Below are 72,089 nucleotides of genomic sequence, written 5' to 3' on the forward strand. Positions count from 1 at the left end.
AACCACAAATATTTGAAGATTAGTCTCAAAACGTCTACAATCTATGCATGAAAATGTGCTGGCCAAATGGCTTCAAGTATTAAGCAATACTTGAAGTACAATGAAAACCACTAGCTCCAATAGTGGAGTGTTAGGGCCACTACTTTTTCTCTAAAAGAACTATCTCTATCTCTCTAATGCCTTGTGGGAGAAGCCAAGGTGAAAATCCTTTTGCAAGAGTAATGAGGCTTCATTTATAACTAGATGCATGACCTTTCATATCCTCATGACTCTTCTTTTCAACTTCTTATGACCCTTGGAATTCTATACAACTATTGGATGTCTAAATTACTTTTGAACTTCTTCATGAATTTTAGAATTACATGTGTCTTTTGGACTTGTTCATATGGCTCTTTTGTTTGATATATGACTCTTGGACTTCCACATTTTGTATTTACAATAACTACATAGTTATATCATAATTTCCACATCATCATGAGGTGACAACATGAAAATTCATTAACATTGATGACTTGGACTTATAGTGACTAATCACATGGACTTTCTTGAGAGGTGACAATGCTGCCATTTGTATCTTCAATCTTGCATGCAAATTTCATGTTTTTGTTGCCGTACCTTGCAAAGGGTGTCAAATCATATGGATTCTTTATGAGCTACTTTTGTCATCAACATTCCAATGTTCTTCATCTCATGTCATTATGTTTTCTTTGATATTGAATACTTCCTCAAGATGTTCCCTTTCACATATATCTTCATGCATCCTTGCCATGCTAATGATATTCTAGAACACTTGTAACTATGATCACTCATGGCTAGCAAACATAAGCCCAAAACCTCCTATTCTAACATTTTTCATGCAAATTTTATGATCATAGTTCATCAGTGTGCTCGAGAAGAGAGGATAAAGCTTTTTAGGTACAAGGCACATTGTCAAGGGAGAAGGGCTAAGTTCTTGAGGCTTAAGGATGTGTTGTTTGCTCAACTAAGAATAACAAGCATGAGGAAGGGTGCAAGGTGTAATCTGAAGGATGGGGTGCCTCAATGATGCTTGTTGATGCTTCATGTACTCAACTGGGAAAGCCTAAGTCACAAGGAGGGTGTAGGGTGCAGTGTGAAGGGTAAAGGAGGTTCACTTTCACTGTTTATGTGTCATGTGCTTGGGTGAGGGCTTGGTGAGGGTGCAAAGCGCATCTCAAAGAGGGAAGGAAGGCTTAACTATTGATTAATGATGCACCATGGGCATGGATGAGAGAGAGGCTTGCTTTACGGTACATTTCAGAAAGGGAAGGAGGGGTTGTTACTAGGGAGTGAACTATGCACTTTTGGGATGGTGCAGGGCATATTCTGAACAAGGAAGTGGTCCTCACTAAGCCTTAAAATCCACTATGCACTCTCCCAGCCTTGGAGGTCCGTCTTGTGAAAAACAAAAATATGTTTAGGCCTAAAGGATAAGAAAAGAGGAAAACATAGTGAGTTAGGCGTAAAATCACATGCAACACATACCAACTCATTATTAAAACTTAAATAGGATCGAATACTGAGAAATACAAATCAAAATCCCAGTTTACAAATTGTACAAGTACGATAGACAAAGTGTGCGCGACTATGTCCAAAAGTGCCATTTTATTACTAACTAGTTTGTTATAACCATGAAGTACACCATAAATGTTCTAAACATAGTGCGACGACAAATAGGGATGAAAAAGAACACTTGAAACATGTAAAATGACATCAAGTGCCACTTGACAACTGAAGTGACACTTGATACAACAATTACGTAGGCTGCAAAATTTGAATGTAGTGAAATTTTGGAAGGTGTGGTGGCAGAAACAACACATTGTTTCATGGTAATTTCATCCAATGTTCCATTATGTATTTAGTTCCCTTACATTTTAAAGAGTATAAATAAGCAATGGTGTTTTCCATAAATTATTTTCAAACCAAATTTGTAAATACATCAAAGGCTTTAAACGAAGTACTATTCCACTTAGTCATCATAAAAATACCAACCAATGAATGCTTGCATTTTTTTTGAAATTTTTGAGTCAAGTTATATTATTAAATAATTAATATAAAAAAATAAAATTTACATATATATTTCTGACCTTAGTTATAATTTTAATAATAACAATAAAAAATAACCAAAAAGAAAAAATAAAATATTGTAAAAAAATAAAATATCATAGGGAAAAATAATCAAAGCACATAATCAAATATCATCGATACCATTGCCTTCACATGAGAAAGTTAATAATCAAATAATACTCCATAAAAATAAAATTTAAAATATATATATATATATGAACTTAGTCATAGTTTTAATAATAACAATAAAAAATAACTGAAAGAAAAAATAAAATAACATAGGGGAAAAATAATCAAAGCACACTCGCATGAGAAAGCTAATAATCAAATAATACTCCATGAATTCTGAAAGTGGTAGTGCATGGACATGCATTTACTATATTGCTTAGCTGCAATGCCTATCAAATTGTTCATCCCTACGTTATACTCTCTCTCCCTATATGTTTCCGTGGGACTACCGGACTTTAAACCATTATGTTTTCACAAGTCTACAATTTAACTAACATATACTGGTATAGTATACACCACATACTTATTAGTTTACTAAGTCGTTTAATTTACACATGGAGGTATAACTTATAGTAACATGTTTATTTCCATTCTTAAAAATGTTATATATGGTTTCATCAATGCCACTGAGTAAATTTACTAGCATGAGTGCTTTTTCAAGCATTTGATTGATTCGGAGTACCATTTTAATTATTGGGCCTATAACCCACAGATTCCAGGTTACAAACATTGAGACTTATGGACCAATCCACTTCTGTAATTTTTAGGTTGATGTTGGATTTTAGTTATAATTTTTTTTTTGAAGTACTTGGAAGCATGAAAATCTCTAATAATCACTCATGAAGAAGGGGCTTTCTCATTTTTTTGGCCACATTTAAGATCTCGATGGAAGCCAGGGCAGTTGCAATGATGGCTACTCTAAAGCTAATGCAAAACCTCTTTTCTCCGGTTTCTCCTCCAATTATTCATCAGCACAGTGGAATTTCTGCCCCATATTTAGGAATTTGCGGCTCTCCTTTCTCCATTTCTAAGCCAATTTCAATAAAAATGTCCAAAAATTCATCCAACATTTTGAAGCCGAAGATCTTTTGATCCGTAGAGGGTGATGGCTTTGCGACCGCCGTGGAAATCAATGAAGAGATTCCTATTGAAAAGGGATATCTTGCATTTCCAACTGTGCTTGACATCAACCAAATTTGAGATATTTTACCCCATAGATTCCCATTTCTACTTGTTGATCGAGTGGTGGAGTACAAACCTGGTGTGTCAGTTGTTGCCATCAAGAATGTGACGATAAATGATAACCTTTTCCTTAGCCATTTCCCTGAGAGGCCAATCGTGCCAGGAGTTCTTATGGTTGAGCCAATGGCACAAGTTGGAGGCCTTATGATGCTGCAACCTGAAGTGGCTGGTTCCCGTGAGAACTTATTTTTTGCAGGAGTAGACAAGGTGAGGTTTAGAAAACCTGTTGTAGTAGGAGACACGTTGGTTATGCGCATACACATAACCAGCAAATACATAATGGTATTGGGTTCATAATAATGGATAACTAACAAATTAGTTTCATAAAAAAATCATACATCTACTAAGCCTTCCAATAGTCTCATAGTACATCAATGCTTTGCCAAAGAAGGTTGGAGGGCCTATTTTAATTGATAAGTTTAGAATCGATGCCTCCTTTGCTTTTGAGAGGATTTTGAAATTAGGGGTTTTGCTTTGAGGGTTTTTGAGTGAACCTATTGATCACTTTCTGAGCGTTGAGATTGTTTGATAAAGAGCTGCTACAGGTCCTTATCTCAGTACAACACTAAGGACTATCTCAGTAAGCACTAAGGACCTGTAATGTAAGTAATATTACACTTCTATATGTTTCTTGCTCATTTTTAAACATCTACTCAAAATATAATTCTAATATTTACAATATTTTTTAATCTGAGACCTGCTAACAATTCCGCTCTTTAGTTTAAACTTCTTAACATTGACTAGTTCTGCTTTGGGGGCTAGATTCTAATTTGGTTATGGCCGCATTTACTTACTCGTTTTTCCGGGCTAGTTGGATTGATTTTCCCTGTAGAGAGACAATTTGATTGATTTTTCAGGTCCTTATTTCACTACTGCACATATATCCTTGTGTCATTAAGAGATTAACATCATATCGATTACAACCCTGTCATTACCATGAATTCTTTAATATTAAATTTCTGCATAAACCTGCCTATGCTAGCCAATAATAATATCTTTGGTGTAAAATAAATTGATGGTCTCTGTCAATCTCAAGGGACAGTATTCCACAGAATATTTATGCAATAAACCTATACCTATGCTTTTGAAGCAATCAACGTTGTTGAGCCATTTCGAAGAGGTTTTGAAGGTTGTTTCTTGTTTGCAGAGATCTGTCTAGTGGAAGTTCCTTTGTCTTCTACCAGACTCACTGACTTGTTTAAAGACATAAAAAGAGAGGATTTACTCTTGGTTGTCTCTCCACTACTCACCTCCTTCCTCATTCCGAGACCATTCTCCAATTTTCTTAAAGCCTTTAGAAGCCCCTTGGCAGGTTTGTTAGGCTCAGAAGAAACCAAAGGCTTTGATGCCCTAGATGTAGCATTTGATAATGATTTTGTTGAAATTGGAATATCTGGTTTTCAATTTCTAGCTTTAATATAATTTTAAAAACGTGAACCAGGGATTCTTTGCCAGAGTCAAGAACATTGCTTTATCTCTGCATTAATCCTGAACCTTATTAAAATACAAACGCAAACTCCAAGAAGACAGATGAGAGAATATATACACATTACAAATATTATAACATGGGTTTGAGCTTTTGATTTGAAGTTTTTATTGTCATCAAGCTCAGGATATTTGTTTTCACATAACTCTCGTAGTTGGAAAACAATGGCTTATGTTCTTTTTATGTGCTTCACTATATTCTCTTGTCATGAGATTCTAGGAATGATAAACTATAGCAATTTTATATATGTGGATTGCACAGAATCATATAAGACTATCATTTGCAATGTAGCGAGAGATTGCAATTTCTGCCAACAAATCCGGAGAGATTGCATTATTAACGCTTTAAAGACCACTTATAAGCCTTGAGATCGGTATTTCTGGAAGCTTTCATGGGATAATGATTTTGTTGAAATTGTTGATTTGTTGCGATTTTCTTGAGCTATCTTCTCTTTTGAAGAAGAAATATCCTGAAATTGGTTCGAACGAGCATGAAATAATTCCAATGATAACAGTGATAACAAAATAATGGCATCAGTGTAAAGGACTAGAATATCACCTATGCCATAGCAATAGAATCAGAATCAGAAATCTCACCTTACGACTAGGTTTTCTCTTTTGATCTTGCTTTTGAGAATCTGATAGGGCATGGTTAGATGTCACTTCCTCCTCTGCTTCTTCCATGCTTGTTTCCACACCCTGTGGTTCTTTAGGGCTATACCCATGTTCTAGTTCTTGTTTGAATGGCACTGGTTTTTCAAGTTCTCCCAGATCCAAATCTTCTAAATCTGCATTGTTTTCAAGTGTACAGTGTTGTTTTCCATTCTCTTCAATCATCTTGTTGCTAGAAGAAATGACCTCTGTAGCCATCTCATCTTGCTGAACATTATCCAACATCGAAGGTAAATGTTGGCTTGCCTTTGTTTCTCCTATATACATGCTGACAGTCCCTTCCTCTGTATCTGAATTGTGAGGTGTATTGTCATATTCTGTTGACTGCGTATAAGGATTCTCTTCAGTTTCCAAACCATTCTGTTCAGCAGCATCTTGCAGAACCCTTGAGTCTTCATAACTGTGACCTTCACTAAAAAGCACATCATTATCTGTCTCTGAATGGACTTCATTTTCACTCTGAATGGACTTCATTTTCAGTCTCTGCATGGGCTTCCAGCTGAGCCTGCTATTCTAAAGCCTTTCGAGCTACTATTTTTCTGAGTCCAGTGATCTTTTCCATGTTCTGTTATTTTATCATTGCCATCTTCATAGCTTGTATCCTTCAAAATTGTGGAATATTTCAAATACCTGATCAAGTCAATATCATTCAAAAGTAAAACAAGCACTCTTGGTTCACTCACCATTTAAACAAAAAATTCTATAGCACAAAAGACAGGTTTTCTGCAAACACGCAGCATGAAAGTAGCAATGATTTCACTCACTTCAAAGGACTATATCTAAGAGGTGGTGGAAATCATTTCTATACAAAAAAGCACAACTCCCTTTTAATGAATTCTCAGGTTCCTCTTTCATGAAAAGCAAATCACAAGGAAACTTACAAAACTTTAAGTTGTTAACGTGGATAACTTAAAACCTTTATGTATCATACAAAGTTTTTTAAGGGGGAAGGGGTATAGTCCACAAGACGGAAACTATTTGTTTGTTGCCCTCGTTAGTTTAAAAAAAGGATAATTCTCTCACAGGACTGCCTTGCTTTGGTTTTGAACCCAGTATTTCTTGCCAATTATACTCTGAAAACCACACAAAGACCGCCATGTTGCTTCTTTTTTTCTCTTTGTTTCACCTCTGATTTGGAAACATGGTATAGTTTAAACTTTCCTAAGATTCTGGGCAGATCACAGTTGTGGAGAAAATGCAATAATAATGTTGAAAAATCCACAATGAGATTATTTCCTCTGTATCTGGACATACTTATTTGAATCAGTTGAATGACCAATAGTCAACTTCTGTGTAGATTTTAACTAGTTGCTAGTTGTAAAATTAACACCTGTTTCATACTAATGAAGACTAAATTTGATGTATAATTTGCATTGGATTTGCTTCTCTTACACTCTCATTCGTTTTTTCCCTATTAATGGATTCTTTCTCCTGCTATATTTCTGGCACATGACCAATTTAGTAAGGGCTTAAGAGTGTTTAGAAGAGGCTATAAATATTTATTTCTGGCGATTTGTTGCTTCAGTGTTTTAATTTTGTCACCTCTTTTTGTAAACTCAGCCAGAAAAATCAAATTAATATTCTTTTTTATTATTATTATTATCAATATTAGTTATTTATTAGGCGTTAAGATAGGAAGTAATGTTCCTTTAATATTAATGTTAAATCATGTTTTAAGTGTTAAAAATAAATAAAATTGAGCTATTAAATATAAGGATTTTCATGAAGCCATTATGTGGAACCGAACCTTACATCATATAAAAATTGGAACCGCAATGTCATGGACATGTTTTTTTGTTGTTTGTTTGTTTGTTCATATTAGCCTATATCAACTCAATTAAGATAAAATGAAAATGAAACATAGAAAACATTTATGTACAAGGCATGTATATCAAATATTAGATAAATATTATGGACAACTTAGATCATAACATCCACAACTTCAGGCAATAAGGTTATACATGGCAACAAGTCACATTGCGGTATAAATGGTTCATTGTTCTTATCAAAAGATTTGGCTTGAAAATAGTGAGTCATAAGTGAGCTACAATGATCAATTACATAGTGACATAACTCGAATTGATCTATTGCTTAGGGATCTCTATGGACTATCTAGAGTGCGGAAGAAAATGCTAGGAATAGTGCTAATAAGTCTTAGACACCGTGCAGATTTTGAACAAATCAAAATGGTGAGGACGCGAAGGAACCAAGGGCATGGAGAGTCTTCACAAGGACCTCCTTCAAATAACCCATTACCTTCACCAGAATTGACTCTCATCCTGCGTTCCCTGGAAGCAATTAATGAAATCTTAAGAGGGCACCAAATAAATGAAATGGAAGGGTAACACCCTTCATCAGAGTTAGGGAACCCCGAGGGATCTAGAGATTATGATAGAAGACCTCCAGTTGAGGACATTACTAGGGAGCTCCAAAAGATTAAGCTCCCAAAATTTGCAGGAGGTCGTGCCAGTGAGCGTGCAGAAGCCTGGTTAGAGGGGATGGGAAGGTGTTTTGCACTAAGGGATTACAATTCCAATTCCAAAGCCAAAATAGCAATATTCCAACTCAGAGATAGTGCTATGAATTGGTGGGATAACTTGGAGCGTCAACTACACCTCATTCTAGACACAGTTACTTGGGAATTATTTGAGGAGAGGTTCAGGAAGAAGTACTTGCTAGCGTATTATGAAGAACAACAGGTAGGAGCCTTCCATGCCCTAATATAGGGAGGTCGTACTATAGGAGAATATGAAATTCGATTTATGGAAGTGGTCAAGTATGTCTCCTACATGGATACTGACCAGCACCAAGTGGATCATTTTATGTATCGATTGAGACCTAAGATTAGGGCAATGGTACAGATGTGGAAACCATCCTCAGTTATAGAAGTTGTAGAATAGGCTCGTTATGTCGAAGAACACCTAGAATTAAGGGGCGAAGGCAGAGCCATATTTCCACGTCAAACAAGGTTTATGGGGAAGGCCCCTCGTACCTTCCCAAGGGGAGGAAGTTGGAGGCCACCACCATATGGAAACAGGGTTATACCTAGAACACCGATAGTAGGGATTTCAATGGTTTCTAGTGCAGCTTCACCCACATCTTCAAGGGCACGTACAAATCAAAGTCATACGCGAGGAGCAGCAAGTGGGGGCAGGGGTTCCAGGGGAAGAAACTCTTTCCAAAGAACTCCACAACATTCGGTTCAAGGTCCACCATGCATCACTTGTTGGGGATGTGGAGGACCTCATTACCAGCGGGACTACCCTGAGTTTTGAACTGATAACAACAGAAGAGAGGGAAAAGAACCAATGGGGAGAGCAAGTAGCCACCACTAAATCTATGCAGCAGTTGACAATCAGCAAGTTGAACACCAGTCTGCCATGGTAGAAACCTCAGGTATGATAAACAAAGTAAAAGTTAAAATTTTGTTTGACTCTGGTGCTATAGATAGTTTCATTTCACCAGTTGCATTAGAAAAATGTGGGTTGTAAGCCTATGAGCACAATGACTTTAAACAAGTTGAGATGGCTTCTAGAATAAAACAAGCAGTAGGGCCTAGTGTTGACCAATGTCAGGTAAACCTCATGGTATGCATGACTAAGTTGAAGGCATACATCACAGCATTGGGAATGTATGATGTAATTATTGGAATGGACTAGCTAGAAGCTCATCAAGCTTTGGTAGACTGTTTCAAGAAGAAGGTGATATATTTAGATGATGAAGGTAGGCCAATTGAAATTTTTGGAATCAAGAGGGGAGTGTCCCTACGATTCATATCCATGATGAAGGTAAATGTTGTCTCAGACAAGGTTGCAAACTATATTTGGTCAAGATTGTAAGTGACCAGAAAGGACCTTCCTTGGATCAACATCCAGTCTTGGCAGAATTCAAGGATGTTTTTCCAGAAGAATTTCCTGGATTACCTCCTGTAAGAGAGATTGATTTCACCATTGATCTGAAACCAGGTGCAGAACCAATATCTAAGACACCCTATAGGATGACAACTCTACAGCTTTTTGAATTGCAGATGCAGTTAAACGAGCTCTTAGACTTGGGATTGATCAGACCTAGTATTTTACCTTGGGGTGCACCAATAATTTTGTCAAGAAGAAGGATGGTTCCTTGCGGCTATGCAAATATTATAGAGACTTAAACAGAGCCACGATAAAGAATAGGTACCCAATACCTCGAATAGATGACTTATTTGATCAAATGAAGGGGGCAGCGGTCTTCTCAAAAATTAATCTATGATCTATATACCACCAATTGAGGATAAAGGAGGAGGACATCTCAAATATTGCATTTCGAACTTGGTTTGGGCACTATGAGTTCATAGTTGTTCCATCTGGTTTAACCAATGCACCAGCAGTATTCATGAGCCTCATGAATGGTGTGTTTAGGAAGTATTTGGACCAATTCGTGCAAGTCTTCCTTGATGAAATTCTTATATATTCCAAGAATGAAAAGAAGCATGAAAAGCACCTAAGAGTAGTATTGACTTGTTTAAGGGAAAATCAATTATATAGGAAATTATCAAAATGTTCCTTCTTTCATAGGAATGTCCATTACCTTGGGCACATCATTTCAAGAGAATGGATTTCAGTTGACCTGGAAAAGGTGAAGGCCATAATGGGTTGGCTAGTACCAAAAAATGCCCATGAGGTACATAGTTTTATGGGGCTAGCTGGGTATTATCGCAGGTTTGTGGAAGGGTTTTCAAGGATTGCAAAACCCATCACCACATTACAGCGAAAGGGGGTTAGGTATGAATGGACAAATGAATGTGACACTGCATTCACGGAGCTAAAGAGGTTACTAACTAATGCACCGATCCTTCAAATACCAGACATGAGAAAAGACTTCACTGTCTGCACCAATGCTTCGGCACAAGGATTGAGTGCAGTATTGATGCAAGAAGGTGGAGTAATAGCTTACGCTTCTAGAAAATTGAAGAAGCATGAAAAGTTATATGCTACCCACGACTTAGAATTGGCAACAGTGATGTTATCCTTGAAGTTATGGAGACACTACCTCATTGGGAGAAGATTTGAGTTAAGAACAGATCATCAAAGCCTAAAGCATCTCTTCACTCAAAGGGATTTGAACACCAGACAAAGGAAATGGAGCGAATTCATGAGTGAGTATGATTTTGAAATCTCATAGATTAAGGGAAAGGAGAACGTAGTGGCGGATGCACTAAGCAAGAGGCCACGAACCTTCTCCCTAGTAGCCTTAAAGGTAAATTTAAGGGAGCGGATATTGGAGAAACTCTTTGAAGATAGTTGGTATATAAAAGTCATCTCAGCTATCCAGAATGGGAAACAGACAGAACCAAAGTCTGAAGGATATGCCCTTGAACCAGATGGGATATTGAGATTCCAAGGGATAATATACGTACATGCGTACCTAAGGAAGGGGGTATAAGAGAAACCATCCTCGGAGAGTCTCATAGAGCACTCTATTGTGCAAATCCTGGAGTAAAGAAGATGTACATAGACACAAGGAAACTCTTCTTTTGGGCAGGCATGAAGCATGCCATAGTCCAATTTGTTGCCAAATGTCTTGAATGTCATCGAGTGAAGGCTGATCATCGCCATCCAGTAGGACTCCTACAACCTCATGACATCCCTACATCTAAATGGAAAGTAATTTCCATGGATTTTGTGGTGGGTTTGCCACTCACTTCCTAGAGGCACAATGCTATATTGGCTATAGTTGATAAATTGACCAAAAGTGCCCATTTCATCCCAGTAAGGGACACTTACAATGTTACGGATGTGGTGCAAGTGTTTATCAATGAGGTTATCTGACTGCACGGATTGCTCACAAAGATCATTTCTGATAGAGACTCCCAATTTACATCTAGGTTTTGGACAAGTTTGCAGTCAGCACTAGGAACCCAATTAAACCTGAGCACTGTATATCATCTAGAAATAGATGGGCAGACTGAAAGAGTAAATCAAGTTCTAGAGGACATGCTTGGGATGTACGTCATGGATAATCAGACTCAGTGGGAAAGGTACTTACCATTGGTAGATTTTGCATATAATAACAGTTATCATAGTTCGATCAGGATGCCTCCTTATCAATCTCTATATAGAAGGCCTTGCAAGATGTCAATAAGCTGGGAAAAGATGGAGGATCGAGTGATAGTTGGCCCGGAATTAGTTCAAGAAATGGAGGAACAGGTAAAGCAGTTTCAACAAAGGTTAAAGGAATCATAGTATAGACAGAAGAGTTATGCTGATTCACATAGGATTGATCGCAGTTATGAATTAGGGGACCAAGTTTTTATCTGTATTCGGCCCAACAAAAGCACCATCCGGTTTGGGAAGAGGATGAAATTGTCACCTCGGTTCGTAGGACCTTTTAGGATTAAAGAGAAGATTGGACCAATTGCCTATCGTCTTGTACTGTCACCCCATTTGCATAAAACTCATGATGTTTTTCATGTATCTATTTTACTCATTATGTTTCGGACATGGGAACCGTAATGGTAGAACCATTACGCATATCGGACTGTAGGGTTCGACAGCTCAGACGTCACACGGTGGACCAAGTTAAGGTCAAGTGGGACAAGCATAGCCCAGGATTTGCAACCTGGGATGATGCAGAGACTATGCGTCATGACCACCCCTCACCTTTTGAGCATCTGTGATGCCTATTTTGACTTAGATAGCTACCTATGTTAAGGTTCTATTTTGCAGTTCCATGTTATTTATTTATGAACATTATGTAATATTGATGCATTTGGTTTGACACATAAAACTACTTATATGAATCAGTTGATAGATTTGATATTGATGATAGAAATGGTTGATGTATGGACTACATTTATGACTCACTTAGTGATGGATTATCTAGTGTGTAACTTATCAGAATTATTTTGGTTCATATATAGCTCAAGTGGATATGATTTATTTAAATGAATGACTTAGTGAAAATTCCCAGATTGACACATGGATACTAGACTTAATAATGTGATGATTATATGTCTTGTTGTTATATAAATGCATGAATAGGACCTAACCCAGAGGGGGAAAAGAACTATATGATAGCCAAGAGGGAAGGACAAGACATCTCATGAGGAAGGTATAATGTACGTTATTTTACTACATTTGGTATCTACTTGATATGCACTCTTATGACATGAGTAAAATGCAAATGACAAGTGGCAAGATGACCTAACTGGATTATTCGATGACAAGTCCAACCAGCTCTGTAGTGTGGTCCGTATTAGGGTATTGACCCTAGTTCTGCAGGAGGGGTGGAGGCATTTCCCACCATGTATCCTCTGAAACTTGGAATTGTGGGAGGGCATTGGTGGACACACTCCCCTAGACGTGTGATGACGATTTCCAGTTGCTTGCTGGGGAAGTTAGGTCGATGTATTCGACGCTTCCACCATGATAGTTTTACCAGTGGTTAGTATGGTTGTTGCCACTGATAAAGCAGCAGAGGATGGATAGGGTGGGAACGAAAGTAGGTCAGGATGGATAGGAGGATATAGATCAGTTGGAGACTCATGATGGGAAGTAATGTCATTGTCTGACTTATCAAATTTTAATGCTATAACTCTCTCATTTTCTATGCTTTCAAACTCCTTGCATCTTTTCATTCTAACCTTGCGACGAACTTTTCTGAAGGAGGGATGTATGTAATGCCCCACTTAAATCTTATCTTGCAAATTTTGTTAATGTTTACATTATCTGAAAATATTGAGAAATATTGATCTAATATAAAATTCATGATTTCCATTATTCAAATTCCCAACTTACCTTCTCAAATTGAATCTTAGGTAGTATATGGTCTCATTCCATTATTTCAAATAATATATGTATTCATTTGACATTCCCTAATGTACCCACATTTACTAGGGAGAAAACATGGTCCTCTTCATTTAATTATATCTCACATTCTCCAATGTACCCTCACATTTACTTGGGAGAAGACATGGTCCTCTCCAACTCATTATTAATATATATATTCATTTCATATTCCTCAATGTACCCTCACATTTACTACGGAGAAGACATGGTCCTCTCCATGTAATTAAATCTCACATTCCCTAATGTACCCTCACATTTACTTGGGAGAAAACATAATCCTCTCCATTTAATTATCAATATATATATTCATCTCACATTCCCAAATGTACTTTCAGATTTACTTGGAAGGAGACATGGTCCTCTCCCATTAATTTCCCAATTTTGTATTCATGTCACATTTTCAAATGTACTCCCGGCTTTACTTGGGAGAAGATAAGTCAATTGTAACGATGGATGAGAAGTTAATGACATTAATGAGAGGTGGTTGAGATGGAGAAGAGAGGGAGGGTATAAGAAGGGAAGCGGGAAGAGAGAAAAGGGGAGGCTGGGGGTCTTGCTTATGATTGTGGGGTTGGTTGTGATTTGAGGACTTGTTGTGTTTCTGGAAGCCTTAGGAACCTATGGAGGTTTCTTGGGTTGTTGAGAGGAGGGAAATATTGTTATCTTGGTCTCGATCATTCATTTTGGACACACACACTACATCTGGTTGGACTTGGGCTCGGAGGGCTAGGGAACCTGTGGAGGTTTCCTGGGCTAGGAATTATTTCTTAATTGACTGGGAGGTAAATCCAGTTGTGTCCGTCAAGAGGAGCGTTCAGCAGGAGCAGCAAAACAAAGACATCTCCATGAGCCACTGGTATAGGTATTCCTCCATAGATTACTCTTGTAAATTTTATTAGAATGAAATATTCACCTTAAGTTATGCTGATTAGAATGTAAATGATAAAATTTTATTTGTTTAAAAGTCTTGTAAGTAAATAAGCTATCGCCTCTTATTGCATTTAATTTGAGAAGAAATTAGATTTGTTAGCAGACCCTAGGGTAGGTCTTTTACACATGGTATCAGAGCCAAGTTAACAATATTTCTCTCCTCTCAACAACTCAAGAAACCTCCACAGGTTCCTAAGGTCTCCAAAAACACAACAAGCCCTCAAATCACAACCAACCCCACAATCATAAGCAAGACCCACAACCTCCCCTTTTCTCCCTTCCCCCTTCCCTTTTTATACCCTCCCTCTCTTCTCCATCTCAAACACCTCTTATTAATGTCATTAACTTCTTATCCATCCTTACAGTTGACTTCTCTTCTCCCAAGTAAAGCTGGAAGTACATTTGGAAATGTGACATGAATATAAAATTGAGAAATTAATGGTAGAGGACCATGTCTCCTCCCAAGTAAATCTAAAATTACATTTGGGAATGCGAGATGAATATATATATATTGATAATTAAATGGAGAGGACTATGTCTTCTCCCAAGTAAATGTGAGGGTACATTGGGGAATGCGAGATGTAATTACATGGAGAGGACCATGTCTTATCCCTAGTAAATGTGAGGGTACATTGGGGAATGTAAAATGAATATATATATTGATAATGAGTTGGAGATGACCATGTATTCTCCCAAGTAAATGTGAGGGTACATTGGGAAATGTGGGATGTAATTAAATGGAGAGGACCGTGTCTTCTCCCTAGTAAATGTGAGGGTACATTAGGGAATGTGAGATGAATACATATATTATTTGAAATAATGGAAGGAGACCATATCCTATCTAAGATTCAATTTGAGAAAGTAAATTGGGAATTTGGATTATGGAAATCATCAATTTTATATTAGACAAATATTTCTCAATATTTTCAGATAATGTAAACATTTTGAACCATTGACCGAAGAATCCACAGTATGAACATTTTTATACCAACGTTTCAAATCCCAAATGGGATCCATCATCAGGGTTTGAGAATGATGATAAAAGAAGAGCAGAATGGATAGAATAAATACCCATGAGGATAAAATTTTTAAGGAATAGCACAGGTCGGCTTGAATCTAAATTTATTTTAATTTTAATTTTAATTTTATTTTTAATTTATTTTTCATTTTAATAAATTACTTTTGTTTTATTGAAATTTTATTAAATTTTTTAAAATTTTAATAACTAGGTTTATAACCTATAGATTAAAAAGGAAATAGAAATAATACTAAAAAATTTTTAGATAATAGATTGAACTAAAATATATTAATTTCTATATAAATTAATTTAATATATTAAACCAATTCATATTAATAATTATAATAATAAATATTTATAATTGATCAATATAATAATTAATATATTAATTAATAGTTATATAGAAATTATTATATTCTATAGCATTAGAAAGTTATTTATTAAGAAAAAGGAGCAATTTTAATAAAATGAAGGGAGGATTAATTATTAAAGAAATACTAGGGAAATATATCAATTTCTATATAAAAATTAAATTAATATATTTGAACCAAATTATATTAATTATTTATAAATAAATAATATTTATAATTAATTAATATAATAATTAATATATTAATTAATAGTTATGAAGAAATTAATATATTAAAGTATTTTAATGTTAATAATTCTAATTATGATATAAATAAAAAGTACTGACCAATAGAATAGGATAGGGATAACTTACCTGCTGAAGGCTTACCTGGGGATGGGTTGATGCTTTTTGATTTCCCTGATCAGGGGAAGCCAGCTCCCGCTAATCTCCATACCATTGACTCTGTTCAGATTACAATGATGCTTAATAATTTCAAGTGCTTCTCTGATCTTTCGTCTTTGATGTTGCTCTTCCCTTGCGATAATTGATGCGTTTTCCAGGTAGATGTGGTGCTTAGTCTTTGAGGAGTGTTCTGCCAAAGCTGAGGTACGAGATCTTCCATTCCTGATGTCAGCGCCATGTTCCTTGAGTCTTGTCTGGAGGGAGCGACCTGTTTCACCTATGTAGCTTTTCCACAAGAACAGTCTATTTTATAGACACCTTTAAGTTGATGCTTGTCAATATCATCTTTTACAGACTTCAAACTTTGCCTGATAGTACCAGGCGCTGAGAATTGTGTTATAATGTTTTTCTTTCTTAGGATTTTAGCGATTTTGTCTATAACCCCATGGATATAAGGTAGAAAAACCTTACCACATTGAGGTTGGTCCTGATCCTTAGGCTTGGGAGATGACAACTTTCTTTCAGCTTTCTCCATGGCTTTTTTAATCTCATGATCTTTGTAGCGTATATTCTTAAAAGTTAAAACTAAATGCCTCTTTTCTTCGTTTATATGCTCTATGTCAGAAATTCGAAGGGCTCTAATGGCAAGAGTGTTTAGAACACCAAACTTTTGGGTTGGGTGATGGTGGGAATCTGCATGGAGGTAACTTTCTGTGTGGGTTAATTAATATATTAATTAATTATAATAATTATATTAATTTTATTCCATGAGGATAAAATTTTTAAGGAATAGCACAGGTCGGCTTGAATCTAAATTTATTTTTATTTTATTTTTATTTTTATTTTTAATTTATTTTTCATTTTAATAAATTACTTTTGTTTTATTGAAATTTTATTAAAATTTTTAAAATTTTAATAACTAGGTTTATAACCTATAGATTAAAAAAGAAATAGAAATGATACTAAAATTTTTTTAGATAATAGATTGAACTAAAATATATTAATTTCTATATAAATTAATTTAATATATTAAACCAATTCATATTAATAATTATAATAATAAATATTTATAATTGATCAATATAATAATTAATATATTAATTAATAGTTATATAGAAATTATTATAAAGTTAGTTATTAAGAAAAAGGAGCAATTTTAATAAAATGAAGGGAGGATTAATTATTAAAGAAATACTAGGGAAATATATCAATTTCTATATAAAAATTAAATTAATATATTTGAACCAAATTATATTAATTAATTATAAATAAATAATATTTATAATTAATTAATATAATAATTAATATATTAATTAACCCACACAGAAAGTTACCTCCATGCGGATTCCCACCATCACCCAGCCCAAAAGTTTGGTGTTCTAAACACTCTTGCCATTAGAGCCCTTCGAATTTCTGACGCAGAGCATATAAACGAAGAAAAGAGGCATTTAGTTTTAACTTTTAAGAATATAGGCTACAAAGATCATGAGATTAAAAAAGCCATGGAGAAAGCTGAAAGAAAGTTGTCATCTCCCAAGCCTAAGGATCAGGACCAACCTCAATGTGGTAAGGTTTTTCTACCTTATATCCATGGGGTTACAGACAAAATCGCTAAAATCCTAAGAAAGAAAAACATTATAACACAATTCTCAGCTCCTGGTACTATCAGGCAAAGTTTGAAGTCTGTAAAAGATGATATTGACAAGCATCAACTTAAAGGAGTCTATAAAATAGACTGTTCTTGTGGAAAAAGCTACATAGGTGAAACAGGTCGCTCCCTCCAGACAAGACTCAAGGAACATGGCACTGACATCAGGAATGGAAGATCTCGTACCTCAGCATTGGCAGAACACTCCTCGAAGACTAAGCACCACATCTGCCTGGAAAACGCATCAATTATCGCAAGGGAAGAGCAGCATCAGAGACGAAAGATCAGAGAAGCACTTGAAATTATTAAGCATCCTTGTAATCTGAACAGAGACAATGGTATGGAGATTAGCGGGAGCTGGCTTCCCCTGATCAGGGAAATCAAAAAGCGTCAACCCATCCCCAGGTAAGCCTTCAGCAGGTAAGTTATCCCTATCCTATTCTATTGGTCAGTACTTTTTATTTATATCATAATTAGAATTATTAACATTAAAATACTTTAATATATTAATTTCTTCATAACTATTAATTATTATATTAATTAATTATAAATATTATTTATTTATAATTAATTAATATAATTTGGTTCAAATATATTAATTTAATTTTTATATAGAAATTGATATATTTCCCTAGTATTTCTTTAATAATTAATCCTCCCTTCATTTTATTAAAATTGCTCCTTTTTCTTAATAATTAACTTTCTAATGCTAGAATATAATAATTTCTATATAACTATTAATTAATATATTAATTATTATATTGATCAATTATAAATATTTATTATTATAATTATTAATATGAATTGATTTAATATATTAAATTAATTTATATAGAAATTAATATATTTTAGTTCAATCTATTATCTAAAATTTTTTTAGTATCATTTCTATTTCCTTTTTAATCTATAGGTTATAAACCTAGTTATTAAAATTTTAAAAATTTTAATAAAATTTCAATAAAACAAAAGTAATTTATTAAAATGAAAAATAAATTAAAAATAAAAATAAAAATAAAATTAAAATAAATTTAGATTCAAGCCAACCTGTGCTATTCCTTAAAAATTTTATCCTCATGGGTATTTATTCTATCCATTCTGCTCTTCTTTTATCATCATTCTCAAACCCTGATGATGGATCCCATTTGGGATTTGAAATGTTGGTATAAAAATGTTCATACTGTGGATTCTCCGGTCAATGGTTCAAAAGATACAAACCACAGATTTCTTAAATCCAAAATCTTATCCCTGTACGGAGGGGATACTTGGAGTGAAATCCTTTTACTCGAAAGTTTTAGAGTGAGGATAACAAGAAGAGCTGCAGATCTGGATTTTCTTAAAAACTGTCGGGACAACAATCTCATTCCTCCATTTGCACAGGTTAAACATAGATTGCAGAACAAATACAACAGTAAGGCGTTTTTTCAACTTAGCTTCTCTCTAATCCGGTCAGAAATCAGAAGAGTTAGAGCCTCCCTGGAAAATCTTGGACGTTTAGCCCTCTCATCCCACCTTAAGCTAGCCAACAGCATCGATAAAAATCTCTGGGCCATTATCGATGCCAGGGCTGCCCTGAAAGCAGAAAATGAGGGTCAGATTGCTCAGGCAAGGCAACGCAAGAAGCTATCCAAGCTTTTAAATTCTCAGGTGATATTCACAAATCTGAAGCCCGCCAATAATTCTGTACAAAACATCAGCTTTAAGGTTAATACCAGTGAAAACTGCGCAGTTGAATGTAAGCCCAGCAAGTTAAACAACATAGTTAGAATGGATGACAGCGGAATAATTAACATCGGTGATAGTCCAAATGATGTTAGCTCTGGGGATATCAGCATTAAAGAAGGCGCAGTTGAATGTAAGACCAGCAGGTTGAACGGCTCAATAATGATGAATGACAGCGTAATTTTTAACATCAGCGATAATCCAAAGGAAGTCAGCATTAAAGATATTAACATTAGAGAGGGCGCAGGAAATATTAACAACAATGGGCTTCTGGTTTCAGATTCAATAAAATACGCAAGTAATATAAAACATGACATGTTACACGGTGCAGATCCAATTGAGATGGAGAACATTGTTGTAAAATCCCAAAACGCTGGCAATACCAGCATCGGAAAAGGCAGTAATAAGTGTTGTGGTAGTTTAAATGATGTAAACCTTAGATATCACGCAGGTAATAATCCATCTTCTCAAGAAATCAGCATTAAAGAAGGCGCAGTTGAATGTATGTTACACGGTGCAGGCATTGAAAGCCTTAGAAACTGCGCAGATTATTCAAGCACCCTTAGAAACTGCGCAGATTCATTGAAAAGCAGTGTTATCAGTCACCAAGATGGCATTCATGAGAATTCAAATAATGATAGCGTTGGGGATAATAAATGTGCAGAGGTTATTAAAAATAAAGAGTTACTTAAACCAGAACTAATGAATAACAACGGCACTGGTAATGACAACACATTGATCAGGGCGCAGAAGGATGAAAACAATTACAGCGCAGTTGGCATGGATACTATGGATAGAATGCAAGTTTCCAGGGAAGGTGCTCATGACCTAGTCAACAATTTCTATGGTGGTGCGAAAATTCATAGATTAAACATTAAAAAGGACAGATTTATCCAACATGAAAGGGTAAAAAGTAATGCACCGAGCAAGGGTGACCAGGAGGTTTGTGTTGACAATGAATGCAAAAATAATACCCCAGATAACAAAAGCAATCAGGATTTAGTGAACTCCAAAGATAGCACGGGAGTCATTAGCAATCAAGACTTAGGCATGAGTTTCCAAGAAGAAAAAAGTATGTCTTCAGAAAACACATGTGAGTCAATATCAAAAAGAAAAGTGGTCAACCTGTCTTCCCAGGAATTAGACCCGGTAGCCATTAATGTTCTCAGCAAAGGTATGGGGTTTGCGATGGCTCCTAAAAGCCTCCCCATTGAAAAGATGATTTGTAGCATAGAAGATGGGATTAGCAACCTCCCTCTGGAAGACAAAGAAACATTAAGACAAGAGTTTTCTCTCATCATGAGAAAAGCCAAAACTCCCAAAAGCAACTTGAGTAAGGAAGAACAAAAAGCTTTCAAGTCCTTGCGAAATAATGACAAGGTAGTAGTTCTTAAAGCAGATAAAGGAGGAGCAGCAGTCATCTTGGATAAAGAAGACTATGTACGAAAAATGAATGATCACCTAAATTGTGGCAGTTATAAGAAGCTGAGCAGTAATCCCATGGCCAAAATTATGAAGGATGTAAAAAAGATAATCTCAGATTCCAACCTTGACGAAAAATTAAAGAAGAAATTAACCCCCTCTTGTGAAACCATCCCTAGAATCTATGGATTACCCAAGATCCATAAGGAAGGGGTCCCCCTTAGACCGATAGTTAATACTATTGGCTCCCCAACCTATGAGCTTGCTAAATACGTTGCTAAAATTCTAAAACCCCTTGTCGGAAATACTGATTCCTTCATCAAAGACTCCCAGGACTTTGTGAATCTTATTAAAAATGAAAGGATGGAAAGTGATGACATCCTTGTAAGCTTTGACGTGGTTTCCTTATTCACGAAGATTCCTCTTGATGAAGCCATTCAGGTTATAAAAGATGTTACTGATCCAGGGACTGCAAAGCTGGCTGAAGTTTGCTTAAGGTCAACTGTGTTCACCTTCCAAGGAACATTTTATGAGCAGACATCTGGTGTAGCAATGGGATCACCCCTCTTGCCAATCGTGGCCAACCTATACATGGAATATTTTGAGAAGAAGGCCCTGGAATCATATCCTTTAAATCCGGCCTGGTGGAAGCGTTTTGTCGATGACACCAATATAAAGTGGACACATGGTAAAGCAGAACTTGACAAGTTTTTCATTCACCTAAATTCCATCTCCCCTGAAATAAAATTCACAATGGAGCTTGAAGAAAACATGAGCATCCCATTCTTGGACATTCCTATCATCAGAAAAGAGGATGGCTCTTTGGGACATAAGGTTTTCAGGAAGTCAACCCACACAGAAAGTTACCTCCATGCGGATTCCCACCATCACCCAGCCCAAAAGTTTGGTGTTCTAAACACTCTTGCCATTAGAGCCCTTCGAATTTCTGATGCAGAGCATATAAACGAAGAAAAGAGGCATTTAGTTTTAACTTTTAAGAATATAGGCTACAAAGATCATGAGATTAAAAAAGCCATGGAGAAAGCTGAAAGAAAGTTGTAATCTCCCAAGCCTAAGGATCAGGACCAACCTCAATGTGGTAAGGTTTTTCTACCTTATATCCATGGGGTTACAGACAAAATCTCTAAAATCCTAAGAAAGAAAAACATTATAACACAATTCTCAGCGCCTGGTACTATCAGGCAAAGTTTGAAGTCTGTAAAAGATGATATTGACAAGCATCAACTTAAAGGTGTTTATAAAATAGACTGTCCTTGTGGAAAAAGCTACATAGGTGAAACAGGTCGCTCCCTCCAGACAAGACTCAAGGAACATGGCGCTGCCATCAGGAATGGAAGATCTCGTACCTCAGCTTTGGCAGAACACTCCTCGAAGACTAAGCACCACATCTGCTTGGAAAACACATCAATTATCGCAAGGGAAGCGCAGCATCAGAGACGAAAGATCAGAGAAGCACTTGAAATTATTAAGCATCCTTGTAATCTGAACAGAGACAATGGTATGGAGATTAGCGAGAGCTGGCTTCCCCTGATCAGGGAAATCAAAAAGCGTCAACCCATCCCCAGGTAAGCCTTCAGCAGGTAAGTTATCCCTATCCTATTCTATTGGTCAGTACTTTTTATTTATATCATAATTAGAATTATTAACATTAAAATACTTTAATATATTAATTTCTTCATAACTATTAATTATTATATTAATTAATTATAAATATTATTTATTTATAATTAATTAATATAATTTGGTTCAAATATATTAATTTAATTTTTATATAGAAATTGATATATTTCCCTAGTATTTCTTTAATAATTAATCCTCCCTTCATTTTATTAAAATTGCTCCTTTTTCTTAATAATTAACTTTCTAATGCTAGAATATAATAATTTCTATATAACTATTAATTAATATATTAATTATTATATTGATCAATTATAAATATTTATTATTATAATTATTAATATGAATTGGTTTAATATATTAAATTAATTTATATAGAAATTAATATATTTTAGTTCAATCTATTATCTAAAAAAATTTTAGTATCATTTCTATTTCCTTTTTAATCTATAGGTTATAAATCTAGTTATTAAAATTTTAAAAATTTTAATAAAATTTCAATAAAACAAAAGTAATTTATTAAAATGAAAAATAAATTAAAAATAAAAATAAAAATAAAAATAAAAATAAAAATAAAATAAATTTAGATTCAAGCCGACCTGTGTTATTCCTTAAAAATTTTATCCTCATGGGTATTTATTCTATCCATTCTGCTTTTCTTTTATCATCATTCTCAAACCCTGATGATGGATCCCATTTGGGATTTGAAACGTTGGTATAAAAATGTTCATACTGTGGATTCTCCGATCAATGGTTCAAAAGATACAAACCACAGATGTCTTAAATCCAAAATGTAAACATTAACAAAATTTGCAAGATAAAATTTAAGTAAGACATTACAAGAGTACCATTTTCATTATGATGTGTGTAATTGTTTATAATTTTTAGTAATATGTTAAATTAATTTTATATCATTTTTATTTTTATGATGGAAAAGAAAAGAAAGTTTTGAAAAATGAATAACCTTTTCATAAAAGAAAGTTGAAAAATGAATAACCTTTCGATAAGATGATCGCAACAATTATAATCGTTGTCATCATTATCTTAAATTTAAAAAATCTTTCAATTAAAATAATTAAGAAAAAAAAGATGGAAAATGAATAACCTTTTGATAAGATGATCACAACTTAAAAAATCTTTCAATTAAAATAATTAAGAAAAAAAAGGTGGAAAATGAATAACCTTTTGATAAGATGATCACAACAATTATAATGGCTGTCATCGTCATTATCTTAAATTTAAATAATCTTTTAATTTAAAATAATTAAAATAATTAAGAAAAAAAAGGTGGAAAATGAATAACCTTTTGATAAGATGATCACAACAATTATAATGGCTGTCATCGTCATTATCTTAAATTTAAATAATCTTTTAATTTAAAATAATTAAATTTAAAGAACCTTTTAAAGTAAAATAATTAAATCAACATGGAAAAGAAATAATTTATTTTATTGAGTGAGAATTTGCACGTAAGAACCACAAGTATAGTTGTTGTCATTTTATTTATTTTAAATCGAAAATGTTTTCTAGAATAAAATAATTATGATTTCAATTATGTAGTAGGTAACGATTTATAAACTCTTTTTATAATTAGTTTTATTATTAATTATTATTTTTTTTTCTAAGCAACATTACCTACTTTGTATTAATATTTACAGCGGAAATTTACATACGATTTTCTTGCTGCTCATGTGGCTCCATGGCAGCTGTGACATATTCCCAAAACCCATTACATTTCTGTGAAACCCACCACCTGAAGGTAGCAAGACATCTCCCTACAAACCGCCAACAAAAAGACACAAAACATCTCTGTGAAACCCACGCAGGGGCAGAGTTTGTCAAATGGATACAGGGCCTGTGATGATGGCCCAAGCCAAAAAAACTCCATTCCATAACGGAAAAGAAACCAAGAGACAGCAGTTGATACCTACGACCCAGAACCACCATTGAACAGAAAAAAACTAGAAAGACTAAAGACAACAAGAGAGATAACAGAACCGACCACGATCCCACACGCGTCCAGGCATCATGCATGAGAGCCACCTGGGCTTAGCCTTCTTTCGCGTCGTCCCCTGGCTCGTCCTCGGGCTTAGCTTCACGAATCCAAGCCCAGCCATGTCCTTCTGGTAGGCCGTCCAAGAAGGCCGGCAATTCAGGTTCAATCTCCCGCAGTGCCGCTTCCCTCGAGCTTGAGGCCTCCCCCAAAGGCCTCTTACCTTTGTCCACAACCCGACATTCTTCCGCCAGAGCCTGAGGCAGACTTCCCTCTTGCACCAGGGGAATTCCTTCTTCGTTATCCAAGGGATTCTCCATTGGAGGTGGCCGAGGCAAGCCATCTTCATTCTCGTCCGGGATCCTGGTAAACAACACTGAAATATGGGCATTGATGCCCAAATTTTCTCTGGTATTGCGCAATGTGAAGATGACAGAGCCGAATGCAGGTAGGCTTGGCTCGCCATTGCTGGACCCTCCAGCTTCCACAAATTGGCTAGCCTGCACCTGAGGAGCTCCCGCACGTCGATAACAGTAAACACAGCAACAATGGTGGTGTAGATCAGCTGCAAGCCCGCGAGAGGATCTGGCTCGCCCTGAGCCTCTGCCTCGACGACATGGCATTCGCTCCCGCACCATTCTTCCAGATTCCTCTTCCTCAGACGAAGCTTCCTTCCAATTCGGCTTTCGATGGCAGACAAAAGACTGTAAGCATGAACCAGGGAGGACCAGCAGTCGGCCAGCCTCCCCCAATTCCACAATGACTCCAGAATTCTCAGAACGCAGAGCAAGAACACCATCGCTGTGGGTTTCATCTGCTCCCAAATCGACATTCTTAACGACCCCTTCATTCCTTCGATTTGTCCCCGCATTGAATGCGGCCATCCTCCTCTGTTGTGGTTCCTGCGCCTTCATAAAGGCTAGTGTGCTGCATTGCTGGTCGATGGGAGGTGGCGGCGAGGAGCCTTAAAGCCCTCCGTCCGTCGCGTGTCCTATCGGCCGTGGCAAGTGGCCTTACCTGGTCATGCGAGGTGGCACCCGCATCCGGGAGTTTTATTATTAATTATTAATTTTATAGATAATTTGTATTATTTTTATATTTTATATTTTTTATTATTTTTTCAGATTTTGAAAATGAGATTTTTTAATTTTCTCGAGTCTCAGATTATTTTGATTACTAATTTGAGTTACTGGTAAACCAATTATTTAATTAATTATTTTCAATTTTATTATACATTTTGATTAATCATTTAAATTGAAAAAATAACATCACAAGATGTTATACAAAACATTGTGATGAAACTGAGAACATTGAAATTAACATTAAAATATATGTTATAGTTTGAAATTTTTTACTATTTATTAAAATTTCAATTATAAAATGTTCAATAACAACTTTATAAAATTATTTAACTTTATTAAAATATATTATATAATTTCTAAAAAATTTAATAATTTATAAAATAAAAATTTCTATTTTATAAAATTTAAATTAATAAATTTTTAAAAAACATAATAAATATATTTTTGTGCCGAAAAGCACTCTATAGCCTAGTGTGAGGTAGATCTGAAGTAAAAACGTAAACTTAAACCTATGGTGTAGATATCACCTAAAAAATTAAACATGTAAATGTAAATGTAAAAGTAAATATAAACTTAATGTTATTTGAAAAATTATTTGTTTGAAAATCTAATCTAATGAAATGGGGTAGATGTCATGTAAAAAAAAATAAAAATATAAATGTAAATAAAAGATCTCATCTAAAAACATAAACATGCAAATGTAAACGTAATAAACTTAATGGTTTTTGAAAATTTAGTTGCGAGGAGAGGGACTCTACAGCGTAGTGTGGGGTAGATCTCAAGTAAAAACGTAAACTTAAATGTATACCTATGGCATAGATATCACCTAAGCCCAGTATGAGGTTAGATCTCAAGTAAAAATGTAAACTTAGGAGAGGGACTCTACAGCGTAGTGTGGGGTAGATCTCAAGTAAAAACGTAAACTTAAATGTATACCTATGGCATAGATATCACCTAAGCCCAGTATGAGGTTAGATCTCAAGTAAAAATGTAAACGTAAACATGGGTAGATCTCAAGTAAAAACGTAAACTTAAATGTATACCTATGGCATTGATATCACCTAAGCCCAGTATGAGGTTAGATCTCAAGTAAAAATGTAAACGTAAACATGTAAACCTAAATGTAAACCTAAACCTATGGTGTAGTCATCACCTAAAAAATTAAAAATGTAGATCTCAAGTAACTTAAATGTATACCTATGGCATAGATATCACCTAAGCCCAGTATGAGGTTAGATCTCAAGTAAAAATGTAAACGTAAACATGGGTAGATCTCAAGTAAAAACGTAAACTTAAATGTATACCTATGGCATTGATATCACGTAAGCCCAGTATGAGGTTAGATCTCAAGTAAAAATGTAAACGTAAACATGTAAACGTAAATGTAAACCTAAACCTATGGTGTAGTCATCACCTAAAAAATTAAACATGTAAATGTAAATGTGAATATAAATATAAACGTAAACATAATTTGAAAATTTATTTGTTTGAAAATTTAATCTAATGAAATAAGTAGATCTCATGTAATGATAACATAAACATGTAAATGTAAACGTAATAAACTTAATGTTATTTGAAAATTTAATATAATGAAATGCGGTAGATCTCATGTAAAAAAACATGTAAATGTAAATGTAAATAAATGTAAAACATAAATGTAATGTGAAATTTTAATCTAATTAATCTAATGTCAGCTCTAATAAAAACACGGCTCTCCCTAAATAAAAACAAAGTATCCAATTTTATTTATGAGGAAGCACAATGTAAAAATATTTTAGGATTTGTGTGAAGTGGGAAACGATTTCAGTGTGAGAAATAACTCTGATTCAGTTTGAGAAGGAAGATCTTTTTATTGCATGTTTTGTTCAATTGAGAGGGTTATCTTTATATTTATGTAAATGTAAATGTAAATAAATGTAAAACATAAATGTAATGTGAAATTTTAATCTAATTAATCTAATGTCAGCTCTAATAAAAACACGGCTCTCCCTAAACAAAAACAAAGTATCCAATTTTATTTATGAGGAAGCACAATGTAAAAATATTTTAGGACTTGTGTGAAGTGGGAGACGATTTCAGTGTGAGAAAGAACTGTGATTCAGTTTGAGAAGGAAGATCTTTTTATTACATGTTTTGTTCAACTAAGAGGGTTATCTTTATATTTTATCTTTTTGATAATGAATTTTAGCTGGATTGTCTTTATATTTTATCTTTTTCATAATGAATTTCAGCTCACAAGAAACATTTTGGGTTGTCTTTATATTTTATCTTTTTCATAATGAATTTCGGCTCACAATAAACTTTTTTGCGGCCTACAAATTTGTTCATTCAAAATGGACGAATTTTTACTTCACTCCAATTTGCCCCAAGGCCTGCAAATTTGTTCATTCAAAATGGATGAATTTTAAAAGTAATCAACCAATTCCAATTTTAAACAAATACATATACTTAATAGTTATTATTTTACCAAACATTGCATAAAGATAATTTAATGCAATCTAAATAGTAGGAAAAAAACAAAAAAAACAAAAATATGGTTGAGAGCTTAAAAGTTCACCGTTTAATATAATTATTTGTAGACCATGGGCCAAATAATTAATTAATAATGTTTAATGCAAATACCATGGGTCGAATAATTAATTAATAATGTTTAATGCAAATACCATGGGCCAAATACCATGGGCCAATTTGTAGACCATGGGCCAAATAATTAATTAATAATGTTTAATGCAAATACCATGGGCGAATACCATGGGCCAAATAATTAATTGAAAAGAAACCATAAGCCAAATAATTAATTGAAAAAAACATTATTATGAAGCCTCTGAACCAAATGCTCTACAACCAGTGGGGGTAGATCTCACATAAAACTAAACGTAAACAACCCAGTGGGGTAGATATCACATAAAAGCATAAACATGTAAATGTGAACGTAATTTTTAATATTCAACATTTTTAATCTAATGTCATGTCGCCCCTATTTAAAAATCAATCTAATTATTAGTATGTATAAACACAATATAAATTTAGAGTATAAAACCTAAATGTAATTTTTAATATTCAACATTTTTAATCTAATGTCATGTCGCCCCTATTTAAAAATCAATCTAATTATTAGTATGTATAAACACAATATAAATTTAGAGTATAAATAGGTTTTAGAACACTAAAAAAAGATGTATGGTAAATAAATAAAAATATAAATAAACTAGAGGTATGGTAAATAAATAAAACTTCTTTCTTTTTTCTTTTTTTTTTAATATTTACTCGAGAGGTATGGTAAATAAATAAATATAAAAGAGGTATGATAAATAAATAAAAATATATCAAATAGGATTAGAAATCAACATCTAACTATATACCAACCCTATGGGCCAAATACCATGGTAAATAAAAGAGATATGATAAATAAATATAAATATAAATAAACAAGAGGTATAATAAATAAATAAAACCTCTTTTTATATTTACTCCATAAACCTCTTTATATTTACTAACACTCAAAAATACATGTTTTATATAGATGATGCCTATGGGCCAAATTATTATTAATACCATACAAAAAAAATATTAACCTTAATATTATTATTATTATTATTATTATTATTATTAAATATAATATTCATATTAATATTATTAAATTTAATAACTTTGGATTAATACAATATTAAATTTGTTATATTATAATATATATTAATATATCATGATATATATCAACTCTAGATATATAAGGGAGGGAATAATAAATACATAGAGTTATAGAGGTGGAGAGATAAGGGGAGTGACAAGGGAGAGATCCAGATAGATTTAATGATAGGGGAGAGGAGGAATGAAGAGAGAGAGGGAGATGAGTCAAAGATGTAGAGAAGGGTATGAGAGGGAGAGAGAGACACAAAGATGGAGGGGGGAAGAGAAGGAGAGAGGGAGGGAGATAGTGAGAGGTTTGGAGGGCGGAGAGAGAGAGAGATGGGGGAAGAAAGAGGAAGGTAGGACAGGAAAGATGAGAGAGGACTTGCAAGAGAGAGAGAGAGAGAGAGAGAGGATTGGAGAGAAGATATATATATATATATATATATATATATATATATATATATATCAAGAGAGAGAGCGAAAGAGAGGGAGAGAGAGGAAGTAGGAGAGAGCCGACTAGGAGAGAAGGATGGAAGAAAAAATACATAGAGAGTGAGTAGTGGAGAGAGAGAGGGAGTGATAAGGGAGATATGGAGAGAGAGTGTATATGTTTTGGGGTGAGATAAAGATACAAAGAAGGAGAGATGGATAGAATGGGGGAGAGAAGGAGAGAGGAGAGAGGGAAGGATATAGTAATAGAATTGGAGGGTGAAGAGAGAGAGAGAGGATGTGAGAGAGTGGAGAGAGGGAGGGAAAGAGAGATGGAGTTGGAGGGGGAGAGAGGGAGGGAAAGAGAGATGGAGTTGGAGGGGGAGAGAGGGAGGTAAAAATAAATAAATAGAGAGAGATAGAGGGAGTGATCAGAAAAATGGAGAGAGAGGTAGAGAGGATAATAAGAGGGAAGATAGATAAAAGTGGGGGAGAGGGAGAGAAGGGGAAGAGAGAGAGAGGGAGGGAGTGATAGATAGATAGATTGGAGAAAGAGAGTGTATGTTTTGGGGGTGATATAGAGAGACAAAGGAAGATAGAGATATAGATGGAAAGTGAAGTGAGGGAAGAAGAGAGAGATGGAGAGAGGGAGGGAGAGACATAGAGATTAATAGATATGGAGTGAGAGAGCATGTATGTTTGGGGGGTTGAGATGGAGAGATAGAAGGATATATATATATATATATATATATATATATATATATATATATATATATATATATATATATATATATATATATATAAGATCAATGCATCTAAACTGAAATCAATGCATCTAATGTAATAAATATTCTTCCCTCTCTCCCCCCTCCATATATATATATATATATATATATATGTGGAGGGGGGAGAGGGAAGAATATTTATTACACTAGATGCATTGATTTCAATTTAGATGCATTGATTTGAATGTAGATGTTGGTTTCTATGGAGCGGGGAGAGAGGGAAGAATATTTATTGCACTAGATGCATTGATTTCAGTTTACATGCATTGATTTGAGTGTAGATGTTGGTTTCTATTGATATTTGATTGTTTGCACTAGATGCATTGATTTTAATGTAGATGATTTATAATCCTATTTGATTGCTTTCACTGAATTCATTGAATTCAGTGTAGATGGTGATTTCTAACCCTATTTGATTGCTTGCACTAGATGTATTGATTTCAGTGTAGATGTTGATTCCTAATAATATTTGGTTGCTTGCACTAGATGCATTGATTTCAATGTAGATGATTTATAATCATATTTTATTGCTTGCACTAAATGCATTGATTTTAGTGTAGATGGTGATTTCTAATCCTATTTGATTGCTTGCACTAGATGCATTGATTCAACGTAGATGTTGGTTTATAATCCTATTTTCTTACTTGCACTAGATGCATTGATTTAAGTGTATGTTGGTTTATAAACCTATTTGCTTACTTGCACTAGATGCATTGATTTGAGTGTAAATGTTGATTTCTAATCATATTTGATTGCTTGCATTAGATGCATTGATTTCAGTGTAAATGTTGTTTTCTAACCTTATTTGATTTCTTCCATTAGATGCATTGATTTCAGTGTAAATGTTGATTTCTGATTTGAATGTTTGATGGTACATTAAGTTTAAAGTGATTGGATTAATATTGTGCATTGATTTCAGTATAAGAATAAAAAATTATTGACAATGTACATTTATTTTTGTGTTATAGTAATTCAGCCTATTAGTATTGGAGAGAAAGAGAGACAAGGTATGCTATTTACTACAATATCTCGAGCTAAAGATTTAAATGGTTTACGATTTAACCTGGCCTTTTCATATAATCGATATGAAAAGATGACAAAAATAACAAGGGTGACAATAAGAATAGTAGAAGAAAATAATTTGAGATTAATCACAATTAAAGACTATTTGTAATTTACTATATTCCTATTATTCACATTTTCTATCATTCAACGCTATGACATTGCAATTTTACATTCAAAATTTTTATTTCATCCTTGTTCATCATTAAAGTTATTCACAATATTTATCATCTGAACAAACTAAGGTAAATAAGAAAAATTAAAATTAAAATGACTAGATTAATGTAAGACATATTTAGCATATTTAAAATGATTATATTTAATATTAGATGATTTTACATATTATTGATAAAATCAATCATTTGTTTGGTAGATTTTCTTTGGCTGCATACGACTCAAACCATAATAGATCTATCTTAAATCTAGATCTATCAAGCGTGAAGAGGAATTAAATCTCTGGAGATACAAACTTTTCCTCAAGTTTTACACTCAAAAGTTCAACCAAGCTTTTCCCGAACAGGCAGATCTTGATCCCTCTAGTCACTTGATAAATCCAAATTTAAAATAAATCTAAACTAATTTTTAAATAAACATTTAACACCTTAAATAAAAATTAAATATCAGATCATTCAACCCAAAATTTTCCCAAACACACAACTTAAAACATCACATCATTCCACCAGGGTTTTCCCGCAGATCACATCATTCAACCAGGGTTTTCCCGAACACGCAGATCACATCACCTTAAATAAAAATTAAATATCAGATCATTCAACCCAAAATTTTCCCAAACACACAACTTAAAACATCAAATCATTCAACCAGGGTTTTCCCGAACACGCAGATCACATCATTCAACCAGGGTTTTCCCGAACACGCAGATCACATCATTCAGCCATTATAGATGTGGCTGATCAAATGTAATATTTCTACTTACTCGCGTTGACAAAACGAAACATTCTGATCCAAAATTGACCTGTATCACCGCTTTCTCATACTGATTTGAGTGGTCCGAGCAGATCGGGTGGTCGGAGTGGATCGAATCTATATAATCAGTGCAAATTCCATTAGTTAGCTAAGATAGTGTGCCGGGACTCGGGAGTTGGAAGTGATGAACACTTGATTCCGGGTGGATTCACATCAAACTATGACGATGGGAAGCGATGCAGAGTCGGGTGGATTGAGAAATGGCAAAAGTGATATCCAATCAAAGGATCATCTGGATGCAGGAGCTTTATTTGTCTTGGAATCCAAAGGTCTCCTTTCTGGTTTTTTTTGGGTTATATATTTTGATGTTAGCTGAAAACACTCTATAACAATTTATGTGTATGTTTATTCTGCAGGCAACTGGTTGCACGCCGGTTACCATTTGACTACATCCATAGTAGCGCCTTCCCTGCTGAGTCTGCCTTTTGCAATTACATCGTTGGGATGGTTTGCGGGGATTTTTTGTCTCATAGTTGGAGCTGCCGTCACATTTTATTCATACAACCTCATATCCATTGTGTTGGAGCGCCAGGAATCCCAGGGCAACTGCCACCTCCGTTTCAGAGACATGGCCAGAGACATTTTAGGTGTGTTATTTATTGATCATGGCTCATTTCCAATTTGCTAGATTTTTCGATTGGAATTTCCATCTATCAGAAGGATGATGCTTTTCTTCTTTTGGCATAGGACCCAGATGGGCTCGATTGGCAGTGGCGCCGATGCAATTCGCAGTTTGCTTGGGTTCTGTCATTGGCTCCATTCAGTTGGGTGGCCAGAGCTTGAAGGTTTTTCTCTTAATCCTACCTTGAAGATCTTAGTTTCGGTTGCCATTTCTAGCTTTGCTGGAAGATATATGATAATATATAAAGTCCCCTGAATACGTGGCAGTTTTGGGGGATTTCCGCAAACTTTATGGCTCCAAATCAGTAACCAGATGAAAGATATTTTTCTGAATCAGAGCCAAAGGGATATGTATTATTAATACAACCACTGCTAACCGTTTTGCATATGCTGTAAATGTTTGCAGTTCATCTACTTGATTTATCATCCCTATGGAGACATGAAGTTGTATGAATTCATCATATTATTCGGCATTGTAATGCTATTCTTGTCCCAGATGCCATCTTTCCATTCTCTTCGCCACATGAACTTGCTTTCCCTCATCATGTTCTTGCTATATAGCTTATGCGTTGTTGGTGGATCGATTCATGCAGGTCTGTTGTTAATGACTCGTTTGCAGATAACAATGCAACTAATAGCCATATTTTAAATTTGTGACCTTATGATTAAATAGTCTTACATGAATCGGTTGTTTCAGGACATTCAAAACTGAATCCAGAAAAAGATTATTCTGACACTGGAAGCAATGCCACCAAGGTCTTTAAAGTCTTCAATTCCATAGCAATGATTGCAACCATATATGGAAATGGGATTATTCCAGAGATCCAGGTCAACTAGACTCATTTCTGATACACTATTTACTTAAGGACTCTAGATAGGAGTTTTTGTTTGTTTGTTTTTGTTTTTGATAATTTATACAGCTACCTGAAGAAACAATATAAAAGATAAATAAACAGATAAAGTATTGTTGGGACAATTTGGAGTCAGGGGGTTTCTTAAAATTCTGTCAGGGATTAAGATAAAATTTATGTAGAAAGGGTAAATGTCATAGAGAGTCTTAACAGTTCTTATCTAACGGACTAGGCTATACCCCACGGGCAGAGTTTGGATCACAATGAATCATCAGATGCATCTTCTTGGCACCTCCTTGGTTGCAGGAGGAACTAAGCAGATATGTCAGACATCAGTTCCTGCAAAGGGACACAATGTACATAACTCTGAAATCTTGGCACTGATTCCATAAGCATATACTGTTTTGCAGGCAACACTGGTCCCTCCTCTTTCTGGCAAAATGTTCAAAGGTTTGTGGATATGCTACACAGTGGTGGTATCAACATTTTTCTCGGTGGCGGTATCGGGTTACTGGGCCTTCAGCAACCACGCAGCGAAAAACATATTCAACAACTTTGCTCCTACCGGAGAGCGCTCCCTTATCCCGAATTGGCTGCTCTTTACAGCCAACGTTTGTGTTATTGTCCATTTATTCGCACTTGTCTTGGTATATAGCTTTTTATCCATTAATTTACACGTTTTATCTAAATTGAACCACAGAAAAAGGATATGTTGAGTCATATATGGTAATGTGAAAGTAAAGGGAGGTCATGTTTCAGGTATATTCACAGCCTACATTTGAAGTTTTGGAGGCAAAATCGGGTGATGCGAGCAATGGAAAATCGGGTGATGCGAGCAATGGAAGGTTTTCTGTACGGAATCTCCTACCAAGACTGTTGTTACGCTCAGTATACGTAAGCGTGGCTACTTTGATTGCAGCGATGCTACCATTTTGTCAGGACATAATTGCAGTCATTGGCGCACTTGGGTTCCTACCTCTTCACTTCGTTTTTCCTGTAGCCTTTTACAACATAACATTCAAGCCTTCAAAGAGGAGTTTGATATTCTGGATCAACACCCTCATAGCGGTCGTTTATTCAATCTTGGGAGTATTGGGATGCATTGCAGCGATTCGCCAAGTTTCTGTTGATGTTCACGATTACAAACTATTCGCCAACCTTCCCTGCAAAAAAACCTATTAGCCAACTTATGAATTTGCATATTCATAGTGGTAGTATGTTTCAATCCATCTTATCTAAATATTGTAGCAGTTTAGATTATATAGATGACAGTATAGATTATATACTATTATAGTGCTAAATGATGGGATATGGAGTTTTCCACTGTATAGCTATTTCCATTGGTAATTCAGTAATATAATGGTATTTATTAACAAATTATTCCTGGACGGATTTGTTATTTTTGAATTAGGTAATTTTCTGGCTAATTATTGAGAGTACTTGGAAGTGTTTTTCCGAAACCTTCGCATTTTATTCATCTGGAACTAACCTTCCGTCGCACTCCATAGAATAACGTATATCATCTTTTCATTATTAAACTTTTAACACATTTTAACACCTGATTAATAAGCGTTCTGGTCAGCGAATACCAATTTTATAATGGATGTATAGGATTCGTAACTTTCTTCTTCAAAACACATAAAGAAAACAACATAATTATATAACTTATATTTATAATGGAATAAAGCATTATTCATCTAGTCATGTGAAGGTGTATTTTATGGTAATGTTATTAATTTTTTTTAATTATTGTTTAATATTGTGTTGTTGCTATTACAATATCTTCTAAAATTTTACTATATTTTAATTTTGGAGCTTACTTCATGGTCGTATCAAGTGTTGCCTTGGTCACCAAGTATCGTTTCGTGTTGTTTCATTTGTCTGAAGTGTTCTTGAACCTTCTCAAGTGTCGTCGCATCAATTAGAACATATTTATGTGATTTTCGTGGTCACAACATCTTTCTTATTGTAAAACGACACTTTCGGGTTCCAGTCACGTACACTTCACTATTTATAGTTGGGGAATGTGCATAGTGTGGCATTTTCATGAATATTCCTTGTTGATTAAGTTTGTCTAAGTTTTCTCGATGAGTTGTTATATGTCACATGTAGTTTTATGTCCATAACTCATCTTGGCCACCCCTCAACCAATCATGTAGAATTGGACAAATTTTGATTTCAAGTGAGTCCATTAAGGTCAAGAGCACACGAACACACTCCAAAGCCTTGACGGGTGATTCCTTGTTGTTCAGAAGTGTTCACTGTTCCCTCTTACAGAGTTGGGTGCACTCCAAAAGCACGAAGCCCCTTCCATGTTCCAAATTGCGCCCTCAAAAAGAGACTAAGTCTTCCTTGAGCACACTCCTTCGACTCGGAGAAATGCACACTTCTTGAGCACATTTGTGCATCTTGAAGCTTAGCCCTTCAGCCTTCCCTGATGCACCATGCGCCCCTCTTGACTTGACTTGAGTGCATTACCACACCCTCAAGGCACAAAGCTTCAGCATTCAACCTTCAAGAGTGCACCCTGTACCATTCTTGAGTCCTCCTAGCTGCATGAGTGCACCTCGAAGGCATGAAGCCTCAACCTTCAGTCTTCAGGAGTGTGCCCTATGCCCTCTCTCTGTCCCTTGGGCACATAACGCACTTTGGAATCCTAAAGCCTTCCTCTTCATCCTTCGGCTTGCGACATGTGCCCTGCCTTGATTGCTTTCTTCCTTTAGGGTGCACGAGCACATGTCAAAGCCCCAAAGCTCCTCCTCTTCCATCTTTCAACCTTTTCGAGTGCACCCTTATGCCCTTAAGCCTTGTTGACCATTTTAAGCATGTCAAAAGGACATAAACAAGAAAATATGCATAAAACATGGTAGAGTAGGAGATTTTTAGACAAATAATTGATCCTCATGAGTGATTGTAGAAACAAGTGTTCCAGGAACCTTATGGAAAGCACACACAAGGAATTTCGGGTAAAGAGGATAAACAAAGGAATCACAAGAAGAACCAATAATACATCTAAAATTTGATGATCAAAGCAACATGAAAACTCCAAAGTTTGAAGACCCTTTGGAGGGTGGAAGCACCATGAGAAGATGATGATAAAAAACAGACACAATGGCATCCATGTCACCAGTGAAGCAGATCCATGTCATCAGTCACTGTCGTGTCCCAATCATCCAAGATAGTGACGTGTTTAGTTTCATCACATGATGATGTGGCAGTCATGATGTATTATTGTGATCATTGTAAACACAAATAAGTGGAAGTCCAAGAGTCATATGTGGAATATGAAAAGTTACTTAGTTATATATGGACAAAATGTCTTTAGGAGAAGTCCAAAAGTCATATAGAGAAGTCCAAAAGATACTGGAAGTTCAAGAGTTGTTTAGAAGTCCAAAGGACACATTAGAATTCCAAGAGTCATGAGGGTAATTCAAGAGTCATGGGCATTATTATAGACATATTTGGGCACATCAACTCCAAACTCATATGTCGATGTATTAGGGCTCATCAACCCCTAAAAGAGTTGTTTCATACCCTAAAGGAACATAGTCATCTGAATACATCATTCCCCAAAAGTTCCATCTGAGAAATCATCCAGAAATTGCCTAAATTGAACCATACTGACTGCTACACTGTCAAAGTGCGATGCATACTGACTGCTACACTGTCAAGGTGCGATGCATACTGTTTAGGCCTTCTATAGGGTGCGATGGGCAAGGATGGACAAATTTCCGGGACAGTTTGTTAGTTGGTTGCTCATGGAATCTTCTAGAAACTTCTCCTATGCCACTTGGCTCTCTAAATTCGTTCAAGGATGAACAAGGGAACTAGGTGTTGTGGGGAAAAATGCCTATGCAGGACGATCCTATCCATCTAAGGTGTGACAGTGCCTTAGCAACAAACAGGGACAGATATTCTAGTATTCTTCCTTTATGAATTAAGAATGAAGAGAGATGGATGGACTAACCGGTGTCTTCCGTTTGTCCCTCGATATGGTTTCTCTTCTCTTTGAGAGTTCCCCGCTACTTGCCTTCTCGCTCGCCCAGCTTCAACAGGTCTCTGCAAGATCACAAGAAGAGAACACTACACAAAGACATAGATTCATATTCATAACTAGTTCAGGATTAGAAATAAACTAAACATACTAATGCAATCATACATCAAAGATACATCAGTATATAGGAGAAACCAAGATAGCTTTATTGATGAATAACAAGGTTCAGGAAGAGATACAACCAAGAAGGCTCCAATCCAGCATCTCCTTCCCAGCAAATGGAATTCCTATCTTCACCTCCCTTCAAAGCATTAAGCACCCAATGATCCCAGTCTCAAACCAACAACAATTCTTTGCAATAACAAAATTCCAGCCCCTAGATCTCATGGAGGAGAGATCCATATATAGATGTTTGGAGAGAGGATGGGTCAGCTTGAGATCTGACTAGTGTCCTCTCCCTCTGTCAGTTCTTGTTTCCACTTGAAGGTTCTTGCTTCCACTTGGAGTTTGGGAACCTCTTACTCATCACTAGTCGAATTCACTGAGGCAAGTGTCATTGAGGAAGATTCTGGAAGCTTCCAGGGTCTTGACACCTCATTGAATGAACTTGCCATTTGTCACTTCCCGCTCAGCGCACCCTGGTAGTGCTTCTACCTGCGTTGCAGTGCAGGTAGCCAATGTTGACTTTGCATTTCAACGCAGACAGCTAGTGAAGCCTCTGAATTGATCCTAAATTGACTTGTTTTTGAGCAGTTTCTGGTGGAGAACTTCTGTGAATTGCTGTGGTTTGTTAGCCTTGTTCCTCTAGGGGTAGGAACAACATGTTTAGGGACTTTGGATCCCTCAGATTATGGACATTTCATGCTCAATGCTGTAAGGCACAAAAATGTCTATAACAGTTGCCCCCTAAAGTATGAGGCCGTTTATCGGGTGAAATGCTTTATCAGGAGGATCCGAAGTTCATCCAATGCTGGGAGGAGACCTGTAATAAGATACAATACAATACATTATTTTTTATACTGCTTTCATGATCTAGCTGAGGCGGGCATTCCCATGCTCAGCTTTATAAATTCATTTTTCTGTACATAGAACAGACAATCGTCTGATGGTAGACTGATAATTTTGATGAAATTATCATCCTTCGGGTAGGATGATTATCTGCTGCAATGATGTACATGTCAATGTCTTTATCTTTCCTGAATATATATCGCAGCCCGGATGGATGAAACTAGATCCGGGGTCTTCAAACTCGTTCGATCTTCACTCAAAGTACAAGTCGATCCATGTGAGAAATGTTCTGAAGTCGAACATGGAAAGACATCGCTTGATTACTGGTCAATGAGGTAAACCGTTAACAAGCGCGAGAGGAATCACCGATAATGATAATGACCCTCAAGGTACTGCAGTACAATTCACGTGGTGTGAATAAAGGACTTAGTGTCGAACACCACGCAAAATCTTTCGGTCGAAGGTCATTGATGTATACCTGTCGCCGGAAGTGAGAAACTTGCCATTGAGGCATGCAAGCTTCAAAGTACTGAAGGGGGTGTTCCTAGATCAACTTCTTGGATAATGAGCTGATGTCGACAAGAAGCGATCCGTCAAAGGAGGGCCTTAATGAATCCCACATCAATGACACGGAACGGAGCTAATGATTTTGATGGAGGTGAAAACGATCTGATGACATATGATTCAGGGTGGCGGTCATGAAAGGATGAAGGATAATGTACGGCAGTGGATGGGACACGGTTGACTTTTCTGAACGACTTCCCTTGAACATATGGCGACACTGATGCGATGGATCGGTAGCATTACTAAAATATGGATGGTATGGCGAGACCATGGCGATGTGACCGGTGAATGAAACAACCCAACCCGATTGTGGTACGGAGGAAAAGTGTCATGTTCAAGAGCGAATTGCTACCATCAAAGTTTTCTTGAGTTTCTCCCAATTTTCCTCAGTCATTGCTGACCAGTACCTCTTTATTTTTGTCAAGCTTGAGGAGGATAACATATGCTTGTTCTATAACTTGCCCTTCGGGCAAGCCCATCGCTATGTTTTAACGAGCCTAGCGATACTGAAACTCATTCTCATCTAAAGACAAGTTTGTCGCTATTTAATGATTTTAACGAGTCTAACGACAAAGATAACTCGGTCCTTTTCATTTTTAGAGAGTCTGAAAAGGTACGTAAAGTCAACTCCGAAAGTCCTTTTTCGTCATCTAATCCCTTAAGTCCGAAAAAGTATAAAACAATACAGAAGGGATGATTTTTCGATAGTTTTAACGAGCCGAACAAAACAAGCACTCGATATTTTTGTGCAATAATCTCTCAGGTCCAAAAAGATTAAAATCTAGAGGAGGGATAGCACTTCCGGTCGCTTTAACGAGCTGGAAGGCCAAAACTCGGCAATCTTTTCATATTTTATGAGTCAGATGAAAAGAGCTTAAAGAAGACTCGTCTTTTGAGGAACGAGTGATAAAATGGGTTAGCAGCTGATTCCAGGTACAGGTTGGAATTTTCCAATCACGGCAGTGTCACAAGGATGGCTAGTGAAATCACTCTTCGCAGCTGTTCCTCAAAATGGGTAAACAATCATATGGAGGTGAACGATCGGCTAATGGAAAAGTGGAGGTGACGGTGCAAACACGACCAAGGCTTTAATGGCTGATAAGTTACATTCACAGTGGTTATTTACCGGGTAGTTCATTTTTTAACGAGCTTAAACGCGGGTTGAAATATTTGCTCGGATCTGTTTATTTTTTAACGAGCATGAACCATGGACTAAAACTGCTCAGATCTTGCGTTTATTTTTTAACGAGCATGAACTGTGTGCTAAAACTGCTCGATCACATGGTCTAATTTTGATTTTTTACCATAACTAGCTTTGCCCTTTTCAAAGATAGTACTGTATCCTCAATTGCTGCATCAAACTAGTTAGAAATGAATAACATTTGTTTGAAAATGAGATTAAAACCCTAATATTTCGCTTTGAACTACGTAAAAAGCAATTAAAAAGTGTTTTTACCTCTCATTTTACCATTTCATTTGAACTTGGTTTGTTGGAGCTTTGGAGGTGCCTCTTCCCCCTTGATTTTCATCAGCTGATTCCGGGAGATTCTGCGGACGATTTTCGGCGCCGTCTGGACCAGGTAGGAGCTAAACTTGAGCTCTTTCATTTCATGGTTTCTTTTCTGCATTCTGTGCTTGTTTTCCTGTTTTCCTGAGCCCCTGGGGTTTCATTGGGTCGCTCTGCCATCAGCGCACCTGGTTCACTTGAAACTTGCTCTGAATGTCAAACTGCATGAAGGCAGTTTGACCTTCAACGCAGGTGGAACACTGGCTAGTTGCGCTGGGCATAGAAAATAGTTTTGTTGCACAGTTTTTGATGAAAATTTTGCCAGTTTCTCATCAAATCCAGGATCTAACTCCTCTCATGTTTGTTTTTCAGAGATTATTGGAGCAAAATGACCCTTACATGGCGAGAACGAGAACATGAAGAAGAGGACATGATTGCCTTACATGATCCTGTCACGGTGAACGCGCTGCGGAACTGTGGTCTGCTGAAGTTCTTCCGTATCTCTAGTATGAGAGCGCAGATCTCCCTACTGCAGTATATGCTTGATGCTTGGGATCCTATCAACCAAGTATTTCAGATTAGGGGCAAATCTATCCCCTTGACCGTAGTAGACATTTACTTCTTGACTGGCTTGTCGAGGCGGGGTGCCCCATTTCTTTGTCAGGTTCAGCCCGAGGGAATGACTCTGTGAGAGATTATGTCCGCCAGTATTGCAGGGAAGGATCTCAGCCGAGCAGAGACGGCAAGGTCGTTATCCGTGAGATTACTGACAGGTCTCTCAAGTCCATTCTGTATACTATTGGTAGGATGGCCGGTAGTGCATCTCTTCATGTTGCCAATAGATCCTATGTGCAGCACGCCTTGGAGTGCCTCCAACCGAAAATATTCAACTGGTGTGATGTAGTACTTCTTCAGATGAAAAGTCAGTTGACCAAGGTAAAGGACGGGAAGTTGAAGAACTTTGGATTTGGTTCTATTTTGACTGCCTTTGCCTTGGAGAAGATACCACTGATGCAGCCTTAGTATATTGCACTCGACTTGCCTTCTCCTACCGAGCCACGCATGCAGAGATGGGTTGATCACATGTCTAGGCATGCTGGTCAATCTCAAATTTCTTTTACTGATACCTTCTTCAGGTGGTTCGAGCGTCAGGAGATGGTCTATTCCGAGTATCCATATATTGGCATGGATTTCCGAGGTGATCCGGATTTGGTACTGCCGAATGGCGAACAGTGGGGTGCTATTGGTAAAATCTTCGACCATGTCACTGTTTACTGTTTTTATCTATAGTGTCCTTGTGCTTTATTCTATCAAGACTTTAATCAAACTCATGTGTGCATGTAGATGTTGGTCTTGTTCGTCCAGTTGTTCGCCCGAGAGCGCCAGCCGCTGCCCTAGAAGGGGATACTGCTGGGAGGGTTATTCTTCGCGACCTTGACGTGGCCGAGACCCTCACAGTTGTGCAGGAGCAAGTTGAGAGCCTTACTCTTGGCATTCCGGATGTGAGGATTGACGAGTTACCTCTACAGTTGCAGCGGCATACTACTGGTGTGCCTAGATGATGGACTCGTCTCTTACGCATGATTGCACAGGCCGTGACGTGCTATCATGAGCATCACTAGGCTAGGGTGCCCCCTAGCATTTTTGAGTTTTTTGGGTCATGTGACCAATTTTGTCTTGGTTATAGAACATTATATGTAAATGATAAACAACTTATATATATATATTTTGATTTTCGGGGTTTATTCTGGTTGAGTTATATGATCCATATGTACAACATTGATGATGTGTTTCTTTTTATAAATGTCGCAAATGTCTGTCTAACACATAGTTTGCTAATGAGTCGGTTAATGTGTTTAAGTTTCTGGAAATATGCTGGTATTGAATTAAATCAAACTCTCTTTCCAAAATCTTAACCCTTAGAAACATACTATAAATAGCTGGATTGCGAACGGAATATATACCATTGAGTTGTAGTATTACGAGTTGTGAGTCTAGCCTGACGATTAGTCGGCGTATACCATGGGTGATGGCATCAGAGAGTAGTTCTATCAACGCGCTATACTCAGCGATGTTATTCGTTGATTGCCCAATACACACACCTCTGAAACTTACTAACTCGCCGCTTGGATAAAAAATGGCCCAGGCTGCGGAGGACAGGTTCCGCGAACTACGACTCGCTCCGTCGGCATATCCAACACATATCTCCAAAAGGTTTGACATCTGCAATAAATCTAAAAAGGTGGATTACTCGACCAAAACAAACACTTTAGCGAAAACAAAATACAACAAAAGAATACAGGTTACTATTTAAGCATAGTAATGCTTAAGGTACAACCCATTGCGAGGTTGCGCCAGTGGAATTCCGTCATAATCCATTAACTCGTAGGCTCCTTTTGCTAACACTCATTTAACAATATAGGGGCCCATCCATAAAGAATTAAATTTACCTACTCCCAATTTGTCAGATTCTTGGTCGTAAAGCAAGACCAAGTCACCTTCTGAGAAGACACGGGGTTTGACATTTTTGTCGAACTGAGCCTTGACTCGTTTCTTATGGGCTTCGTTAGCCAAAGCAGCGTCACGACTGGTTTCATCCAATTGGATTAATTCCAAGAAACGAGCCTCTTCTTCTGAAGTTCCGGGGAGGAGATCGATTGCGAGTTTAAGAGACGAAATTTCGCACTGGACTGGTAAGACTGCTTCCAGGCCATATACCAGTTGGAAAGGTGTGAACCCGGTCGCATTCCTTACCGATGTTCGGTAAGCCCACAAGGCTGAGTACAGGATCAGGTGCCACCTTCTTTTGTGAACTCCGATCATCCTTTGCAACATACGCTTCAGGACCTTGTTGATCGCTTCAACTTGTCCGTTGGCTTGCGGATAATACGGGGTAGAGCTGTCGTGAGATAGCCCTAGCTTGGCAGCTAATTCAACCATCATGTGATTGCGAAAATGCGATCCATGATCTGTAACTATAGCCTGTGGTACGTCGAACCTGGAAACTACATGATTAAAAAAGAAAAGGGCAGTTGTTTCACCAGTGTTATCTAATGTAGGCATCGCCTCGGCCCATTTTGTAAAATAGTCAACGGCGACTATGATATACCTATGCCCCCCGGTCGAGGTGGGGTTACATGTCATGAAATCGATGCCCCATTTGGCGAAAGGCCCAACAACAACTATTGGCTGTAAAGGTGCGGGTGGTCTTCTAGTTTTGCTATCAAAAATTTGACAAGCATGGCAACTTCTGACTGCAGTTATGCAATCTTTGAACATGGTTGGCCAGAAGTATCCTGCTCGTAAGATTTTTTGTGCTGTTGCATATCCAGATTGATGCCCCCCACACGCGCCCGAATGACACTCATTCAGGGCTTTTTCGGCCTCCTCATGGGTGAGGCACCTCCTCAGAACTGTATCGATACCACGACGGTAAAGCGTATCACCGACGATCATGTAGTCTTTTGCTTGGTATTGTATACGTTTTCGTTCAGAGTGAGAGGTGTTAGGCCTGAACTTTTGGGTTTGGAGATAAATTATTATATCTCCATACCACTCATTGCTTGTAGATATCAGAAACAAATTCTCGTCCACGATTGATTCTTCGGATGTTTCATCGTTGGACGACGATGGGAGATCGCACAATAATTCTGCGAAAACTAGAGCTTTCTTTGATTTGGATTTTACAAATTCCAGATCAAACTCTTGAAGGATCGCTATCCATTTTGAATATTTTCCCCCCAGCAACTGTCGCGACAATATATAAGTCATGGGGTTGCAATCTGATAAAATGGTAGTTTTCCGAAAGAGGACATAATGTCGAAATCTTTGAATCGCTTGAACAGCTGCAAGCGCTAGTTTTTCAACGTAAGAATATTTGCTTTCTGTATCATTCAAGTTTTTACTTAAATAATATATAGGATGTTCAATTCCATCGACTTCTTGAACTAAAACCATCGCAATGGTCGTATCCGCTGCAGCCAGATACAGGTTAAAATCTCTTTGATAGTCCGGGGCATACATTAATGATGCCTTTACTAGAGAATCTTTCAGAGCATCAAAGGAAGCTTGCGCCACCTGATCCTAGACAAAAGATACATCCTTTTTCAAAAGACGAGTATAACCTTTAGCAAGTTCTGTGTAATTTGGAATGAACCTCCTCAGAAAGTTTGCTTTCCCTTGGAGTTTCTGAATCTGAAGCAGATTTGAAGGTGGAGGCAAATTAATGATTGCCTGAACCTTGCAAGGGGTGGAGACCAATCCCATCCTTAGAGACTACAAAGCCAAGTAAACGCAAAATACACATTTGTGTGGATTGAGTCTTATCTTGTAGTGTCGGCAACGTAGAAATATCGCTCTTAAATGCTGCGGATGATCAGTCCGCTTTCACGAATGAGCCGGAAGGTCGTCGAGGTATGGTTGAACGACGTTCTTGATGTCATGGAAGGCATAATTCATTGCCCTCTGAAACGTCGCCCCTGCGTCATTTAAACCAAAGGGTAATTCTCGATAAGCGAATGTGCCCCACGGACAAATGAATGTAGTCTTTGACTGGTCCTGTGGGCGGATATTTATTTGATTATACCTGGAAAATCCATCCATGAATGAAAAGATTTCACATCCGGCGCATTCATCAATTATCTGGTCGATGAAGGGTGTAGGGTAGTTGTCTTTCGGACAAGCTTGGTTTACATCCCTATAATCAACACACACTCTAATTGTCCCTTGTTTCTTCATAACAGGGACAATATTTGATACCCAATCGGTTAGAGGAACTGGGTAGATGAAACCAGCATGGAGAAGCTTTTCAACTTCTGCTTTAATGGCAGCGGCTTTCTTGGGGTGCACCTGCCGAAGCTGTTGTCTTACTGGTTTGACATCAGGATACATCTTAATTTCGTGTTCAACGATACTCGAGTCAATGCCTGGCATTTCATCATATGACCAAGCAAAGACATCTCTGAACTCGCGAAAAAGAGCGTTATATATTTCCAGTTCTGAAGGATAACAACCTTTGCCGACATAAATATTCTCTACAACATTTGTTTTAGTCGAGATATTTATGGCTATAGTCTCTTCAATATTGGATAAGTTTCGCTCGGAATCCACCGTATTTACAGTATTTGATAGGAATTCAAAAACTGAAGGGTGATAAAGGTCATGTTGAGTATCTTCTTCATAATCTGGAAGAAGGGAACGATGGTGGCAATCATTCCATGGTGTCCCCTCAATCAACATTGATTGTAGGATTCCTTCGTCGGTTCCATGCATTCTCGACCAAGGATCTAAGGGGGTACCATATTCTCTAGACCTATCTACCCAAACGCTTGATGAGCGTTGATTTGGGTTCGTCTCCCATGCCCGAAACATTGATTGCTACAATATTTCTATTGGGCTTGGGGGCAAAACCATTGCATGATCCATGTTGATATCGTCTTCTGAGATCTTTGTGGAAGATATCATGTTGCAGGCTCCTACCAACGCTACTTCTCCTATATAGATTGGAGGTGGAAGTGCGAAAGTTCCCATTAATGTGGGGTATTTTAGTAGGCCTACTCCGATATCTTGAAGCGAATGGTTGCTTCCATGGATCATGGGAATGCTTCCTGTAACTTGTGAACCATTAGGGAGGAAGTTTTGTTGGTCGACGATCGTAATCCCTCCTTGAAAAGGGAATGCGATCTTCCTAAAATAAGTCGACACTACAGCTGCCATGGCATATATCCACGGTCTTCCCAGTAGGATGTTGTAGTCAAGATTCCCATCGATGACTTCAACATCTATTTCTACTGTTTTTCCCCCCAGTTCAACCTTCAAGTTATTTAGGATACCGTACGGGGTATATGTCCTTCCGTCGAATGCTTTTAATGTCGTCGAAGATCGCGACAAGGTTGGAGATCCTAAAGTTTTCCAGCAACTCATCGACATAATACATGTAGATGCTCCCTCATCAATAATTGTTCGGTGAACAATTTTGTTGAGGGCTTTCACTTGAATAAGGAAAGCTAGTTGAGCTGGTAACTGAGGATCGTATCCTTTGTGGTCGAAGGATACAAGATTGGAATCCTTAGGATCAACCCCACCAATAGCCGATAACAAAGCTTACCTTTGGGATGGCAATTTTGTAGTACTTCAAGAGTCGACATAGCGGATGGAGATTGGGCCAAATCTTCCACTATGTTATAATGATGCGCTGCTCTGGCGCGAGGATTAAATGTCGACTTGTGTACTACTCCCTTTGGCGGTTTTATTGTTAATTCAAGAATGATGGGTGGTACAACTTCTGTCGAAGTTGTTGTCGAACTACTTGGTTGATCTTTACCTTTGTCGTTCGACAGCTGCGGATTCCCGTAATCTTTATTCCTTGTTGAAATCAAAGCATCATTTTTTTGCTTGGAGATCGACAACATTAGCACTTGCGACGGGGAAGCATTTCCACTATCAACCAGATTTTGACCTGGATTGGGAAACGGATCAGTTAACACAGCTGAGGTTTGCGAACTTTTGAAGAACCTTTTCAGCTTAGTTTTGTATGGACAATCGGCTGTCCAATGATCCTCATCACATATAAAACATGGATTTTTTGGTTTCCCTTTCCCAGGAGGGTTTGAAGAAGTTTTTTCGGGAGATGACTCACCTTGTTTCTTCTTCTTCCCTTTGTTTTGCTTCTTCTTGCTTCCTGGTTGATTGGTTTATTTTCCTTTATCTGCTGATACAACATTTACTTCCGAAGCAAGACTTTCTTCCTTTTCATTTTGATCTGAAGTCTTACGGGCTTTCTTAGACGAAGCCCTTGTCGATTTCGTGTTTGTCGTGCCAATCACGCCATCGCTGGCATGAGAGTCATTATTTGATTTAGGAGGAGGAGGAATTGAGAATTCCGGCCTAGGGGCATCAGGTACTTTGTCGTAGAGCGTGCCAGACTGAGTGTAGACTAAGTCTAGATATTGTGCACGAGCAATAACTTGCTCCTCCGTTACGACTCCCCCCTTGGCCACATCTTCCGTTATGGCAGGAAGTAACGACTTGATAAACCATTCAGCTAATAGCTGATCGGGAACGTACGTTTTCACCATCCTATGGTGACGACGCCACTCATGTATATGATCGGATATATGAGTGGCCGTTGTCTGTTTGAAGTTGGTTAAGATTCCGTTCCCGTTTCATACCTTATTGGTAATTGAAAATGGGTTAAGAAAGTCGTGGCTAGGGAGCTGAAATTGTCGAATGAGGCTCTAGGTAATTCAATATACCATTTAGCCACTGGACCTGTTAACGTCCTCTAAAAAAGGCAAAGCCTTATCGAATCATCGTTCAGGGTGTTTGATGAACATCACAGATGAAAAGTCATCACGTGATTCGATGGGTCTTCACCTGGATTTCCATTAAATTTAGGAATGTCCGATGGAAGTTTGTGAGGAATCGCTGGCCACCAAGGGGCGTAAGCAATTGGATCGTTTGTTAACCGGTGTAAATCGGGTAACTCTAAAGTTGCTACGAATGGTAAATGTTGATTCAGGTTAGGTGAAGCATACCCAGGGTACGATGGAATTGCCTGAGCAGTGGGCCTTTACATACCAGCATAATGTAATTGATGCTGGTATGACTGATACAGTTGGTGGACTTGACCACTGTAAAGCGGTTGATTTTGATCGTTTTGAATGTACGGTTGTCCACTGTTCGCAAAGATCTGCTGCTCAGAACCTTGGTACACTTGTTGGAATTGTGGTTGTTGGTATTGCACCAGCCACGGTTGTGAAGCCATGTTCTGTTGCGCTATACTAACCGACGGACCAAGATGTGGGGTAATTGTACCCGTTTGGACCTGTGTCGCCCCACCAGTTGGCGATTGTGGTTGAGTCACAGGGTCAAGGGGTTGTTGCATTACAACCTGAGAAATCTGAGGCTGACATACAACAGGCATCGTTTGAACTTGTGACACTGTTACAATAGCTGGTGTTGTCGGGATGCTTGACATAGGTACACATTGTTTCATAGAATACACAACTCTTGATTGTTGGGTTAGTATAGGTACCCAACCACTTGTCGTAACTCTAGTATAACCTGAATATTGTTGAGAATTCCCGTATGGATATCCTCCCGGAGGGGGTAATGAAAGGGCATACTGCCCCCCATACGGTGGCAATCCGGAACTCAAGGGGATTGTTTGTCCTTGGGGACTGGATTGCCCAAATTGACCTCCAAATGGATCAATCTGGCGAGTCTCAACATAAGAGTTGCCGGATATTATTCCGGAGGAACAAACTGGAACGGACCACACTGTCGAAATAGTCCTTGGGTGGACTCCTTCTAGCAGTTGTGAGCTAGTCGGGACAGATGGTATGCCGGCAAACATTGTCGGGGTGACGGCAGGGAGTTCTGCTGTCGCTGTGTCATTCGACACAGTCCTAGATGTTGACGGTTGTTCAGAAATTTTGAGTCTATCCAATAGATTGCCTAGCGATTCTACAAGAACTTCCACTGGTGATAGACTAACTTCTGATGTAGAAGGAAATAGAGTGACCCCGACTCCAAAATGTGTTGGAGTACTTGCTTGCGGATCTTCTACAATTTCCTCTATCGCAATCAAACCAGGTGGAAGAGGAAGACCGTCAGGTCCGTAAAATATTTCTGGTGCCGAAGAAGGGGTTGATTCGACAGCGACAGTTGTTTGAGGAGCAAGACTCTCTGAACCGGTCGCAGATGGAACTGGTTCAGTAACGCAAGTATTTGCTCTCAGACTAGGATCAGTGTCACTGTCCCTCTGTGGCTGTTGAACTTCTTCTATAGAGGCAGGGTTTCCAGAAATTTTTGGAGTAACCGGAATCTCAGATGTTGTTGGAACACTTGTTCTAACTTTGATAGGAGATTTCGAACCGGTTAAACGAGTTCGCTTTGTCCGTACTGTTTTCGATTCCGGAGACAAAGACGGTTGACTCGTAAGCCTCCGCGAACGACGGGGTTTCAATTGACTTTCTTCCACGATTGCGGATTACTCGATCAACCAAAATACAAAAGGGAAAATTATGTTTCCGAATTGAATGAATTTTTAGACGCTTTAGACACAACTTGCTTTTTCACTTTTAAAGAGTCGAGAAAAAGCTAAAGATGACTCTAGTATCCTTCGATGTTTTAACGAGCCCGAAGTGACAAATGCTCGGATGGACTTTTTTTGTTATAGAGTCTGAAAAAGGCCAAAAGAAACTGCTCTGGAGTTCTAGGCAGAGGGTGTGCCAAACTTTTCGCAAAACCGGAGAATACTTTTTAGGGTACGGGCGGTCGATCTTCCTGAATGCTATGTTCAGTGCATTGCGATCAGTAGGGCGGCCGACACGGCTTCCTATGGATAAAGGCTATATTCCTATAGGGGTCTCCCAATATATACGCGACGGTACGTGGGAGCACAATCCGTACTGGCGCTATCGTCTCTCAGGAGGAATCACCCACCATCAACGAGATCGACAGTGACCAGGTTTTACGACGCCGGAACACGTCTCTAGCCTAGACCTTTATGTTGTGCGTTATGTTGCAAAGCGTTGTTAAGTTCATTCAATTTATTTTAAGTTGATATTTTTAGAAATTTGCCTTTCTAGATCACCACGAGATGTATGATACAATTCCTAAATGCAGTCTAAAGATGATAAGCAAGATTTATATCTTTTCAACTATGAAAATCCTAGCTACAAAGGGAAAAGAAAGACACCATCTTTTCTCAAAGAGCAATCAGCACATTCTAATGCACTTTTCCTAAATCAAGCATGCAAACTATCAAGATGCAAATGCACAATGCAGGTGTTTGTTTTCCGCTTTCTTAATATTGATGCCTAAAAAGAAAGCTTTTTGTACAACTTTGAATTTGCTTTTAAATGACAAATACAAAAAAGTTTACTTTTTCGAAATCAGAAAGGGTAGAAGAGAATACAACACTTTACGACTTTCGAAATGAATACTTGTTTCGACACTTAAAAGAGACAAACTCAAACCAAAAGCAAAAGTAAATGTATAATCAACTGTAAACAGCCAATGAACTCTCTCCTAAGATCACAATCAACAGATCTGAATCAAGGGCTACAGGATGATTATTTCACTCTTGCAAAGGAAAACTGTAAATGACGCCACAAACAGATAAAAACACTCACAGTATTTTTGTACAAAAGGAGGCGGAATTTAAGCAGAGAAAAAGAGTTATCGACTGGTACCTATGCTGGTTACAGGCTGCAAAAATCAGAGATCAAAACAAGGCAAAACAGAGCAGAGAACCCCAGCTGCACAAGGCCTAACTGGATCAGCGCACCCTCAACACAGGGGTTTTGACATTCAGCGCAGGTAGCCTTCACGGGACCTGCGTTGAAATGCATAACCTCTTCACAGGGTCTGCGCTGAAGGAGAAACGAGAGTTTCTCACTGGGTTCTGGGTCACAGATTGCTGATTAATCTACGGTTTCAGGCCAAATAAAAGCAACAAGCAAGGTACAATCAAAGGGATGCTTTGTGGGAGTACTAAGATCTATCACAAAGGATCATCAAATCATTTGTGAGTCCGTTGTTCAGATCATAGACAAATCCAGTGATTGGATCAAAGCAACAGCTGTCTACTTTGCATCTGAGAATAGCAGATGCAGTTCGATTGTTGCTGTTGAGTCTATGAAACAAACAATGATAGAGACACAAATAAAATGACTAAACAGATCTCCCCAGCGGAGTCGCTAATTTGTTGTGAGGAAAAATGCCTATGCAGGACGATCCTATCCATCTAAGGTGTGACAGTGCCTTAGCAACAAACAGAGACAGCTATTCTAGTATTCTTCCTTTATGAATTAAGAATGAAGAGAGATGGATGGACTAACCGGTGTCTTCCGTTTGTCCCTCGATCTGGTTTCTCTTCTCTTTGAGAGTTCCCCGCTACTTGCCTTCTCGCTCGCCCAGCTTCAACAGGTCTCTGCAAGATCACAAGAAGAGAACACTACACAAAGACATAGATTCATATTCATAACTAGTTCAGGATTAGAAATAAACTAAACATACTAATGCAATCATACATCAAAGATACATCAGTATATAGGAGAAACCAAGATAGCTTTATTGATGAATAACAAGGTTCAGGAAGAGATACAACCAAGAAGGCTCCAATCCAGCATCTCCTTCCCAGCAAATGGAATTCCTATCTTCACCTCCCTTCAAAGCATTAAGCACCCAATGATCCCAGTCTCAAACCAACAGCAATTCTTTGCAATAACAAAATTCCAGCCCCTAGATCTCATGGAGGAGAGATCCATATATAGATGTTTGGAGAGAGGATGAGTCAGCTTGAGATCTGACTAGTGTCCTCTCCCTCTGTCAGTTCTTGTTTCCACTTGGAGGTTCTTGCTTCCACTTGGAGTTTGGGAACCTCTTACTCATCACTAGTCGAATTCACTGAGGCAAGTGTCATTGAGGAAGATTCTGGAAGCTTCCAGGGTCTTGACACCTCGTTGAATGAACTTGCCATTTGTCACTTCCCGCTCAGCGCACCCTGGTAGTGCTTCTACCTGCGTTGCAGTGCAGGTAGCCAATGTTGACTTTGCATTTCAGCGCAGACAGCTAGTGGAGCCTCTGAATTGATCCTGAATTGACTTGTTTTTGAGCAGTTTCTGGTGGAGAACTTCTGTGAATTGCTGTGGTTTGTTAGCCTTGTTCCTCTAGGGGTAGGAACAACATGTTTAGGGACTTTGGATCCCTCAGATTATGGACATTTCATGCTCAATGATGTAAGGCACAAAAATGTCTATAACACTAGGAAACCATTTCCAATCCCCTCTCTCGTGGAACCAATTGTAACAAGTGGAATAACACTAATCAAACCCCATGGATGACTCACACCCTTGCAAATATCTATAAATGGATCTCCAATCCAAGATATCAAGAGGTTGGAATGTAGTGAATTGCAAGTAAGTGCTGATAGTTTGTAATTGAGGAGAGAGCATTGTATTCTTGTTGGTATGATCTTGCTATTTCATGAGGTGAAGAAGGTTTGAAGTTGGGAGGATGGCGTTGGATCAGATAACTGGGTTGTAATTCTCCTTTCTATTAATAAAGCTCTTCAAGTTTTCTCCCATATGATTGTGCAATTGTGAATGCTATCATTTTTCATTATATATCTAATTCTGAAATGTTTATGTTGTAATAGATCACGATGCTTTGACGGTTCTTTGTTTCCGTACTTGTGCAGGTACTCTCCAAGCATGTTATGTACGGGAAGGAGTTGCAGGATCTGCCAAAGGAGAGAGAGATCAAGCAAGGGATTAAGCGGAAGTTCCAGGTTGGTTCCACTATCTTTCTCTTATTTTTTACACATAGGAAAAATCATTGAATTGCTTTAAACTGTTGTTTCTAGGGTAGCTGCCAAACCTAGAGGGTTAGTCATTTGACAAGACACTAATTTTCCCATAAACAAATTGGCGACTCCGCTGGGGAAGGAACATATGTTTGTTTGTTGTTATTGTTTGTTTTATGTTCAATTCTATAAACTATAGATAGAGTCTGAAGCCAGCCAGGTAGCTTTCGAACTGCTCTTGCTCTACAATTGCATAGTAGATAAACACTGCTTCGGTCAATCTCTAGTTTAGTTTAAGAATTAAACAATTGACTTGCAAGCACATCTAGATGCCCTTTTGGTAGCTTAGTAACCTCTCAAGACATTTCGTCATACTTTGCTCATCATTGTTCATCAAAACCAAGCTTGATTTCAATGAAAACTACTCCACATTTGAGCCAAAACCTCTTTCAGTTGCGCTCTCTAGACCATTGCACTGCCTTCCACTGTGTTCTAGTATGCATCCCACCTCCCGAGTGTAGAAAGTGAAATGCATATTATATTTTTTGAAGCCCAGGTGCGATGATTGACTGAATTCATTATTCCCATCTAGGACTTGAGGATTTTTTATTTGTTTTCAGTTTTGTTTGGTTGTTTTGCTGCATAAAAAAAGTGCCTCTTCGCTAAAGCCTACTTGCATCACTTAGATCAGCCTCAATTACATTAGGATTAGTGAATGTTTTTTTTGTATTTGTTCCTCATTTACAATCCTTTGTCAAAAGTTGTTTTAGTTGATTTGTCGCTTTGATACAAAAAGAGTTGTAATTTTTTATTTTTGTCGAAAAGAGAAGTGTCGTAAATTATTCCTTCCCTTGATAATTGATTAAACTTTTCTTGATGCATTCGATTTGATTTGTTTACATTCAAAGTTTCGAAAGCATTTTATTCAAAATTTAAAGTGTTGTTTTGAGTCTTCCTTTCCCTTTTGAAAGAAAAAATTGTCGAAAATGTCATTTTGAGTGCAATATTTTAGATATTTGCTGCTTTTAGTTTTCCTTTTTGCATCTTTCACATTAAGGAAAGTGAAAACAAATACATGCATTTGCATTTAGAATTTTTTGATTTGTGTGCAAAAAGATGATTTATGGAAATGCACTGCTGTGTGCTCTTTGCTCTTTACTTAAAAGCACTTTTAATCTTCTTTCCCTAGTAGCTAGGATTTTCATTGCTCAAATAAGCAAAGATTGTTTATCATTGTAGACTGCATCTTAGGATTTTCAGATCATCATTACGCAGTGAACCATTGAAAGGAAAACTCTAAGAAATATCAACTTTAAAATGAACTTCAATGAACCTAACAATGCTTTGGAACTTAACGCAACATATCTAGAGGTCTAAGCTAGAGACATGTTTCGGTGTCGTTAAAATTAGTGGCTATCGTTTTCATTGAAGGTTGGGTGATTCCTCCTCTTTAATACTACAAGTGATAGCACGGACTTGTGCTCCCCGTACCGTGGCGTATATATTGGGAGACCACAATAGGATTAAATCCTTTATCCATAGGAAATAGAGTCTGTCGCCTTATTGATCGCAATGCACTGAACATAGCATTCGGGAAGATTGATTGCTGTACATAAGTCCTTGGTAATTTCTCTTTAATTTACCACCAAGGTGTATATTGCAGTTTTGCAATTGGTTTGGTAATCCCTTTGTCTAGATTCTCCAGAGTAGTCACTTTCGTTCCTTTCGACTCTCTAAAAGAAAAGGTCCATCTAAGCACTTGTCCTTTCAGGCTCATTAAAAATCAAAGGAGAGTAGAGTCATCTTTAGCTTTTTTTCGACTCTTAAAAACTGAAAAAGCAAAGTTGTGTCCAAGCGTCATTAAAATTAATTGAATTCGGAATAACATCAATTTCCCATTAATTTTGAGTTGACCAAGTAATCCACAATCATGGAATAAAGTCAATCAATACCTCGTCGTTTGCGAAGATTAGCGAGTCAACCGTCTTTTCCTCCGGAAGCGAAGCCAATCCGGACAAAGCGATATCGTTTAATTGAGTCTAGTTCATTTGGTTTATTTGAAACTTTTGTTTCAACATTGTCAGAGACTCCAGTTACTTTGATTATTTCTAGTACATCTGCCTTAAAAGAGGAAGTTCCGCAGTTACAAGAGGACATTAGAACTGATCCTAGTGTAACGGTAAACACTTCTGTATCTAAAACAACTCCATCTAGAGTTGATCCAGAACCCATCTCAGTTCAAACCGAGGCTACATTTGAACCAGGAGTTGTTCAAGAACCTCCCTTTGAGACTAAAGTTCATTTACCTGAACATCTGGACTTTGAGTTTCAGTATTCAGAAGGTGTCACCCCTCCAGCATCTGTCACTACAGAAGCTATACCTTCTTCGGCTCTAGAAATCTTTTACAGACCTGACAGTCTACCTCTTCCACCTGGTCTGATTGCTATAGAGGAGATAGTAGAGGATCCCCCATCTAGTACCCCGTTTCATTTTGGAACTAGGATTCATTTGTATCCTACTACTCCTGAGTTTTCTTCCTTTAATCCTGCTTCATCACGAGTTCCTGTCGAATCGCTTGGAGAGCTTTTGGATAAGCTAACCATGTCTGAGCAACCATCAACATCTAGGAATGTGTCATTTGATGCAGTTGCAACAGAATCTCCTGCTGCTATTCCTACAATGTTTTCTGGTACACCTGAGTCATATTTATACGGTACACCATCCGTTCCAGCTGGTTATCAATCATTAGCTAGAGTCCACTCAGGGGCTGCTTCGGCACCATGGTCTGCTTCCATTTATTCATCCGGAGTCCCATCTGGTTTTTCTTACATGGAAACTCAACCATTTGATCCTGCATATCAGTATCAATATGGGCAATCCAGTTATCAAAGACTGCTATATCCTTTAAACACTGGACTGCCGCCATATGGAGAGCAGTATGCCTATTCACCGTTTCCTCCTTTTTCTGGGGGACAACCATATGAGAGTTTCCAACAGTATTCAGGTCAAGCTGGAATTACATCTAGTGGTTGGATACCCATACTGCCAGATCAACCAAGGGTTGTATATCCAATGCAACCGATTCAACCTGTGTCGAATGTTACCACTACACCTGCCATTACGACTGTGTCGCAAACACAAGCACAGCCTGTTGTGTCTCAACCTCAACCTGCTCCTTCTTCCTCGCAACCTCAAGTTTCAAGGCAGAAGGGTCAAGCTTCTCAGGTTGTTGTACAACATCCACTTGTCTCTGCGGCTCAACCACAACCTCAAGTTAGTGCTCCTTTATCTGGAACGACTCAGGCACAAACAGGTATTGTTAATCCGCAACTTGGTCAATCTTCTGGTACTGGGCAACAGCAAATGGTCCAACAACTGTGGCTAGCGCAATATCAACATCCGCAATTCCAGCAAACCCAACCTCAGTTTGGACTTGGTTCACAAGCTTAGACTGGATTTGGTCAATATCAAGCCTACCGAGGATCTAGGCAACAAGGCTTTGTAGGTTATGGACAACCACATTTCCAAATCGGTTATCAACAACCACCCTATAATGGTTATGTCCAACAATATTATTAAGGTTACCAACAACAGATGACTTATGCTGATGTGCAAAGGCCTATTGCTCAAGCGATTCCATCTTATCCTGGGTATGCTCCACCCAACCTGAATCAACAGTTTCCTTTTGTAGCAACTCTAGAACTACCATATTTGAACCGGCTCACGAATGATCCAATTGCATACACCCCTTGGTGGCCGACGATTCCTCATAAACTCCCCTCTGATATTCCTAAGTTCAATGGAAATCTAGGTGAAGACCCATCGAATCACATAATGACTTTTCATTTATGGTGTTCATCCAACACTCTGAATGATGATTCGATTAGACTTCGCCTTTTTCAGAGAATGCTTACTGGTCTAGCAGCGAAATGGTATATTGAATTTCTTAGAGTGTTGTTTGATAACTTCACCATTCTTTCCACTACCTTTCTAACTCACTTTCAGTTACCCATCAGGTACGAAATTGGAACAGAACTTCTTACGAATTTTAAATAGATCACGTCCACTCACATATCTGATCATATTCATGAGTGGCAGTGTCGTCGTCGAATGGTAAAAACGTATGTTCCAGATCAGATTTTAGCTAAGTGGTTTATTAAGTCTTTATTTCCATCTATCACTGAGGACGTGGTGAAAGGAGGAGTTGTCACAGAAGAGAAAGTCATTGCTCGTGCCCAATATTTAGATTTGATCTATACACAATCTAGCACACTCTACGACAAAATTCCTGACGCTCCTAGACCAGATTTTTCCGTTCCACCCCCCCTAAATCAAGTATGGACTCTCATGCCGGTGACGGTGTGATCGGGGTTCCTCGAGCACGCAAATGGGGAGAGGACCATCTAGTCAAGCTCTTGCTATTTCTAGTCAAAATGCAAATGACAATTCTCTTGCCTCAGAGATTAATGTTGTGTCATCTGACAAGGGTAAAAATCCAAAGCAACCAGGATGCAAGAAGAAAGGGAAAAGTAATAATAATAAACAGGAGAATTCCACTCTTGAAAGATCATCTGAAAACCCTATTGTGGTAAGGAAGCCTCCTCGTTATCCATGTTTGATATGTAATTAGGATCATTTTACGAGAGATTGTCCAAATTGATCTGAGGTTTCAAAACTTTTGAAGGCTTCGAATACCTCGACAGTGTTGACTGATCCGTTTCCGAACCCAGAAACTCATATGGTTGCTACTGATAATGCTTCCACATCCCAAGTGCTTATGCTATCCATCGCGAATAAGCAAAATGATGTTTTGGTATTGATAAGGAATAAAGATTATGGGAATCCATCGTCGTCGAACAATCAGGCTACTGATCAACCTAGTGCTTCGACAACGACTTTTCCAGAAGTTGTTCCACCCATTATTCCTGAATTAACCATAAAGTCGCCAAAGGGAGTTGTACACAAATTGTCATTTAATCCTCATGCTCGAGTTGTTCTGAATTATAATATAGTGGAGTATCTAGCTCAATCGCCATCCGCTATGTCGACACTTGAGGTATTGCAAAATTGTCCCTCCCAAAAGTAGGCTTTGTTATCAGTGATAGGTGGGATCGATCCAACAGATTCCAATCTTGTGGTCTTTAATCATACTGGATATACGCCACAGTTACTAGCCCAACTCACTTTCCTTATATAGGTAAAAGCCCTCAATAAAAATGTTCACCGAACCATCATTGATGAGGGGGCATCTACCTGTATTATGTCAATGAGTTGCTGGAAAACTCTTGGTTCACCACCCTTGTCATGATCACCAACAACACTAAAAGCGTTCGATGGAAGAACGTACACTCCATACGGGATTTTAAGTAGCTTGCAAGTTGAACTAGGGGGCAAAACAATAGATATTGAAGTTGAGGTTGTTGATGGACTCCTTGATTACAATATTTTACTGGGAAGGCCCTGGGTTTATGCTATGGCTGTGGTTGTGTCTACATATTTTTAAATGATTGCATTTCCCTTCAAAGGTGGAATCACAGTCGTTGACCAACTAGCCTTTTTTACTAATAGTTCACAAGCTACTAGAAGCATTCCATTGATCCATGGAAATTCACAATCACTTCAAAATGTTGGAGTAGGTCTCCTAAAATATCCTTCCTTGATGGGTACTTTTTCCCTCCCGTCTCCATCTGGTTTCGCAGAAGTGGCCACAGTGGAAACCTACCACATGATCTCTTCTACATCATCTGAGTTTAAGAAGAGTTCCAACTATTTTGATAGTGATGATCATCGTGAGATGTTGCCACCAAGCCCCATCGAATCTTTGTAGCAATCAATCTACTGGGCTTGTGTGGCAAACCCGAATCTGCACTCAACGAGTGTCTGGGTAGATAGGTCTTTAGAATATGGTACCTCTTCTGATCCTTGGTCTCGTATGCATTCTACAGACGAAGGAATCATCCAATCAGTGATGATAGGAGAGACACCATGGGAAGATTATTATCACCGTTCCCACCTTCAAGATCATAATGAAGATTGTTCAAACGACCTCAATCACCCTTCAATTGTTGATTTTTTATTAAATTCTGTAAATGCAGTCGATTCCGAGTGAAATCTATCCAACATTGAAGAAACTATCTCCATTAATATTTTGACCAAACCCAATATTGTAGAGAATATTCAGGTCGGCAAATCTTGTTCTCCATCAGAACTAGATAGTTACTGTGCTCTTTTTCGCGAATTCAAAGATGTTTTTGCATGGTCTTATGAAGAAATGCCAGGGATTGACTCTAGCATTGTTGAACATGAAATCAAGATGTATCCAGATATTAAACCAGTACGACAACGGCTTCGACCTGTTCATCCGAAGAAAGCCACTACCATTAAAGTAGAGGTTGAAAAACTTTTGCATGCTGGCTTCATTTACCCTATATCTCTCACCGATTGGGTATCGAATATTTTTCCTATGATGAAAAACCAAGGAACGATCAGAGTGTGTGTTGATTATAGGGAAGTAAATCAAACATGTTTGAAGGAAAACTATCCTACACCATTTATCGACCAGATTATTGATGAATGTGCCGGATGCGAAATCTTTTCATTCATGGATGGATTTTCAGGCTACAATCAAATCAATATCTGCCCACAGGACCAGTCAAAAACTGCATTTATATGTCTGTGGGGCACATTCGCATATCGTAAATTACCTTTCAGTTTGAAGAACGCAGGGGCAACATTTCAGAGGGAAATGAATTATGCTTTCCATGACATCAAACACATCATTCAACCATATCTCGATGATCTACCTGCTCATTCACGAAAACGGATTGATCATTCGCAACATTTGAGAGCCATATTTTTGCGTTGTCTAAGATACAAGATACGACTCAATCCGCAAAAATGTGTGTTTTGTGTTGGTTATGGTCGACTACTTGGTTTTGTAGTTTCGAAGGATGGAATTTGACTCAATCCATTAAAGGTTCAGGCAATTCTTGACATGCCTCCACCTTCAAATTTGCTTTAGATTCAGAGAATCCAAGGGAAAGCGAACTTTCTGAGGAGGTTCATTCCAAATTATGCTCAGCTCGCTAAAGGTTATACATGTCTTTTGAAGAAAGGGGTACCCTTCCATTGGGATAAGGTTGTGAAACCTTCCTTTTATGCTCTCAAACATTCCCTAATAAGAGCATCATTAATGTATGCTCTTGACTATCAAAAAGACTTCTCCCTGTATCTTGCCACTGCAGATACAACCATTGGTATGGTTTTAGTGCAAGAAGATGATGGAATTGAACATCCTATATATTATTTAGTTTTTAATCTTAATGATACAGAAATCAAGTACTCTTATGTTGAAAAGTTTTCTTTAGTAGTCGTTCAAGCAGTACAGATATTTCGACATTATATACTCCTTCGCAAAACTACCATTGTGTCAGATTGCAACCCTATGACATACATTCTGTCATGTCAATTGCTGGGGGGAAAATATTCCAAATGGATAGTCATCTTGTAGGAGTTTGATATGGAATTCATCAAATCCAAATCAAAGAAATCTCTTGTCTTTGCAGAGTTACTTTGCGACTTTCCCTCGTCCTCCACTGATTTAACATCAGAAGCATCAATCGTGGATGAGACTCCGTTTCTGATATCGTCAAGTGATCCGTGGTACGGGGATATAATGATATATCTCCAAACCCAAGATTTTAGGCCTAATAACTCTCGCTCTGAACAGCGACATAATTGATACCAAGCCAAAGATTATCTAATCGTTGGTGATACACTTTATCGTCATGGTGTCGATACGGTTTTACGAAGGTGCCTCACGCATGAGGAGGCTGAAAAGGTTTTGAATGATTGTCATTCAGGTGCTTGTGGGGGGCATCTATCTGGTTACGCTACTGCACAAAAGATCTTATGAGCTGGTTACTTCTGGCCCACCATATTCAAACATTGCATACTTGCAGTCAGAAGTTGCCACGCCTGTCAGATTTTCGATCGCAGAACCAGATTACCACCTACACCACTACATCCAGTCATTGTTGTTGGCCCATTCACTAAATGGGGCATTGATTTCATGACATGTAACCCCACCTCAACCGGGGGACATGGGTATATTATTGTTGTTGTTGACTACTTTACCAAATGGGCCGAGGCGATGCCTACGTTGAACAACATCGGCGAAACGACTACTCTTTTCTTTTTCAATCATGTAGTTTCTAGATTTGGTGTACCACAGTCTATAGTCACAGATCATGGGTCGCATTTTCACAATCACATGATGATTGAGTTAACTACCAAATTGGGACTGCCCCATGATAGTTCCACTCCATATTATCTGCAAGCTAACGGACAAGTTGAGGAAATCAACAAAGTTCTTAAGTGCATGCTGCAGAGAATGATTGGAGTCCATAAACGGAATTGGCATTTAATCCTGTACTTAGCTCTGTGGGCATATAGGACTTCAGTGAGAAATGCAACTGGATTTATGCCCTTTCAGTTGGTGTATGGTCTGGAAGTAGTCTTACCAATTCATTGTGAAATCTCATCCCTCAAACTCACAATCGACCTGCTACCCGAAACTTCGAAAGAAGAAGATCATTTCTTGGAATTAATAAATCTGGATGAAACCCGTCATGATGCTACATTGGCTAACGAAGCACATAAGAAATGCAACAAGGCGCAATATGACAAAAATGTTAAGCCTCGTGTCTTCTTAGAAGGTGACCTGGTCTTACTTTACGATAAGGATTCTGATAAATTAGGAGCTGGGAAATTTGAACCACTATGGATGGGCCCTTATATTGTTAAATGTTTCTTGACAAAAGGAGCCTATGATTTAGTCGATTATGATGGGATTCCACTGTCGCAACCCCGAAACGGGTTGTATCTTAAACATTATTATGCTTGATTAAGTGTAGTAAAACTCATTGTACATATGCTTTTATTGGATTTTTGAGTGTTTTCTTTTAGATTTGTCATTTTGGTTAGGTAATCCACTTCACATTTGTTGCAGATGTCAAACTTTTTGGAACCATTTGTTGGGTATGTCGACGGAGCTAGTCGTAGCATGCATAACCTATCCTCTGCGGCTTGGACCATCTTCGTTCCAAGCGGCGAGTTAGTGAGTTTTAGGGGGATATGTATTGGTCGATCGACAAACATTATCGCTGAGTATAGTGCATTGATTGAACTTCTCTATGATGCCATTTCATGTGGCATACGCCGAATCATTGTCAGGCTAGATTCAAAACTCGTTATTCTACAACTTACTGGTGTTTATTCCGTTTGGAACCCAGCTATTCATCGCATGTTCCTAAGAGTTAGGATTTTGGAAAGACATATTGATTTCATTCAATATCAACATATTTCTAGAAACTTAAAGACATTGACTGTTTCATTAGCAAACTATGTGTTAAATAGACATTTGCAGCATATGTAAAGAAAGCATTTCATTTCAACATTTGCATAGGATTTCATCGCTTAGCCAAAATAAAACTCCAAAAGTCAAAGTAGATAGTTGTTCATAAGTTTTCACAAAATGTTTTGTGTCCAAGACAAAATTGGTCATCTGACCCAGAAACTCAAAGTAAATGCAAAAAAAAAAAACATCCTATACTAGTGACGCTAGTGATAACAGGTCACCACCTGTGTTATCATGCGCAGGAGCCTAGTCCAATGACTTGGTACACCAGTAGTATGGCACTGTAGCCTCATAGGTAACTCATCTGTTTGGACATCTAGAATCCCAAGGGTCAATCCCTCTATCTGATCCTGCAGTTGTGCAAGGGTCTCCGCTATGTCCAGGTCCCTAAGGATTGCTCTCCCTACAACTTCTCCCGCTGGAGCATCCTCCTCTCGTGGGCGTGCCACTGGTAGAACTGGTCCAATATCTGCACACACATATGAGTTTGTTTAGTCTTGGTAACATAAAAAACACAAAAGCAATAGAAAACTAAAAACAAAGACGTGGTCAAATCATTTTACTTATAACACTCCACTGCTCGCTGACTAGTAATGCCAAATCCGGATCACCTCGGAAATCCATCCCGACATATGGATACTCCTCAAATACCATCTCCTAGCGATTGAACCACTCAAAAAATGCATCTGAGAAGGAGATCTATGACTGGCCAACATGTCTAGCCATAAAGTCCATTTATCTCTGCATCCATGGTTCCCTCGATGCAGGCAATCCCAGTGAAATGTTTTGAGGTTGCATCGGATTCTTTCCAAAGAAAAAGTAGTCAATATCGATCCATAACCAAAGTTCTTGGTTCTTCCATTCTTTGCTTTCGACAGTTGTTCTTCTATGACAGGAAGTATCGCCTCACACCAATTGAACACCTTCAGTTCCAGGCATTCCAAGGCATATTGCATGTAGGATCTGTTCCTAAATGTAAGGCCGTGCTGCCAGCCAATCTAGAAAAGGTAAATAGGATGGTCCTTAAAGGTCGATCAGTTACATTCTGGATGTTAATCTTACCATCTCTACTAGGTTGAGATCCATCCCTGCAGAACTGACGGATGTAATCTTTCACAGATTCGCCCCCATGAGAAAATCCTGATAGTGAAAGAGGGGCACCATGCCTCAACAGACCCGTCAAAAAATAAATATCCTTGATCATGAAAGGAATAGATTTACCTCTAATCTGGAATACCTGGTCAATAGGATCCCAAGCATGAAGGAGATACTGTAACAAACTTATCTATTGCCTCATGCTGGATATGCAGAAAAACTTTAGTAAACCACAGTTCCTTAATGCATACACTATGTCGTGTTCATGTAAAGCAATCATATCCTCCTCTTCATGTTCTCATTCACACCATGTGACAACCATATTGATCCAACAAATATCTGAAATACAAACATTAGATGAGTTAGGATCCAATTTTGAGCAAAAATAGGTAAAAATTTGATGAAAAACATTGTACAAACTTGCCCTTCTGCACCCATCACACCTAGCCTTTGAGTAAGGTGAGATGCATACTATTTTGCTTGTTAGCAACCTAGTATGTATCACACCTTTCAATATAGGCAAAGTGCGATGATTGGGGAGAGAAATATTCAAATCCCTGAGGCCCAGAAAAGTGAGAAAACTTGCCCAGAATTGAAAAAAGATGGAATGAAAATGAAGAGCTTAAGGATGGCTCCTACCTGGTCCTGATGGCATGGGAAATGGTCCACAGGATCTCTCGCAATCAACTGGTGAAATTTGAGGGGGAAAACCGCTTCAAGGCTCCAAATCCCAATTTTGAAATGAAATGTTAAAACTACTTTTTATGTTTACTTTTCATGTACTTCAAAGTGAAATGTTAGTTCTAGCTCATTTTTTCATCCATATATATGTATTTCTAATCAATTTGATGGATTTTTGAGCAGGTTGAACAACTGATGAAAGAATCTGATGTGCTAAACAGTGAATTGAACATCTTTGACCACCAAGCAAACTTTTTGTTTTCTTTTCGAGCTTTGATTAAAAAAAAAAATGAAAAGAAAACGATAGAGTCCTCTTTAAATCATTTTCAGACTCTTTAAACATGAAAATATTGTCGAGTGCTTGTCCTTTCCAGCTCGTTAAAGTATTGGAAATGCCATCCCTCAGGTATTATTTTATCCTTTTTCGGACCTGAGGGATTATTTTACGAAAAAGAAATTATGGAGTTTTCTTTTTGTCCCTTTTCAAACTCTCTAAACATGAAAAGGACCGAGTTATCATTGTTGCTAAACTCGTTAAAATAATAGTGATAAACTTGTCCATCTAGACAAGACCAAGTTTCACTGTCGCTAGACTCGTTAAAACCTCAAATAGCGACGGCTTTTCCCGAAGGGTGAATTATAGAACAAGCATATGTTATCTTCCTCAAGCTTGACTGTTACACAAAATATTGTCACCATGACTTTCTGCAGTCAGTGTGAGTCTATCACCACTCATACTGTCCTCCTTTGCAAGTCTCAAACCTCAACTCTTCATGTCAAGCCTTAAAAATGAGAGGAAGTCTTTGAAAATCTCTAAAAATCTGGTTCCGCACTTTCTCTTAGCATTACCTGCGGTCCCACACCCCTTGGTCATGTTACCTGCGGACCTGCTCGCTCTGTCTCTAAAGGAGTGGGTGCAGACCCCTGTAAAAGTAAAAAAGGCACAAGTTTATTATTAAAAACTCACTTTGGATTAATTCTGGACACTTCTAGAAGGAACCTTGAGGTGGCAAGTTCGCTCCTAGGTGGTTCATGCATCCCATAACTAAAGGAGCTAACCCCTTGATGATAGGAGCTTATCCCTTTGAAGGAGGAGTCTATCCCTTTGAAGGTGGACCTAGTAACTTCCTTCCTCTGCACTATAAATTGAGGCATTGGGCTGGTTGCTAGGGAGGTTGAAAGCTAAATATTTTTGAGGGCAAATGTTGTTGGAATTTAGACTTCCTATTTGAGATTGAGAGGAGAGATTACATACCTTTTGGCTTCTTTGGGAAGAGAGTGAAACTTGTCAAAGTAGGGGAGATTCTTGCTGGACCCTGGGAGGAGCTTGTACAACATCAAGGCACCAAGGTTGTAAAGTTCCTCTTTGTTTAAAGTTAATACAATCAGATTCATTTTTCTCAATAAATTGTCTTCTATGATTTATTTCATGAATTCCTTGATCATCATGATAAATATGGTTTATTATATCGGCTATGCAGGTGTTATTTGATGTGTGCCTGTTTGTGTTTGTAGGTTCTTTAAAAAGGAGCTCATTTGGACAAACGGAGCGTGGCTTCCACAAACTAGCACTGGACTAGAGGTAGGGTCTGAAACATCTCTTGGCCTTTATTTATATATCGCATATTTAGAGAAAGATAGAATTTGTTTGGTTTGCTTGTCGCTAGATATCCATAGATACTAGGGAGATCGGTCTTGTCCGCAAGAACGATTTATCTGCTCGACAAAATGGCGACTCCGCTGGGGACTTGAATTTTGGTTTTTGCCTTTGTTTTTACTTTGACTTGAGAAACTTTTTCTCTATTTCTAGTTTTTTCTTGATCTGTGTGGGATTGGGTAGGTTCTTTAGATTTTGAATTGTTTTTGTTTTTCACACTTTTGGTAGAGGACCGCACGTTCTGGTTGTAACACAGTGCAGACATCCCCACACTGTTGCTTTACCACACAGAGCGGTACCGCACCTGGTTATACTAGGGGCCTGCGGTCCCTGTCAAAATTTTGAAAAACTTAAAATATTTTCATTCAGTTAAGCTTAGGATTTGTTTATGTATTTTAGCCTCTGCCCAGATCTGCACGTGTCTTGTCAGAAACACTTCGTAGGTTAATTCCATTGGCATTTAGGTTTTAGGTGAATTTCTAGAAGTTTTGGGTGCCTGGCTTGATTTTCGTTTGGTCTTTGTAGTAACTCAGAGCTTAGAAGCCTTAGAAACCTCAGATCACCCTGGTTTTTACTGGTCTTCTTTATGAGTCTGACCAATTTGTAAAATCTGCCTTTGGTGAGGAATAAATCTCGTTTTTCTCTTTGGAAAGCTTCGAAAGAACTTGTTTTGAAAGTTTTGGATTTCATTTTTAAAAGGAAAACAAAAGCTGGTTGTTTTTTATTAATTTGTTATTCTGAACAAGTTAGTTCTTAGTTTGCTGATAACTAAGTAAAACATCCTTGAAAAGAAATTTTGTAAGCTTTTACTTCAATTAGACTTTTAGAATTTATAGATCTCAAGATTAGATTTTTTTAATAGTTTTGAGTGTTTTATAAAAATTGAAAAAAAAATCTCTTTTGAAAAGGTTTGTTTTTGTAGTATTTGAGTGTTGAAAAGAAAGGGATATTTTTCGTGAGCATAATTAGTAGTCTCGTTTTTGAGTTTATTGAAAAAGACAAAAAAAAGTTTTTCTTTTCATTTGTTTATTAAGGAAAGATTTGTTTTTTCAAGCAATTTCATTCTCAAACTTTCTTTAGCTAGAAATTCATTGAAGAAAAATAATTGTTTATCATCTTAGGTGCATTTTTAGTGTTTTGGAGTCGAGTCTTCACACCATAAAGTTTCATCTCCACACCTGTTGACTTAAGAAACAACCATAAAAATAACGCTTAAAGTAAAATCTATCTAGCAATATTTTTATTTCTAAGGCTCTTTATCACCAACATAGCTTAGGCTAGTATCTTGGAGCAGGGAGTAATTAACTCTCCAAGATAGTAAAGACAAACAAGTAGTTGTATCTTGTGGTAGGAGATAAATTCCAATTGTTACATCTATGCTCTCGGAAGCTCCTCTTAAAGGAGTCAAGCACGAGGTCATATCCAAACCAGTGGGGTAATCAATCCTTCCTCATTGGGAACGATAGCAGATATACACGTATTAAAAACGATAAACCTCAGATTAACCATTTTCAAGGAGCCTGGGGTCACTTGTTGGTAAACCTTGGATTATGTCAAGGAGCCTTCAAGGGGATTGAGCTTTGCTACTCTGCCCTTACGTGTGTATCGAATCACAGACTGTTCCCCCAGGTATATTTGTTTCTGTTGGAAACCATAGTGACCATATTCTATAGGATTCTTTCCTAAGGTGACGGTGGAGGGAAGATCCCACTGTACCTGGAGCAGACGTCAACTAGACTCACTTGGATTTTCTCGGGGGTTCTCTTCACTCGAGATGGTTTAGTGGAGAAACTTGTGCTAGTCTATTCATTAAGCAGGTTGTCGGGGTAACTGTTCCAACCGCCATTTCTGTATTGAATTCTGCAACGTTGGATTTCATCACCAACTAGTGTTTTCGGTACGGAAAGTTACTGTTTGTGTGTGGTTTGACCTCCTAGATTCTTTAGGCGTGTGATTCAAATTGATTGGTTCTTTAGAGACTTTAAGTGGTTTTCATTGAGATTTTTCTTTGTTTGTGTGTGAAGTAATTAAAATATTTAATCATGGTTGAATTACCGAGACAGTCTCGTAGACTTCGGGGCCAACCTGATTTTTCACCAAGCCAGCTTGAAGGGCTACGAGCTCTTGTAACTCCTAGTGACAGTAGAGTTGGGTCACCAGAAGAAGGATAATCTTCTTTAGTTGTGCATCCTGATTACCAAGTTCAAGCACCAGAGTATATTATTGAACCTATTTCATTTTCCAAAGTTACTGATAGTTTTTCTTCTACTAGTGAATTAGCCGAGGAACCTGAAATTTCTGAACCTGCTACTACTTCATCATCAGGATTTGCCTCTCCAACTTCCAGTGGTCCTGGTTCACCCAGGGTAGGAAGAGTCATTACCCAAAATCTTCCTTCTGGACTTATTGCTATTGAAGAACTTGTTACTTCGGAAGAAGGTATACCTATCCCTGAAAATCAACCAACTATAGAACTTAGAGAGCGTGAATCGATTTTTTACAGTCCACCTAGGAGGGACGCTTGGTATCTTTCATTGACAAATTTTTTGGAAAACCCGGGACTAAGTTTTTCACCACCTCAAATTCCTTTTCATCCAACACCTAGAGGTTATTATCCTCCTTTGAATATGTCGAGATAGTCATCCATGTTTTCTCAATCTCCAGAAACATTTTTATATGGTGGTCCTTCTGTTCCCTCTGGGTATCAGTCACTTACTGGTACTTTTTCGGGAGCGTCTCCTCAACCTGTTGAACAAGGGTTATTAACTGGTAATAACAGAACTAAGCTGTTGAGTGTAGAAGATATTCTTATGATGTCAGGCACCATTCCAAATCCGTAACCTCAAGGTAGTCAGTGACCGCCTGGGGGGCAACCTCAAGGTCCTCAATTATCGCCTGGGGGGCAACCTCAAGGTACTCAGTTACTGCCTGGGGGGCAACCTCAAGGATAGTACATACCTTCAGGACAGTACATTCCTCAAGGTCAACCCCAGACTCAGTATGTACTCCAAGGTCAACCCCAGTATCAATATGTACCTCAAGGTCAACCTCAGTTTCAGTACTTGCCTCAAGGTTATCAACCTCAAGGTCAGTACCCAACCCAAGGTTTCCAACCACCTTCAGGTCAATCATTTGTCCAAGGAGATGGAAATGTACCTTTGAATTATCAACCCTACCCTCAACCCGGTTATGGTCCTCAATATTCTCAACCTTCTATGGGTCCATACCCCAGAATGAACATAGTGTGGGATCCATCTCAATCTCAACAGATCTTGCAACCGAATGTGCAGTTGTCATCTCAATCTGGACAACCCTTGGTTTCTGGTTCAACCCAGCAACCTGTCCAGCCTACTATTCAAACTTCTGCACCTTCTGTAGTTTCTCAGCCTGGGCCTAGTTCGCCTCAAACTCCAACTCAAACAATTGATGCAACTATTGCAACATCTGTTCCATCTACCCCACCTACTTCTGGAGTATTGACAGCTCCGGTTTCTACTGTTCCTGCATCAATTCCTCAAGCATCTTTACCTCAGTCTAGACCTACAATTCAGACTTCGGTTCAAATGCATGTAGGACAACCTGGTCCAAGTACGGTTGTCACAAGTCAACCTCAATTTACTTATCAACCATACCAGGGATAGTACCAATTCGGTCCTGCTGTGCAGAACCCAATCTATCAGTATCAACCGTACCCTGGATATACTTATCAGCAACCTCAACAACCCCAGTACGGTCCGATTAATCCTGGTTTTCCGGGAGGATATAATATCCCAAATGCAATTCCAATTCCAAGTTATCCTGGATATCCTCCTCCTGGGGTTGGTCTCATGACCCAAGGTTTTCGGGACCCTAATCATCAGTTACCGTTCATTGCAACTTTGGACTTGCCTGATTTGTCACGCCTTACGAACGATCCAATTAATTATCTTCCGTTTTGGCCGCCAATGTCGAATAAGTTACCCAGTGACATCCCAAAGTTTGAAGGTAAATCAGGAGAGGATCCGTCGAACCATGTGATGACTTATCACCTCTGGTGTGCATCTAACTCCATTTCAGATGATTCAATTAGTTTACGTCTTTTTCAACGCACTCTAATTGGTCTTGCGACCAAGTAGTACATTGAGTTACCGTGAGCCATTTTTTATAACTTTAGTCAGCTAGCTACTTCATTCTTAACTCATTTTCAGTTGCCAGTCAGATATGACAATGGCACGGAATTATTAACTTCATTAAAACAGTCAACGTCCACTTATATTTCAAATCACATTCATGAATGGAGACGTCGACGACGTTTAGTGAAAGTATTTATTTTGGATCAGATCTTATCAGAATGGTTTGTTAAATCATTATTACCTAAAATCACTGAGGATGTAGCTAAGGCAGGAGTTGTTACTGAAGAGCAAGTAATTTCTCAAACTCAGTACCTTGACCTTGTTTATACGCAGTCGGGTACTTTACATGAGAAAATCCCTGACCTTCCTAAACAAAATCAAATAACTGCAACTCCTTCAGGGTCTCATGCCGCTGATGGTATGATTGGTATAGTTAACACCAAAAGTAAGAAGAAATCTTCCAAAAATTCTTCTCTTATCATAACTTTACCAGATTCCCCGACAGGAGATTCTTCCGCGGAAATTTCTGCCAATATTCATGTCGTAGAGTCATCTACGGCCAAATCAAAATATGACGGTAAAAAGAAGGGGAAGAAGAAAAATAAATTAGATAAAAATTCGAAAGAGAAACCAGAAAAAATGGAATCTACTGATGAGAAACGTAAACCTCGTTATCCTTGTCTCATTTGTGACGAAGAGCATTTTACAAGAGACTGCCCTCATTGCACTGAGGTTGCGAAAATCGTCAAAGGTTCTCAAACGCCTGCTGTTTTGAAGGATCCTTTTCCTAGTCAAGACAGTAAGATGATAGGTTCTTCCTCAAATGCCTCAGAAGAACCCATAATGATGATGTCCCATGTTAGGATTGCAACACGATCGCAAGATTATGGAAGTAAAAGTCCTGTTGGTGGTAAAGAAGCAGAATCTTCTAATTCGAACCCATCGACTTCAACTCCCGGTTCCGATCCACTACAGATCGAGAAACCTAACCCAGACTTAGTAATCAAACCGCCCGCTAAGGGTATAATTCGAAAGTAAGATTTCAATCCTCATGTGAGAGCTGCTCAGAACTATAACATTGTTGAAGATTTAGCTATTTCACCTTCAGCAATGTCGGCTTTGGAGGTGCTGCAATCATGTCCAGCACATCGTAAATTGCTATTGTCAGCAATAGGAGCTGTTGATATTCAGGACTCGAACCTTATAATCTTCGATTTAGAAAATAGTACACCTCACTTACCTCATCAAATGGCTTTCCAGATTCCAGTGTTAGTCAAAAACAGACCTTGCTATAGGACTGTGATTGATGAGGGAGCTTCATCGTGGATTATGTCGATCCAATGTTGGAGATTGCTTGGTTCTCCTACACTTAATCAAGCCCTGATGATTTTAAAGGCTTTTGATGGCCGTGGGTTCCATCCTTTTGGCATTCTACAGGATTTACCTATAGGGGTTGAAGGCAAAACTGTTAATCTAGATGTGGAAGTGGTTGATGCCCCTCTAGATTACAACCTTCTCTTGGGTCGTAGTTGGTCTTATGCTATGACTGCTGTTGTTTCATCGGTCTTTCGGCTTATAAATTTTCCTCACAATGGAAAGATCGTAACTATAGACTAGCTAACTTACTTTTCATCTGACCCAGCCTCTTCTGAAAGTATCCAGCATGCCGGCAAAGAAACTATCCCTTACAAGGATGTTGGGTTAGGACTAGTTAAAGATTCTGGTTTACTAGGAACTTTCTCTTTTCCTCCTCCCAACGTATCACCTTCTACTGCAGCCATTCATATGATTTCATCAGACACTATTGTTTATGATGATCCTTGGATCATACCTTCTGAATCTGAGATG

The 72,089-nt window shown here is 37.9% G+C and overlaps 1 protein-coding gene across 1 annotated transcript; it reads left to right on the top strand.

Annotated features, from left to right (window-relative positions):
- The first annotated feature begins 32,546 nt into the window (after positions 1-32,546).
- Positions 32,547-35,073, top strand: LOC149141235 (GABA transporter 1-like). The gene is made up of 7 exons (XM_089451191.1): positions 32,547-32,688; positions 32,776-33,006; positions 33,107-33,204; positions 33,447-33,633; positions 33,738-33,868; positions 34,302-34,538; positions 34,651-35,073. Exons 1-7 carry the CDS (start codon positions 32,580-32,582, stop codon positions 35,071-35,073), a joined length of 1,416 nt encoding a protein of 471 aa, XP_089307317.1. The 5' UTR covers positions 32,547-32,579.
- The last annotated feature ends 37,016 nt before the right edge of the window (positions 35,074-72,089 follow it).

The sequence above is a fragment of the Pinus tabuliformis genome, chromosome X (genome assembly GCF_031772625.1).
Source record: "Pinus tabuliformis cultivar Carrire ecotype Pingquan chromosome X, CPIR1, whole genome shotgun sequence".
In the NCBI taxonomy this organism is placed as follows: Eukaryota; Viridiplantae; Streptophyta; class Pinopsida; order Pinales; family Pinaceae; genus Pinus; species Pinus tabuliformis.

Excerpts from the sequence above, each read along its gene's own strand:
- LOC149141235 (XM_089451191.1), top strand. The coding sequence starts at position 32,580 with ATGACGATGGGAAGCGATGCAGAGTCGGGTGGATTGAGAAATGGCAAA. Across the intron at positions 33,634-33,737 it reads TGGTGGATCGATTCATGCAG|GACATTCAAAACTGAATCCA; the intron begins GTCTGTTGTTAA and ends CGGTTGTTTCAG. Across the intron at positions 33,869-34,301 it reads GGATTATTCCAGAGATCCAG|GCAACACTGGTCCCTCCTCT; the intron begins GTCAACTAGACT and ends ACTGTTTTGCAG.